This window comes from Gossypium hirsutum, chromosome D11, assembly GCF_007990345.1.
Source record: "Gossypium hirsutum isolate 1008001.06 chromosome D11, Gossypium_hirsutum_v2.1, whole genome shotgun sequence".
In the NCBI taxonomy this organism is placed as follows: Eukaryota; Viridiplantae; Streptophyta; class Magnoliopsida; order Malvales; family Malvaceae; genus Gossypium; species Gossypium hirsutum.
The window spans coordinates 57,495,586-57,567,674 of record NC_053447.1 but is presented as its reverse complement, the minus strand read 5'-3'; the positions used below and the strand labels follow the sequence as shown (position 1 = coordinate 57,567,674).

The following is a 72,089-nucleotide window of genomic DNA, read 5'->3' as shown; positions in this document are numbered from 1 at the left end:
AAGAATTTCTCCTCATTTCGCATACCAAAATTAAAGCAAAATTTTTATGAATGTATATTCCGAAAAGGTTTTCGAGTTTGATTACTTCATTTATTACATCTCAACCATTCATTTACTACTCTTAATATAAAAAAATAGGTTCAAATGAAAAATTAGTTCTTAATTTATAATTTATGTATTCATTTACATCAAATAATTTCAAAAAAAGAAAAGAAAAGAATACAAAAATTCAAATATACTATATTTATGAAAATTTATTTTTATATATTAATTATATAATTTTTTAAAAAATAAAAAGTTAAAAGATATGTATAAATTAAAAAAATATCGAAATATTCAAAATAAAAACTCAAAAATGATATATAATTAGATAAAATATAAATAATTCAATATATATTTTTTTTAAAAATCAAAACAATATTCAAATTAAAAATTAATTAGGGTGTCGATTGAGTCTTAGCTTGATTAACATCGACATTGTTGCAGATGCAAGAGGACGTGCGTTCGAGTGCATTGAAGCGCATTATCCTCCTATTTAAGGGTTGGGAATGGATTATGAATAGTTTTGAACATTATATAAAAAAGAACAGATATAATAAGAACTTAGGATTAACTGTAATACTTATTTGGCTTTTATGCCACCTGTGACTAGGTGATTAAGTCTTGGTTATCTTTGTTATTGTTGGTTTTGTTCTACACATCTTTTCCCGCTAAAGATATATATTTGATTGCAATTGCAGGCCATCAAAGCAAGAAATAAGCTTAGCCTTTTTATTTTCGTGATTTCTAAATATGGTCTAATTCAATTATTGTTTTCCAATAATGATGATTTTGGGTTTTGTTTCGTGTTAGTATACAAAAGGAATGCATTGTATACGTCTGATATTGAATTTTTAAAGCACTTAGCAACTAAGTGTAGTGTTGAAGGTTCAAAAGGATGCTAGCTTATTAATAAATTTAGGTTTAATCTACACTTTAGTTCTCCAAATACATAGTGTATATTAAATTAGGCACCAAAGTGTACATTAAGCCTAATAATATATATGTACACATTTTAAACTATTGAACATCAGTACCTCAATTCTGAATGACCTCATTAGTTGAGATAACTTCTGAGCAGCCTAAAAAGCACCTTTATCTCCTACGGGTGCTTTAACATGAGAGTTTGGTAAATCAAGTAATTTAAGAAAATTATGTGGTCAAGTGCTGCCGTTCAATTGTCTGATAAAAATACAAGATAATATAGAATAGGCCAAACTCATGAAAACCAGTAGATAAGTAAAGGTGAAAATGAAGAACAAAACTGGTTATTTGATATCTACAAGATAGAGCCTTAAGTTTATACCAAGTGTAAAAGATTGATGAGTCGTAAGCACAGACACTTGATACTTCCTACTCCTTATTTATCAAGCTTACCACCCTCTTCACCAGCCTGTGTATGGAGAACAACATCACTAGCAGCTCTGCTAGTTTGCACAATTTTCACTAGCTTTTTCAGCAGTGGAGTTTATCTATTGCATGATATAGCAGCTTTTCAGCATCAACGCAACTTGGGTGGAGGGAGAAACTAGCCTACCTCCTTGCCAGTTAATGGATCAATAACATAATGTGCTATGTTGACCCGTAATCTGCAGATCTGGTTCAGGTTCAATTTTTATATATGGACAAGATACCGAGGATAATGCACCCATATTTTTATCAAAATCTAGCCAAAAGACAGGTTTTAATCCGTAGAGCAGCAGAACCAGATTCATTACCTTGATTAAGCAGTGCAAGACCACCACTCCTCCATCAGATATCAGATCAAAGAAGATGATCCTAAGAGTAGGACTTGAGCCGCAGATGGAACACATAGAAGGGGCAAGAGCTTGCATGAAGAATAATAAATCTATAGCCTGGGTGAAACATGCATATGACCTGATAGAGTAGATGTAAATTGGTGGCAATGCGGCAAAATATGAGGTGCTTAAATACTATAATATTGTATTATTTAGTAGTAGCACATCACAACAGTTGCTCCTTTGAACTTTAACTGCCCAATTGATATGATTAAAATGATATAAAACGTCGATAAAGACAGCAAAACCTGCAAATGTTAGTGAGTAATTTCCAGAGGATATTAAACTACCACTAACGGAGTCTGATGTGGCATTCCAAATTTTTTGACTCACTACTGTTCATCATCTTCTTCCCGTCCACACAACCCTTGCTTCCACCATTCTTTTTTCCTTTTCCTTTGCTCACTGCTTCTGGCCACTACACCATCTCTTCATTTACCCACTGCTACCATATGCTTATCCTATAGTTTCCTTTTCTACATTTTGTATATATATATATTCAAAATATGATTTTATGCAGAAACTGTTAATAGTTGTATGCTTGACCCAAAATGCAAAACCTAACAATCCTCACAATTTTATTAGTTTGGGAAATGGCCACGTATTCAAGCTTAAGCCACCAAATTCACCAAGTCAAAATCATGCTTCTATATCTTTGTGTGTGTGTATATATATAAGAGGCTAGCTCACAAAGCCTAGTGGAGGAGGAAACCTATGTTCAAAAAACAGATAGTGGAGGAGGAGACCTTCTGCCAGCAACAAAGCAACCATAGGATCGAGAAGTCTTTCATTGTCACCTTCACAAAACAGTATCCGTAAGCAACATTTGTGCACCCAAAGGTTAAGAAGAAAGAGTTCCTCAACAATGTTCAGAGTTTCAACTAAACATCAAGAGACAAATATTTAGAGTTTCAACTAAACATCAAGAGACAGATATTTTGACAAAATTTTCAACACAACAATTGGGTGGAATTAATTTTATATACAGATCAGATATTTTAACAAAGGATGCATTAATGCATCATTATAGGTTTTCTTTTTTCAGATTCTGGCTTTCTTTGTCGTAGATATCCTCCAAAAAAAAAAATCGTGTTTCACTCTACTCAACTATTAAATTTTAATTGCAACTTCGTTTAACATAGTAAGCGACAAAAAAGAGGAATGTGAATTTTGCCAAACAACTCAGCCTCTTTATATTCCATCACATCATGGATTCATTCCTTACTTTAAAAAATAAATGAAAGAAAATCCATTTTTTACTTTATTTTTTTATGTATTTCTGGGTTTTTTACTTAAATAATATAAAATTTTAAAAAAATACTAAAATGACCTGTTTTAAAAATTATGTATCAAAATAGTACATTCAAAGAAGTGGAGGGTGATGCATAGGCGGCATCACCCTAGGATTCTGACACATTTCAGTTAAAAAATATATATTTTAGCAGTGGTGCGAAAGTGATAGGCGCCACCACTTTGTCCATTCTGGTATAAACGCATATAAAAATACGGAAGGGGTATGGTGCATATCTGATAGACGGCACTAGTGACTCCTATCTAATAGGCAGGCACCAGTAGCTTCCCCCCTCCCCACATGCTCCCCCATCCGGCTCAATTTTAAAGTATCAGTTAAAAAAAATAGCAAAACAATAGAGCGAGAAGAGAAGAAAAAAAGAAAAGAGAAGAAAGAAAATTTATTATTATTTTTATTGTTATTTTCAAATAGAATAGATTGTGATAAGAACAAAAATTATTTTGTTAGTATTATATAGTTTGTCTAGTGTTATTTTTATGTTTTGTTTTAAAGTTATTTTGTTTATTGTGATTTGTTAGTAAATTTTGTGTTTAGATTAATTATGTGTTTATTGTGAATGTTATATTTTAAATTTTTTTAATATATTTGAAAGTTTTTATGTTAATAACTATTATAAAATAATTGTTAGTTAATGATAACAACAGAAAAAATAGATAAATAATGAAAATATTTCTGTCATAGATATTGTTAGAACTGACAATAAATTTGATATTGTTAGAAATGATCTCTTTTCATTCATTAAATTTTTTATGTAAGTATTTTTATGCTGTTCGAAATTGTTTTGAGAATTTTTATTTATTTTTTAATAGAGTTGAGTATTGAAGATGGATAATCAGTTTTTCATATGCGTTTATTTCGATGGAATCATCTTGACAACAACTGTTGGATGTATATTTGAATGTCGGCAACAAATAGCAATGAGATTTAATAGAAATGTCATGTTCGATGATATGAAAGAAATGATTATCGCAAAAATTGTTAGATGTTGTGGGAGAAGGATATCGAAACTTTGTTACAAGTTTCCAGTTTCGACTGATCCCATCAAATTCACCGAAATAGAACTTGTAGATGATGAAGATGTGGAGACACTGATCACTCTTTATTATGGGAATCGGAGTGACCAAAATACACCGATTCAGTTATTTGCTGAGTTAGCTGGTGTGGAGCCAATTGAAGATCTCACTGTATCTGGTGAAGAACATGGAGCTCACGAACCGTGTATAGTGGCTCCAATATCGTATGTTGATAGTGAATCAACTATACGCGGGATCGATATCGATCTTAATGTTGCACCCGATATTGATGTGGTTGGTGATGATGGATACGATAATAGTGATTATTGTGATCAAGAGGTCGATAGTGATAGTAATCCCGATGTGGACGAGGTCCCCGATGATATTGACGACGAAGATGTGAATGATGATGGGAACATTAACGCATCTTCAGTCGGGAACTAGATTCGATGTATTGTGATACAAAATAATCTTGGGCAACACATGTCGCTCATACACCCCGATGCGGCGCACATAGTCGAGTTTTCAGAGTACCTTGAAATACTACTTGCTCACCGGCTGGCCGTAGATTCTGATCCTAAGGAGTTGTTCGTAGGCCAGAGATTCGAAAGTAAGAAAGAATGCGTATTTGCTATTAAGCGGTATAGCGTGAATATATCAGTGGACTACAAAGTCGCAGTGTCTAAACTAAAATTATATATTGGGGAGTGTTGGAAGTTGGCGGAAAACTACAATTAGCGGGTATGAACTGCATTTATTAAAAATTCGCAGATGTGGGAGATACAAAAATTTGTTGGGCTTTACACATGCACATCAATACGTATGATAGAAAATCATCGAAAACTTGATTCCAAAACTATTTGTATGTGCATCATGTCAATGGTGAAAGACATGCCGACCATTAAAGTTTCGATACTGATTGCCGAAATGTAGGCACGATTCCAGTATTGAGTATCATACCGAAAGGCATGGATAGCTAAACAGATGGCAATTTAGCAATTGTACGGGGATTTCGATGCGTCGTATAATGAGCTACAGGGATGGATAGCTGCTATGCGGGAGTACGTACCGGAGACTGTCATTAAGTTACAGACACGACCTTATTACGGCTCGGATGACCAGCTACAACCGGGAAAAAAAATTTTCCATCAGATGTTCTGGACGTTTGATCCATGTGTGTGCACATTTCCCCACTTCAAGTCGTTTGTGCAAGTAGATGAGACTTGACTATACAGAAAATATACACAGATTCTACTTCTTGCGGTTGCTCAAGACGGCAACAAGAACGTGCTCCCGATAGCAGTTGCCATAATAGATAATGAGAACATGGAATCTAAGGAAGTATGTTATTAGCAATGATAATATTTGCATCATCTTCGATAGAGGGAAATGATTAATTGCCGCCATTAGGCGTTCCAATGTGCCATGGAGATCTGTTTACTGCATCTGGCATATCGCGGCTAACTTCTATCGCGATTATAAGAATGCGAATAGGTGGAGACAAGTTGTGAGAATGGGTAAATGATAACCTTATCTTTTCAATATAAGTTTTAATATTTTAGGGCAATATTGTAACTTATCTTTTCTTAATACATATACAGCGCACGAGCTAGAGCCATACATTTTCCACCAAAGAATAACTCGACTTGAGAGTGACATGGAGAGTCAAAGAAACACATCTTTTCAACAATGGTTGGGTACCATGAAGTCGTGGCAATGGGCTCAAAGTTTCGACGAGAGCTTTCGTTATGGTCAAATGACCACAAACTTGGTGGAGGGGATCAACGCTATGTTGTTGAAAACACGACATCTTTCGATTTCATCTGTCTTCTTAGCTACATTCTACAGGTTGGCTACCTTGATGCCAAAAATGGATCAGCAACAAGTCAACTAGATAGAGGCGAGACACGTGTTTGTCGAAAATGTCAAGGATGCAATGGTTGCAAACTGTCGAATGGCGAGGTTGATGAATGTAGAAGTATATTCACGACGTCTTGAAACATTTCGAGTTATGAAGACCATCGGCCATCGACCCGATATACCACCTAGGTCCCATAGAGTTGATCTCTGAAATAGATGGTGCGATTGTAGGAGGTTCCAAACACTTCATTATCAATGTGCGTATATCGTAGCAGTGTGTGCTGAAGTCTCACTCAATGTTGAACAATTTGTCGATGATGTGTACACCCCTGAGCGCACGTTGTGTGTCTAGAAGAACGAGCTCCCCATCCTGCCTAGCCTGTCTACGTGGGAGGTGTCTCCAATGACTCTCGAGCTTGCCCTAGACAAAGGGTTGCGTAGGAATCTGAAAAGTCATCCGCAATTATCCAGAATCCATAATGAAATAGACATTAGGGAGAAATCAGACAGTAAGCATTGTGGATTATGCAGATTAGCTGGTCATAATCGGAGTACATGCCCGCAGCGAAACTACCACATTGGACAATCGTTACGATCAGGTAGGAATTGAGCTTATGTAATCCAATATACCTAATTTATATTAGAAAGTTTTTTTCCAAGTTTTAATGTTGTAATGTATTTAATTTATATAACAGAATTTATATTACAAAGTTTGTTTCAATTTTTAATATTTTCTTTTTCTTAATTTATATTTTTTAGAATAAAAAAGGTACAAACTTTGTAATATTTAAATTGCAAGAAACCCCTAAAATTGATGGTTTGATGGTGTGGTCCTAAGGGTATATTTCTACGGGGGTCGACGTTCACGTTGTGGGTGATCACGACGATCAACATCCTCTTCAGTCGCAGGTGGGGGTGTGAAATATGGATGAAAAATCATATGCTCTGAACGCCATCGATGAACTTGAGCCGGGAGAAGTGCTATACTGCGGTGGATACGACCCAGAAAGAGTGGAGTAATGCGGTGGATACGGGCCGGGAGGAGTGCTGTACTGCGGTGGTACTGGACTAAAAATGTCAATTTATTGCTATAACAAGTTAAATTTTATCACTTGTTCACTAGTGGAAATACGTATGCTTAATGCCTAACCGATGCGAAGAATGACATCCGATAAAGAGCCCATGACTGCAGTAATATAAGGCATCCGCTTATGTCTATGGCATCAGGCTCTGTCATCCGACAAAGCTCACGATACAACATAACCAGAACTACGAAACCTCAACTATACGAGCGAACATTCTGTATCTCAGCTAATAGGGGTAAATACATCAAATAAACCCTATTGTTGTTCGCATTTGGCATCAGTACGCCCACTATAATATGCATAATGTACGCTTGAGTTGCACATATCACCTCCTACTCAGTGGCATTAATTGATAAATGTTCAAAATTGGCTTTCAGCTATGAAAATCTCAAACCCGTAAATTTGGACTCAGCATCTTTGGGCGAGACTCCTAGTAGGCTATAATAAAAGGGCAACTAGCTCAATGATCGTACTTATGCCCATTACGGCACTCTCATCGATTGGGAGCCCAAGTTGCAATGCAACATCCTCCAGAGTGACAGTGCACTCCCCACACGACAAATGAAAAGTATGGGTCTCCGGGCGCCAACGCTCGACCAATGCGGATATTAAATCGTACCGCAAATCAAACGTCCGGATCAATGCTGCTGACCCAAATCCAGCTAACTCCAAGTATGGCACCAGTCGTTCATCTAGGGAATATCCTAAACCATTCACCCGATCTCTTAATGTGCGATACGAGCCCTGACACTATTAAATTACAGAAAATAGTTATAATAACATAATTTATTTCCGTAAATGATGTATAACTTTTTTTAAGAGAACCCTGATTAACAAATAACAATATATTACCCTATTATTAAATGTGTTTGATATGTGACCATCGTTCTTAATCAATGAATCCATTGCGATACCTGCAATTTCAAAACAAATTTCGGTTATTAATTTCAAAGTTTGATGCATTTTAAATATTTATCAAAATACTTAAATTTTATATATTGCTTTTAATTACCAAAAAATACCAAACAGTTTTGTCCACATCATATTTTTTGCTATACTACATTAACAAAATAAATATATCTCACAAATTTCATCTCAATGGTTTAATCTTTTACCTACATAAAAAATAAAAAAAATTATATTAAAATAATAAAAATAACATGCCAATAAAAAAATATAACAAAAACATAACATAAACTATCTCAACATAATAAATACAAATATTTTTATTATTATTTTAAAATGATAATAAGTAAAATGTATTAGTTTAAAATATAATATATATAATAACATGCCAACTTAATTGTTGTCAAAAAATATAATTTTTTTTTGCATAGAAAGATTCAAAAGAAATTTCATTTATAATATTTATAAAAATATAAAATAAAATTTTAAAAACATAAACTCTTATTCTCAATTATAAAATCTTAAAAATTAGAACATATAAACTAATTCCAAATTTATCTCATAAATTTCAACTCAATGGTCCTATTCACAAATTCAATATCAATGGTCTCATGTTTTACCTACATAAAAAATAAAAAAATTATATTAAAATAATTAAAATAACATGCCAAATAAATTACATAAAAAATATATCTAATCAACCTAAAACACACATAACAAATAAATTACATAAAAAAATAAAACATTCTTTATACATAACATAAATAGGCTTTTTTACTTCAATAAACATTAAAAATAAATTATGAATGAATGAAAATATAACATAAATACAAACATACCTTAATAACTCTTTTTAACCAAATAATACCTTACAAAAATAAAATTAAAAATTAAATCCGAATTAAATCAACAAAAAATTTTATCTTTTCTTAAACACCTAATCTTCCCTAAACAACAAACTCTCATTTCCTTTTCTATTTATTTATTTTTCCTTTTCTTTCTCGTTCCCTCTCTCTATTCTGCTTCTCTTTTTCCCTTCCCTTCCCTTCCTTCCCGCCATCTCCTTCTCTTTCTTCTTCTTCTTCTCTTCTTTTCTTCAAAAACTTTCTCTCTTCTGGCCAAAAAAGGGGCATTAGGGAGCATTATAAGGTCTCCAAACACATAACTCACAGGCTGAAACCATGACTCGTCCCATCGCCTGACACCGCAGGTCGGTGCCGCCTATGAAGATGGCGTGACCGGGGGGTGTCGCCTCTTCCCTAGGCGTGACCCCTTGTGTTGTCCCATCTATGACATCGGGTTGGGTTTTGGGTCGGGTTTTTTCGTATACGATTTGTATTTGACTCGTATTTTCTTTAGGTGCCGCCTATTACATTGCCTTCACCAGTTTTTTATTTTTATTTTTGTTTTTTTGTTTTCAGTCAGATTTGTCGAAATTCTAGGGTGGTGCCGCCTATGCACCACCTTCCACCAGTTTGAATGTACCATTTTGGTACATAATTTTTTAAACATGCGATTTTAGTAAATTTTTTTAATTTTATATTATATACGTAAAAAAACATGTATTTCTAGTAGGTAATTGTTGAGGATGGACCGATTAAACAACAAACAAGTAAAAATAGTGGAAAAAATTGATAAATTGAACACATAAATTTAACATGAAAAAACCCCTTCAAAGATTATAAAAAATCACGGGCAAATATAATTTTACTATAATGACAAAAGAACGAAAAATATAAAAGATGGAGATAAAAACTAAACCCTAAAACTCGAAAACAAAGAACCCTCCAAACGTAAACACAAAATTCTCCAAATGTGTTATGAGTTCTAATCTTTTAATAGGTGTGTATTTTCTAATGTTGTAAAAGAGCTTATTTATAGGCTAAATTTGTAGGTGAAATAATAATAAAATAATCTAGACTATCAAAGTTCGACTGAAACAAATAAATAGAGTTTAACTGTAAGATTATCTCTCAAATTTGACTGAAATACGTGGCATACTCAACAAATCTCCACCTTGACTAGTATTTCCACAACGCCATCTTTGCCAAAACCCGTCACGGGCCTATCTTGAACTATGCAGGGAATTAATTGAGTCGAACTTATGCTTAGAAGCTGAAAGATTTCTAGCCTTCGACTTGTGCACTATCGAAACAAAACTAACCCGAGTCTGATTTTCACTAACACAATTCCCTAACTTTTCAAAACCTGCATCCAAAAGAGAACCTCTCTTCAGCAAAACGATCATACCTTTTTCCCTCCTATGACCAAGTTGCCTCTACTCCAAACGAGTTGAGTTCGACTCCGTAACGGACTAGGGATGTCCGATTTCACCGGTTTCTATATAACCTTCTAGAATATAAATATTGTTGATCATTTTACCTTTCATCATAACGAGATCCCCACAAGATACCTTAATGCTGCTTGACTTGATGTTGATTCTGTTGGAAAAAAGTGTTTGGAAAAGGCAGCGGAAAATAAATTTAGGAAAAAACCAGATTTTTAATTTTTTTTCCAAATTCTCTAAAAGTGTTATGAGTTCTAATATTTTAATGGGTGTGTATTTTCTAAGGTTGTGAAAGAGTCTATTTATAGGCTAAATTCGTAGGTCAAATAATAATAAAATAATCTAGACTAATCAGAGTTTGACTGTAACAAATAAACAGAGTTTAACTGAGTGGTTATCTATCAAATTTGACTAAAATACGTGACATACACAATAGTGAGAAAGAAGAAGAAGAAACTAAAGCCATTTGAGGCATTGATGACACCCCCGTTGAGCTTCCCCCCATAGGTCATGCCCCTAAAAAAATTACTAAAAAGCAAGTGTGTGGAAGGCTTATGAATTTGGTTTCATAAGTGTCAAAAGTAGAAGACAAAATAAGATAATTAAGATGGGAGGTAGAAGATAAAAGATCAATGGTGGAGGAACATACAACAGGATAAACATACGATAGTGTAGAAGCAGGGTGGTTTGGAGAGGAGGAAGAAAAAAGAAGGAAAAATGTTCTTGTCTATTATCCTTCTAGTTTTTTAAACAATCTCATTATAGGTTCTAATCATATATGTTTTTTTTACACAATGTCTAAAATTACCCATAGCCCCTCCCCAATTCATAAATAGAAGGATAATGCGCTTCAACGCACTCGAACTCATGTCTTCCAGCATTGGTAATAATGTTTATGCCAATCGAACTAAGACTCAATCAAAAACTCTATCCTTAATCAGATATATTATGTTATATTTTTATAATAAACTAGTTTCTTGTGGCAGGAAATCTAATGAGTTTATATTTAGGACCTTAATTAATTTGAGTTAAGTTGGATCAACTCTGTTTTGCCTTTAGGGTCAGACTTTTCTCTTGTTATCACTTATTGTTACAATTGACGTGCCATATTTGCAGATCGATAAGTCACCTCCCTAACATGGTTGATGCATTCAGGAAAACAATTTGATATAAGGGTTTTGGAGCATTATACAAGAGTTTGGCTCCCAATTCAGTGATGGTCACACTAAACGTGAATAACATGGAGACATGCGATAACCTTATATTTTGACACATGATAAAATTTAAATAAATAAAAAATTTATCAATTTTATAAACGAATTATACTTTTTTACACATAAGGAATGAACTTAGATAAATGATTATTCAAGTTTATTAGAGGCATATTTTTAGTATTTTTATATTTTTTAATTTTTTATAAAAAATTATTTTGAAATTTAAAATTTATAAATTTATAAAAATATTAGAAATGATATTTGACATTATAATGAAGATAAACAATTGATTGTCCAAATAAATTTAAACTTGGACAACAATTTGTCCATATTCATTCTAGATATGTTTGTTTAGTAATTTTATATATTTTTATTTATCATGAATTATCATATGTTTATATTATTGTTAAAATAAAAATACATTCTTTGCAAAAAAAATTAAAAATGCATAAAATTTGATATTTTATAAAATACGATGTTTTATACATTATATATATATATTTAGATTTTACATATTTTACTATGCCCCTAAGGATGAAGCCAGAAAAATTTTTAGAGGGGTCGAAATTAAATTTTTTATTTTTACGATAGTAAAATTACAAATGTATCATTTTAATAGCCTATATCTTTATAATTTTTAAAGGATTAAATCAAAATTTTTATCATTTTTAGGGGCCAAAGTGCAATTTTGCCATTACAAATTTAAAATTTTAAGGGGCCTAAATAGAAAATTTCCATTTTAGGGGGGGCCGGGGCCCTGCCAACCCCCTGAATTTGCCACTTTATACTCCTATAGGACATTTATCAATCTCCTAACCCTGTTTGTGGAGTTTAAAAACTCCACTAGCAGTATACCAAATATTTTCCCTTTTATATATTTGGGCAAATATATTTTATATGTTTTATAAAATCTGATGTGAAATAATATAATTTATAAATATAATATTTTATATATTTTTAATTTCATAATAATAATATAATAATATAATAATTTATGAAACTAAAAATATATATAAATACTAAAAACATGTTTGGAATGATTCCAGACAACCGGTTGCCTTGGTTCAAATGCATCTGGACAACTAGTTGTCCAAGTTAATTCTTTATGTGAAAATAGAATCGCTTTTAATTTTTATATAATTTTAAGTACTTATTTGTTTTTTTTGCCATATGTCAGAATGTGAGGATATCATGTGTCACTGTGCTATTAATTGTTAGTGCCACATCAACATATTTTAACGGTGTTATTGCTGAGGTACCAAAATGTGACAGAATTGAAATTCAAGTGCTAGTTAGGTACAAAATTTTTTTTAACTAGCAATTAGATACAAGTAGCCAATTTCAAAGGGCAATATATATATATATTAATCCTTACATTTATTTCTTTGTAAAAAATAAAATTTTTAATCATCTCTCAATTGAATCAATATCAGATTGATTCATAATACCAACCCAATCAATAACTTAAACATTCAATAGCTTAAACAGAGTATATATATAAACAAATAACATAGAAGAATTTAAGTACTCATAAATAGATATTGGTTTCATCCCCTCTAAAAGTGATCGGGAATGCCTACTCTTTAAAATACGTATTTTTCTTTTGCTCATTTATATTTTTTTTGTCGATTGAGTCTTAAATCGATTGGTATGAATATTGTTATCAATGTAGGAGGACATGAGTTCGAGTGTGTTGAAGCGCATTATCCTCCTATTTATGGGTTGGGGTGGGTCTATGGGTAATTCTAAGCATTGTATAAAAAAAGAGATATGATCAGAACCTATAATAAAATTTTCAAAAAAAATATATTTAACATTTAATTAATTGGGTTTATTCTTTTATCCATAAGTGTTGTTAAGTGTTTGACAGGAAGGTGCAGTTCACAAATGGGTATAACAATAAATTTAACCATCAACTTTTACATATTGTATCATTTTAATCATTTTTAAAAAAATAACCCTCAACATTAAATGTTATCTCAATTTGATCCTAATTCTAAAAAATAAAAATACATAAATATCTTTAAAATATATACTTTTTAAATTTATTATATTTTAAAAAATATTCACGTATTTATATATATTTGAATTTTAGAATTAGTATCAAATTGAGATAATCTATAACATTGAGGGTTAATTCTTCTAACTAAATTGACAATATGTAAAGAGTAAGGGTTAAATGTGCCATTATAGCAGTTTTTTTTAACTCTTACCTCACCTTTTAGTGGAAACTGATAAAAAAATATCTAATTAGTTGGGTGAAATAAAATTTAAACATAATTAAATGATGCGCAGTGTAGGTTATTTATTTATTCACTACACCAAAACAGGCTTTTAGCGGCGTTTAGTGGCGTTTGGATAAAAACGCCGCTAAATATCAATCATTAGCGGCGCTTTATGGAAAACGCCGCTGAAAATAAGCATTAGCTGCGTTTTCCAAAAAGCGTCACAAAAAACCTAAGCCCAACGATGCCGTTTTCTAAGCTTTTGAGGATTTAGCGGCGTTTTTGAGAAAGCGCAGCAAAAAAACCTAAGCCCAACGACGCCGTTTTGTGAGCTTTCGGGGATTTAGCGGCGTTTTTAAGAAAGCACTGCTAATGGTCAGGGCTTTAGAAGCGTTTTTGAGAAAGCGCCGCAAAAAAACATAAGCCCAACGACGCCGTTTTGTGGGCTTTTGGGGATTTAGCGGCGTTTTTAAGAAAGCGCCGCTAATGCTTAGGGCTTTAACGGCGTTTTTGAGAAATCGCCGCAAAAAAAACCTAAGCCCAACGACGCCGTTTTGTGAGCTTTCGGGGATTTAGCGGTGTTTTTAAGAAAGCGCCGCTAATGCTTAGGGCTTTAGCGGCGTTTTTAAGAAAGCGCCGCAAAAAAAATAAGCCAAACGACGCCGTTTTGTGAGCTTTCGGGGATTTAGCGGCCAAAAAAATAATGACACGTAGAAATAATTTGAAATAAAACACATGGAAAAATTAAAATACTATTATTTAAAATAATTGTAAAAGAGATAATAATAAATTTGTTTAGGGTTTTTTGGTTTAGGGTATATGATTTATCTAAGATTTAAGGTCGGTTTAAAGAGTATGGGTTTAGGGATTATGGATTAGGGGTTGGGATTTAAGGGTTAGGGGTTAGAGGGTTAGAGGTTTAGGGGTTAGACGTGCTAGGGGTTAAAAGTTAGGGATTTAGGGGTCGAGTTAGGGTTTTGGGTTTAGATTAATTATTTTTTTAATTTATATTTTAAATATATTCTTATATAATTGTAAAAGAGATAATAATAAATTTGTTTAGGGTTTTTAGTTTAAGGTATATGGTTAATTTAATATTTAAGGCCGGTTTAGGAGTTCATATTTTAAGGTTTAAGGAGTATGGATTTAGGGATTATGAATTAGGGATTATGGTTTAAGTGTTTGGATTTAAGGGTTAGGGGTTAGGGGTTTAGGGGTTAGATGTTAGGGGTTAAGAGTTAGGGATTTAAGGTTTAGGGATTCAGGGGTCGAGTTAAGGTTTTGAGTTTAGATTAATTATTTTTTAATTTATATTTTAAATATGTTCTTATATAATTGTAAAAGAGATAATAATAAATCAAATATATTGAAATTATGAGTATAGTTTAAATTATTTAAGAGATATATAATAGATAGACTTTATATGTATTGAATGGTTAATTTAGGGTTTACTTGAGATTTGTTAAATGATAAAATTTTATACAATTAATTAATGCTTTTATATTTAAAAAAATTTAATCTAAACCATTTGATATATTTAAATATTAGTTTAAATAGAATTAATAAATAAGTTAAAAAAAGTAATAGATTGATATGGATATTTAGGTATAATTATTTATTTTGGAGAGGACCAAATTATAAGAAAAAAATACAAAAATAAAAATGATATGGATATATAGGTAATTATTTAATTTAGATAATTCTAACTTAATAATTAATTACAACCATTCTATCATTTGTTTTCTTATTAAAATACACAATATATATTTATTTTGAGAGTACTTGTTTTTTTTATTTTATAAAAAATCAATTTATAAAAAAAAAAATTTTAGCATAACAAAACGGCGTCATTTTGTTCAAAATAAAATAATATTTTGCGGCGTTTTTATAAAAAATGCCGCAAAAGATAAGCAATAGCGGCGTTTTTATTAAAAAAACCCGCAAAAAAATCAATTTTAAAAAAATCAAAAAAAAATTTTTGGCATAGCAAAACGGCGTCATTTTGTTCAAAATGAAATAACGGCGTTTTTTTTAAAAAACGCCGCAAAAAATAAATCAATTTAGTAAAAAATAAAAAAAATTTAGCATAGCAAAACGGTGTCATTTTGTTCAAAATGAAATTGCGGCGTTTTTATAAAAAACGCCGCAAAAATAATTCAATTTATAAAAAACAAAATAAAATTTTTTTAGAATAACAAAACAGCGTAGTTTTGTTCAAAATGAATTTTTTTGTGGCGTTTCTAAAGGTAAGCAATAGCGGCGTTTTTATAAAAAACGCCACAAAATAATTTTACTTTAAAAAAATTGCCCCCTTTTAGCATAGCATAGCAAAACGGCGTAGTTTTATTCAAAATGAAAATTTTTTTGCGGCGTTTTTCATAAAAACACTGCTAAATGTAAGCAATAGTGGCGTTTTTATAAAAAACGCCACAAAATAATTTTACTTTAAAAAAATAGCCCCCTTATAGCATAACATAGCAAAACGACGTAATTTTATTCAAAATGAAAAATTTTTTTGCGGCGTTTTTCATAAACAATAGCGGCGTTTAATTTCACTTTAGCGCCATTTTAAAAAATCCATCTTCCGAAATTCCCAACTTTCCCCCCTAAAATCCCTAATTTCCCACAACCAAGAAAAAAACCCAAAAGCTTATTCAACTGATCTGTGTTTCTTCTCAACTGAAGCCAAGCCAGTTCTTGTTTGTTCTTCATCTTAAAACTCTCAAATGGATAAAAGTGGTCCAAAATCAAAGAACCCAGAACCAGGAAACCAAGGAAACGATGAGAAAAAGAGCAAAAAGGGATTGCGGCTATTAGCTCGAGCAGGTTCTTTTTCTTGTTCCTTACTAATGCAACATATTCTGTTTTTAATATCTCACAAAAGTAACATTGCAGACACTATTTTACAATTGTCTAGTGTCTGAAAATATGGATATTTGTAGGGATTGAACTATGTTGGTTCAATGTGCTTTTCAGATTACGCATTTGTTCCTGTTGCTTCTAACGTTTTGCAGTTTAAATGCATGGCTTGTGTGGCGAAGATTACGGCATACAGCCTTGAGGTAATCAATATTCATAAGCTTATATAATTCATTAAAATATTAATTTCTAAGCCTTTCCTTTCAATTTCCAAAAACCAAAACTTGAACTCCACTCCGACAACACACACAAACGCCTCTCACATTTCTGCTTATTTTTAGGGTTCATTTTCTCTTCTTTTATTAACCTAAATTTCATTTCTCCATCCCAAAAATCCTTGGATCAGGTAACTTCTCCAATAAAGCTCATTCAGTTTTTTCCTTTAAATGTTTTTGCGGGTTAAAAATCAAAATTTTTTACCGTCCATTTGTTCATCTAAAACTTTTTTGATCCTGGGTTTTGTCTAATATTAATAAAAAATCTTTATATTTGCTTCAAATTAAAAATCTCTTCTGCATGAAGAAAAGCAGCAAAATTATGATTGTTATTTTTCCGGGAATCTTGTTGTTCATTCTTGTTAATATTAATCTAAAATTCTGATTCTTTCCTTGTTTGGTTGGTTTGATAATGTGGTGCTTAGAATTAATAATAATGATGTTTTTGGAATGAAGTTCTAGCTAATGTTAATAGTTACAAGCCTTTGTGGGGGTAAAATATTCATCAGCCTTGAGGTAATCAATATTCAAGTTACATACATATGATTAGAAATATTCATAAGCTTATATAATTCATCAGCATACAATATTGGCATCTGCTGACCCATTGTTTTGGGTTTGTTGTTGTTGCAGGGAAGTGAGAAGCTCCTTCAGCTAGTCTCAAATTACTCCATGGTTTCAAATTTTAAGAGATAAGCATGGAGAAATGTCGATCACCCACACTAATTTCCTGTCCTGAACAGTTCTATGGTGATGATAAATAATTTGTTTGTGGGATGAACTTGCCTAATGTCTTATAGGTTTAAATTATTATATAGTAAATTAGTATATAGAATCATCGCTTGCTTTTTCAAGCAAAGGTAGATGCAAAGGCACTACTTTAAATTGAATAATGCATTTGATTTAGATGTTTATTGTTATTATTTTCTTGATTTTTATTATCGCTCACATTCCATGTGTCTTAGAAAAAGTAGATTGTCCTTAATAGAAAGCTCATCTGTGAAGTTGGTTTGCGTAACCTCCCTTACTTTTACATAATTAAGTAAACTCTATTTTGTCACCCTATCTTTTCCAGCTGTAGTTACAGTCGAAGTCGCAGCATATCCAATTTAATAGTCCTACCGTAAAGGTTTCAATATCTTAATTATCTCTTTCTTTTATCATTTGGCATCTACGTTTTGAATTAAAAAAAAACAGTTAAATTTATTTCATATCTGTCATTCTAATTGCATATCTCTTATTTTTTAATTCATCAATGTCATTCTAATTTGTTTATCATTAGTATTGTGTAAAAAAGCTTATCTTTCATATTCCTTTCATCTGCCAAAGGTTTATGTTTGTTTGTTTAAATTTTTAGCTTAGTTTATACTTTATGCTTTAACTATTAAATACAATTACAGTAAGTAAATTAAGGCCAGTGATATTTTTTTTATTATTTATTGTGATTTGAGCTTCTGGCATTTTATATTATTGATTCTGAATAGGTCTGGTGCCAGCTCCTGCTGTAGTGGTGTTATTATTTTGAACAATCTATACTCTATAAATAGGATGCTGTTATCTGCCGTTGTGCATAATTGCAGAGTATGTTTAGATTCCATGGACGTTTTACAATGATACTATGAATGAGTTTTACAATTTTTCTACTTATTTTTTGTGCAGGGTAGTGATGCCTTGTCAATGGCTGAAGGACAAAATGAAATGCAAAAGCTTTTCAAGGAGTAAGCCACTTTTTGCATTAGAACAAGCCTATATGTCTGTTGAGAGTACTTGTCATAATAAATTGTTTGCACGCCCTTTGGTTCCATGATTGAATCATAAAAATCAGTTAATTGGCTTTTTATGCTATTATCTCTTTAACTTTCTGAATGGCCCTTCCACTTTGATATTTCGTTGATGTAAAAGATGCTGGGAGCTCCACATTGATTTAAATGTGTTTTTAATTTATTTACTTATAGTGCTCTTATCCCTTTCAGTAACAGCCAAACTCCAGTTTTCTGTCTTAGTCTGAAGTTATGGTAAGTTCTTAATGTTAGCATCTCCCTTAAAATCTGTCTTGGAGGATACTAAATGGATTTATTCTATATATTGAGGTTAGAAGCACATGTATATTAGACTTGAATTGTTTTAGATAATAATTCATTTGGTAGTATTCTCTAGTTTTTTGGATGATCAGAAATGTGCTTGATATAGTCGTTCACTTAAATGTCTTTCTAACTGTTTCTTTTTTAACCTGACAATTTCATTGTTTGTCTTAAATAATTACAGATATGGCGCGACTCCATTTACTCTGCTGAAAGGGATTTTTATTCAGGGTCCCATCTTTGTGTCTGAGTCACAAAAAAGACTACCTACAGAAGATAAAAGTGGTGCTGGTTTCAGAATTCATGATAACAATGAAGGAGAGGAATCCGCGGCAAGGGGAAGTGTCACTGGGAGATTTAATATGGCTCAAACTCCTTGGGGAAACATGGTGGCCTACAGTGGTATGCCTATTGCTGTGGTTGTCTGATCTAGCAACTAGTTCTCTTTTTCGGCCTTTTAAAGATTAATTAGCATTTGGAGCAGAATTATGTAGTTCTGTGGATTTTATTTGTCGATATTGTTTCTGGTTGTATTATTACTTGTGTTATTAATTTATTATTTTAAATTCTAAAATTAAATTCATTAATTTTTATATATAGTTTTAAAGTTTAAAATTTTCATAGAAAATTTAATTTAAATAATATTTTTTTTATTTATCCTAAAAAGTATATTTAAAGTTCAAATTTAAAAAATAAAATAAAATATTTATCATAAAAATAAATATTATTTGATTAAAATATTTTCTTAAATGTTATGTTTTTAGTGGCGTTTTTGCTAGAAGCGCCGCTAAAGGTTATGACCTTTAGTGGCATTTGTGACAAAAGCGCCGCTAAAGTTCATGGTCTTTTATCCGACAAAAGTGCAGCTAAAGGTCATGGTCTTTAGCGGTGTTTGTGACAAAAGGGCTGCTAAAGCTCATGGTCTTTAGCGGCGTTTGTGACATACGCGCCGCTAAAGGTCATAGTCTTTAGCGGCATTTTTTCATATAAACGCCGCTAAAGTTAGCGGCGTCGTCTGTAGCGGCACTTTTTCCAGCGCTTGTGAAAGCGCCGCTAATACTTTTAGCGGCGCTGCCTAAAAAAATGCCGCTAAAAGTCTATTTTGGTGTAGTGATTTTTAATTTTTTAACTGACAAAGAATCCGAATTCAACTAAAAGCTCCAAACTTAATGGGATATTGGTACTAAAATGAGCACAAATAGTTCGAGAAATGTTAATAATTGTTAATAGTTGTAATTTTCATTCAAATATGCTTCATATTTTATTATTTGTAAAGAATATATATTTACTTTTTGCCATAGTAGTTAGAATTGATGAATTGAACTAAGTCCTGTTTGACAATTAACTGATAGTAGATAGTTGATTGCAGTGGTTGGATTGATAAACTGATTCTATTAGCTATTTATCTATGTGAAAAATAGAAAATCGATAATGACAATGTATCGCAAAGAAAAAAGAGAAAAGTAAAGAACACAGATTTTTACGTGAAAACCCTTTTGAAAAAAAACCACGGGAAGAGGAGAAGATAATTCACTATGTTGAATTCGAATGGTTAGAAGAGGAGTAGACTATGTCTATTTATAGGTGTGTAAAAACATATTCTAATCAAAATAAAATAGAAGTAATGCAGTAAGGTTAAAACATCTTATTCAAATCAACATTAAACAAAGGAATTATACTTCTATTCGAACTTCTTTTGCACACTTGTATTTTATTTTATCATGAATTTGGGTCACATCTCCAACAATCTCCATCTTGACCCGAATACTTCAACAAACAAGTTCTTCATCATGAACACTTAACAAACAAGTTCTCCACCTCTTCCATAAAACCCTTTAAGGGTTTAACTTCAACAATGAACACCAACCAAGTTTTAGCAATGCTCAAACTTGGTTATGGGAAGTGACTTAGTCATCATATCTGCAGGGTTTTCATAAGTACTAATTTTGCTCACAACAATATCACCACGAGCAATAATATCACGAACAAAATGATACCAAACAACAATGTGCTTTGTTTTCTCATGAAATATTTGATCTTTTGTAAGGAAGATGACACTTTGACTGTCACAAAATATTGTACTGATTTGAAGGTCTTCATTGAGTTCACTAAAGAGTACCTTCAACCAAATGGCTTCTTTACAAGCCTCAATAGTCGCCATGTACTAAGCTTCAATGGTAGACAAAGCGACTGTAGTTTGCAAAGTGGCTTTCCAGCTAATTGCACAACCTTTGATTCTAAAGACATAACCTGTGAGAAATCTTCTTCTATCAAGGTCTCTAGCAAAATCGACATCAACATACCCAGTGACTCCATCTCTAGTTCTTCAAAATTGCAAGCAAACATCAGTAGTACCTTGTAAGTATCTTAAAATCCACTGAACTACTTTCTAATGTTCTTTACTGGGATTCGCCATGTATCGGCTAACTGCACTGACTGCATATGATAAATATGGACGTGACCAAATTATAGCATACATGACAGATCTTATTGCACTAGAATATGAAACATGGAACATGTGACATGTACTCAATCTCATCATTTGATTGTAGACACAAAGCTGATGAAAGCCTGAAATGAGCTGCTAAAGGAGTACTAACAGGCTTAGCATTTTGCATATTGAACCTGTAAAGAACTTTCTCAATGTACCCCTTCTGAATTAGGTACAATTTACTTATTTTTTTATCTCTAAGAATCTTCATACCAAGTATCTTCTTTGCTCGTCTCAAATCTTTCATCTCAAATTCTTCACTAAGCTGGGTTTTGACCTTTCTTATCTCTCCTTTATCTTTCGCTATTATCAATATGTTATCAACATAAAAGAGTAGATACACAAAAGAACCATTACTATTTTTCTTAAAATAAACACAACTGTCAAATCTACTTTTTTTGAAATCATGAGAAGTCATAAAGGAATTAAAACTTTTGTACCACTATCTTGGTGACTGTTTCAAACCGTAAAGGGACTTTTTCAACAAGCAAACATAGTCCTATTTTTCTAAGACTGTAAAACCCTCTAGTTTTTGCATGTAAATATCCTTCTAAGTTCTCTATGCAAAAATATAGTTTTTACATCTAACTGCTCAAGGTCCAAATCATGCATGGCTACAATACCAAGCAAAGCTCGAATTAAGTTATGCTTCACAACTAGGGAGAACACATCTGTGAAGTCTACACCTGGAATTTGATTGTAACATTTCGAAACAAGCATTGTTTTATATCTGGGTTCTTCAATTCCTGGAGCCCCCTCTTTATTTTTAAACATCTATTTACAACGAACAACCTTTTTGCCTTTAGGAAGTTTCACAAGATCCCATGTATTGTTTTTGTGGAGTGATTCCATCTCCTCTTGCATAGCAAAGATTCATTTTTCTGAGTCTTCACAGCTAACCGCCTTAGAATAAGTAGATGGCTCTTTGTTTGCATCTATATCTTTAGCCACATTTAAAGTATAAGCAACTAGATCAGCCTCGGCATACCTCTTTGGAGGTTTAATCTCTCTTCTAGTTCTATTTTTGGCAATAGAGTATTATGGTGAAGAAGCAAATTTATTCTGAATTTCTGTACTGGCTTGAGTAGTCAACTCTGTTGTGGATTCTGGATTAATCTGATGCTCCACTTGTTTTTGTTGTTCTTTATTAGAATAGTTTTTAAGAGATAAGTAAGGTAGCATAATAGTTTCATAAAAAATAACATATTTACTAAACACAATTTTTCTATTTTCAAGACACCATAACTTCTACCCATTTACACCAGCTTTATAACTAAGGAAAACAAGTTTAATGGATCTCGGTTCCAATTTTTCATTATCAACATGAGCATACGCAGAACACTTAAAGATCTTTAAATCAGAATAATTAATAGGGTTACCAGACTATAACTCTTGTGGAGTTTTTTTCTCAATGGAAACGGATGTAGATAGATTGATCAAAAAACAAGTAGTAGAGGCTGCTTCGGCCCAAAACGAATTTGGTAAGTTGGCATTCGTCAACATACATCGAACCTTCTCCATGATCGTACTGTTCATTCATTCTGCAACACCGTTTTGTTATGGAGTATGACGAATTGTCAAGTGTCTCACGATCCTTTCTGACTTACATAGTTCATTAAACTGATCAGAATAGTACTCTAAGCCATTTTCTATATAGAGGTGTTTTATTTGTTTTCCTGTCTATTTTTCAATCATAGTTTTCCAATACTTAAATGAGGAAAACACATCACTTTTCTGATTCAGAAAAAATGCCCAAACTTTTCTAGAAAAATCATCAATAAGTGTTAGCATATAATTAGCTCTACCTCTCGAAGGCACTCTGGATAACCCCCACAGATCATAATGAATATACTCCAATGTTCCCTTCATGTTATGGATTCCTCTGGTTAATCGAACTCTCCTTTTCTTCCCAAAAACGCAATGCTTACAGAACTTTAGTTTGCAAATTCCTTGCCCATCAAGAAGTCCTATTTTGCTCAATTTTGTCATGTTATTCTCACTCATATTCCCTAGGCGCATATGCCAAAGTCTAGTAATATCATCATCTAACAAGGAAAAGGAAGCGACATCTGCATCACCAGTAACTGTAGAACCTTGCAAAACATATAACTTGACAGTCTTTCTTTGCCCTTTCATCACAACGAGGGAACCTTTGGAAATCTTCAAAACCCCACTTTCAGTTGTGTGTTTCTACCCTTTTAAATCAAAAGTACTCATTGAAATCAAATTTCTCTTCAATTCTGAAACATGTTACACGACACTAAGTGTTCTGACAACTTCGTCAAACATATTAATTTTAATCGTTCCAACACCTGCGATTTTGCATGAAGCATTATTTTCCATCAAAACAACACCTTCGATTTTACATGAAGCATTATTTTCCATCAACAGAACACCTTCATACACTGTTTCGTAAGTTGTAAACCAATTCCGATTGAGACTCATGTGGAAGGTGCAACCCGGATAAATGATTAACTCCTCGCTCATTTTAGAATTGTTGACAGATGCGACATCGTTGTTGTCTTCTACAACATCAGCTTGACCAGATTTTTCTGGTTGTTTGTTGTTTTGATTCTTAGCCTCCCTTTTGATATTATTTTGTAGCTTAAAACATTCAGATTTAATGTGTCCATTTTTCTTACAGAAGTTACAAGTTTTACCTTTGTTTGAAGACTTCGATCTTCCCTTAGATTTACCATGAGGATTCCGTTCTTGTGTCCTTCCACGATAATCATCAAAATTCTAATCTTGTTTCCCACGAACAATGATACCTTCTCACTGAGAGTCTGGTTTAACCACGAGATGCTTTATCTTATCATACGAGGTCAAAGAATCATAAATCTTATCAACTGTGAGAGGCTCGCAGCTATACAAAATCGTGTCTCTAAAGGTTGAATAAGACGAGGGCAACAAACAAAACATAATCAACCCTAGATCTTCTTTATCATACCGAACCTCCATGGACTCAAGGTCCGAAAGAATTTCTTTAAACACTGTTAAGTGTTCGTGCATAGACGCACCTTCCTCCAAAAGATGAACATAAAGACGTTGCTTCATATGCAGCTTGTTGGTTAGAGTTTTTGACATACATAACTGCTTCAAGCTCTTCCATAATGCAGCGGCGGTCTTCTCCTTCATCACATCCTACAAAATTTTGTTAAACAAATGTAGATGTAGTTGCGTCAAAGCCTTTCGATCCTTACGCTTCTTCTCTTTATCCGTCAATGTCAAAGACATCTTATCTATCCCTAGCAAGGCATCCTCTAGATCCATCTGTGCAAGAACTGCCTACATCTTAATCTGTCAAAATGCAAATCTGGTGTTGCGATCCAACAGCAAAATTTCATACTTCAGCGACGCCATTACCGTGATCGAGATAAGCAACCTGGAAAGCTCATATACCAATTTGTGAAAAATAGAACATTAATAATGAAAATGTATCACAAAGAAAAGAGAAAGAAAAATGAAAAACACACAAATTTTTACGTAGAATCCTTTTCAGAAAAAACCATGGGCAAAGGAGAAGATAATTCACTATGTCGAATTCAAATGAGTACAAGAGGAGTAGGCTATGTTTATTTATAGGTGTGTAAAACTATATTCTAATCAAAATAAAATAGAAGTAATGCAGTAAGGTTAAAACACCTTATTCAAATCGACATTAAACAGATGAAGTACTTCTATTCGAACTTCTCTTGCACACTTGTATTTTACCACTTTTATTTTATTTTATCATGAATTTGGGTCACATCTCTAACAATTTAAAAATGTTTTGTAAAATTTAGTTGATAGGTGAAAGCTGATATGTGCTCAATAATAAATAAGGATATGCTACAAATAAGAGCACGTGGCAAAGTGAGTAATTTTTGAGCAAGCATAGTAAGATATGTCATTCCACATATCTCATTCCCAACCAGCAGTGAAAAACGTTGCCACGTTGCCCATCGAAGGTGTTAGCTTAACAAGTTCTTGCAAATCTCCATTCACCAAACACTACAATTAGAGGGTTTGACTATCCAATCCTCTATTTGCTTCCAAATCAGCAGAAAAAAAAGAACCCCTAAAACTCTATTTACCAAACACTCTAAAAGTCAGTAATTCGATTAGTATTATAAATTTGTAAAAATCCAGTTTACATAATTTTATTATTATAATTTATGAAATGAATATTTGTGTTATTATTTATTTGTATTAATTATTTAGTAATTTTATTTTAATACTTAAAAAATTCTTAATTTGTTATAACTAACAAATTCGACTACGTATCTAACTCTTCCAATATTATCTTTAGGAGACAAGTAATAATTATTAATTTAACTTTGTTAAGCAAATTGCAAATTATTTCTAACTTTGATGTGAAATGCCTTTATGGAACTATTGAAAATTAAGATTTGTGTGTCTTATCATGAATTTTAAACTCTAAAATGTCCATTTTCCAGAATATATACTGATCCACCATCTGGGTAAATACCCAAGGAAAAGAATTACAAAATGGGATGAATCCATCCTTTTAATTAATAATATAATTTTCCTTGTTACATGATACATGGAAAAAAAAAAGGAAAATCGTATTTCCCTTTGTACAAATTCCACGAAAATCAAAACATGCCAATTTCCAAACTATACATGAACAAAAAATGTTTCTTTTTCTTTCTTGCCAATCAACCCAAAGCAAAAAAAAAAAAAAAGGACCTCAACTTATTTCTGAATCATTTGTAAAGTGGCTTCGAAATTGTCAATTTATGGGTTATTTTGTTTTCATACAACACAGCCCAAGCCTCTTGCTTCTGATCCTCTCACGATCCTCAGCCTTTTGCAAGCATTAATGAACATTCTGCATAGACAAAACATAAAATTTGTAAGCATTTATTTTGTTTTAATTAAAAAAATTAATGAATTTATATATATAAAATGGGGTAAAGAACTTACTCCCATGGTACATCTCCCACCAACATCCAATCACCATCTTTATCTTCATAAGTAGGCACAAATTCTGATCCATTGTATCCTTCCCTTTCTGAATATTTACCAACTTTGAACTTGAACATGTCTTCCATGGCCTTGAACAATTCTGGGTATCCTTTATAAACCTTTAAATCAATCTTTCTAAGATAAGGAGCTCCATCCATGCTAACTTTGACATACATTCCACCCGTTTCAGCCTCAGTTTTCTTTGTTTGAAGGCTGTTTTTTCTGTATGATCGGATCGGTGGCCACCCTACAACTTGTGCCCTGCAATATATACATATATGTATATCATCAGTAATCATTAATCAATAAAAAGAAACTATACAAAAAAAACATGGATTTTTTTCCCATGTGCTTACTTGGTGGGTGGAGCAGTTTCTTGGTCACATTTTTTAGCAGCTGCAACACCAGAATCATCATTCATATCAGGCAAGGCTCTTTTGTTACTGATCCTAATAGACTCCTCCGATGAGCCTGGTAGGCCTAATCGGAGCTCCGTGGCATAAAGGTTAAGATCTTTCTCAAACACCATGATTGATTGAACGTTGATAGCTGATTGATTGGTCGATAGATCGATGTATTGAACTGTGGTTGATATGTATATATTTGGAAATGTTGCTATGAGTTCTGCTATATATAATTCAAGAAAGGGTAGATGATGATGAAGAACATACGCAAGTGTTGAAGCCTTAGGAAATTTCTATGATACTTTATAGATGGGAATATATGGCGATAAAGGTATGTTGAGTGCATGAATTTGGACATGGGGCAGCTAAGATGTCTGTCACATGAACAGCATAATTTAGGCAGCTGTCTTAAAAATAGAGGGACAAGGTTGGGACAAAGGTTTGGCCGCCCATATATATATTGAAGTCTGTGATATCAGAAAAGATCAGACGGTTTCAGATGTATTGATGAGTTTTGTAGGGAACAAATCTGGAGCATTGGATGTAATGACTGGTGGGTAGATTCGAAGTGACTTGGGTTGAGTCCACATGGGTTGTTGTTTATGGGTATGACTTGGTTTAGTTTAGGGCTTTCATTTGATACATAACTATGGGTAACCATGCATGTGGGTATGGTCTCCTTTTGGAACCATTACCTCATATTGATAAGGACATGGAACCACATGAATGCTTTCTTCTTTTAAAAAAGATAAATATGTTTGGATGAGAAATTTTAAAATATATTATTTCTAAATTTTAATATTTGCGTTTGAGTAAATAATTTTTTTAAAAGACTTAGATTATTGAATTTTCATGGGTTAAAAAAATAATTACATTAAAAATAAAGAACATAAAAGATATGCAATATGAAAATTTTTGTATTTGTAAAATTTTAAAAATATTTTAATAATATAAAAAATATATACTAGGATTAAATAAAATGATATTTTGCAGTTTAAACTTTTTTTTTATTTTATAGTGAAAGTATTAAATCAAATAAGATTATGAGAAAATTTTAAAAAATTAACTTTTTATTTTATAGGATGATGTTATGCGTCTTTTTTTTCATAAAAGAATTATTTGATTTAATAACAACTCAATGAAATTGTTATGTATCATTAATTAATATTTTTTTAAAATATAGTCGATTAATTACTAACTCGATTGACATGAATATTGTTGTCAATGTAAGAACATGTGAGTTCAAGTGTATTAAAATACATTATTTTACTATTTAAGAGTTGAAGAAGAGTTATAAATGATTTTAGATATTGTACATAAAAAAGTAACAGATCCAACGAACCAACTAATAAAAATGAGGACTGCAAGAGAGTTGTTAGAAAAGAAACATGGCTTTAGATGAGGATGAAAGGGTGGAAATATTCTGGCTAATCTCCAAATAATTATGATATGACATAAAGATTTGACAAATTTGTTTGTGTTGGGAAATTAACAAACAAAAATTTGCTAGACCTATTACATTTTTGGAGCTAATTTTGATAAAGGGAAGAGGGTATATTGTTTAGAAATTAAATTTGTAATCGGTGTTAATTAAATATGATATTATAAGATGTAATTTTGATTCCAGGCATGCAGCTCTATGTATTGGCGAAGTGGAGGTGGTAAGAAAACATGGGCACCTGCACCGACAATAGAATCGCGTTGGTTAATATGAATCGCATATGCGTTGCTTTCATGGAAGCACACGAGCGTATCAATAATGCACACTACTTTAGACTTTGAAATAGTCGTCACAATGGTCCACATCTATCAGCAGCTGTGGTTTTTTCTCATACATCTTTGAGCTTTTAAGCTACAACTCATAAGGTTTGGTAAAGGTGAAGGACCACAGGCACACTAAGGGTCCACAATACTTTGCATTCATTATGTGGTTTTCCCTTCTACTCTGCCTGGTCTCTCCTATTGATGCCAGCCAATCAACAACCCCACTCCTCTCTTTGGGTTTCAGATGATTGAAATTGAATCATATTTATCCGATGACACTTTTTAACAGTAATTGTTTGGGACAATTTGGGTCCCATGAAAACCACCCAACTCATTTTTCTTAATCACCATTTGCCTAATTGCTTCGTTCATTTTCTTTTTATTAATTTGGACATCTCTATTTTCCTTTGTTCCCCAACAAGTGAGCACAACTCAATAAATTATGCTTGTATTTATCAAATTCTATGAATACTAGGCAAAGATGGAAGCATCTTCCTAATATTTTACATTTCGATATTAATATAATAATGGTCTTTAGGTTCGTTTGATGCCTGATGAACATTCACCAACTTAAACTGCTAAGCAATCATTGTAAATAAGTGGATCCATTATATTGAGATTCTACTTCACACAATAATTTACCCTATAGCCAACAGCCTTGATCAACTTGGTTAGGATATAGGATATTTTGATTCCAAAATTTAAATTGGAATAACATTCTAGTCCAATACAACGTTTGGTAATGAAATAGATATTGTTAGTAGGAAATCTTACTACTTATTAAGTACTAGCCCTATGAATATATAGTAGGCTTAACCTTTAGAATCATGTAGTAGAGGATAGATATAATCCTATGGAAATTTTTATAATGAGGGTTTGAAGCTCTTGTATTTGAGATTGATTAGAATAGGGTTTTTCATCCTTTAAATAGATGTAGTCGAAACTCTTGTATCATTCAATTTTCAATATTAGTGAATTTCTCGTCCTCTGTCCATGGTTTTTTCCCGAAAGAGTTTCTACGTAAAATCTATGTGTTTTCTTTTTCTTTTTCGTATTGTTTTACAGTAGTGTTATTGTTATTATCTACGTTTATTATAACAAACTCTATAAATAAAGATGATTGTTTAGCTTTTAAAATTAAATAGTAAATGAGATATAATCCTTGTGACTTGTAAAAGAGAGAGAGAGATAATCCTTGTAGGATTTTTTTAAACTAGGTTTGTATTAAAGTTACGAGTTTAGTAAAATGCTATTTATTTTGGATGTTGGACATAAGCTAAAGTGTCCAAATCACATTAGATAAGTCTGGTTATTTTGTGTTGATCTTGTGATAGTAACACTTGTCTACAAATTCGGAGTAGCTCTTTCTATCTTTAAAAAGAAAAGAAAAATCTAATATAATCGAGTGCTTGAATGAGGGATCTAGAGAATAAATATCATTTTTATAAAAATAAAATAAAATATCATAAATTAATTAACTAGTTTAAGTAAAATTAATAGAAAACTTCAAAATTTATATGAAATTTCAAAGGAATTTAAATAACTCATTCTTCATTCAAATTCTAGTTTTTATTTTTTTTAATTTCCTTAATTTTTTATTTAATAAACATGGCACTACTAACATTAAAATTTATAAACTCCACGAGTAAAGTCAAGAAGTTAACAAGTGTCTTATAAAAGTATAGTAAAATATTAAAAATATATATATATATTTTAAAAAGGACAGGTAACAATTTTTTAAGACTACTTGTGAAATAAAAAAAATACACTCAATGTTAGTATATCAAATACTAACCCTATAATAAAATTCTTAAACAAAATATTACCATTTTAGTTATATTTAATATAAATATATTTTTGTTTTCTATTTTAATGACATTGATATTATTATTTTTTTCTAATGATACTCATATTGCAATATATATATCCATATCACGGGAGTGATCCACCTACACTAACATAAAAATTTAAGTGGTTTTGTACCCTTTTAAAACTTTTTATATGATTAGTATTTTAACAATTCAACCGTCACACTTCATACTTAATTCATATAGATTATGCACGTCAAGCTTGGACTAAATAAAAAAAGTTCTAACTATTCATTTTATGTAAAAACAATCAATCGTTAAATATATATTAATATAGATAATATTTCAGATTGATATGATAAAAATATCAAATCGATTTAAAAATTTACATGCATGACAAATAAAACTATATTGATAAATATATTAATCATATAAAAAGTTACGAAATGTTATAAAACCTCTTAAATTTTACACTGATATAAGTAGATCCCTCCCCATAATATCATCCATCTTCTTTTATAAATATATTTCATTTAATTTTCTTTTATATGTAAGGATAATGACATATTTACCCTATGAATAAGACATCCTAACCATAATGGAAAGGGATGAAAGAAATATGGGAAGGGGATTCATTGCATCTAAAATTTTCAATCCCTTTCTCAATAAATTCCTTGTAAGGGTAGGAGGGCGACAATTCACCCGTGAGCTTTGCATTGCCACGTTTACGCCTTAATTGCCAAGATGTGCGTCGGATTTCTTGATAGCTACTTCATCATACATATCTATTGTTTTTTAGACTGACTTCTGATAGGTTTAATCTCCAATTTAGTACCCATTATTTTGTAGTTATATATAGAAAGGGTAAATCTCAAAATGATACATGAGTTATGATTTAATGTGCAACCGTATATATGAACTTTAATTTAGTACAATTATACATATGGAACTTTAATTGTAGTTCCTTTTTTCTCCAAGCCGTTTGCTTCTTATCTTTTGTTTTGCCTAGCGGTGGTGCCAACCTTCGGGTTGGCTATCGCCCGCCTTTTTCCCCTTCCATCAACCCTTTCTTTCTTTCTTTTTCTCATTCACTACACATGTCTTCTCTCTTTTCAATTCATAGATTTATTTTGTGGGTATCTTTGTTGTCTTTACAAGTTGTGATGGACAGTTGATGGTGGCTTGTCGTTAGCTAAAATTCCACCGACCACCAGTAGTTTCTCTTGGAAAGTAGGTGGCTCTTCGTCAACTTCTTAATCTGTTTCTGTTTTGAAAGTGTTTCAGAATAATAAATAATTTCATGAGTCGATTTGGACTTGTGTTGTCTTAAGTTTTATATGTTTTTTTGTTTGTTTTCCATTGTTTAATAAGTCTTCAGTTTTAGAAATTTTTGTCTGCTCTTGTAGCATGTTTTTTAGTCTTACTTAGGCATGTAATCTTAATTTTACAAGTGATCTTAGGGATGATTTTGTCGTCATCCTCTCTAGTTTGGTGAATGCTCGATTCTTTTGTCGATTTTTACTCTCTGCTTGGACCATCTAGGGTTGATTTCCTTATCGTATTAAGTGCTTGCAATCACTCTAGATATGTCGTGCTTGAATTGTACAAAGCCAATTGTCAACGTGTCATAATGTTCTGTTGATGCTAAGGCTAAAGCCTTTGTTGTGTTGATAGAGCTTGTCCTTCATCATTTACAAGGAGCGAGTTTGATATTTTTTCCCTTGAATTGTATGGTTCCATTAATTGAATGAATTAATGAATTTACCGTTTCAAAAAAATTATTGTGGTTCAAATATATACTTGAAACTTGAATTTTGATATAATCATACACATTTAAAGAAATAAATAGATCAATTTATTTTTATATTGAATAAATATAATTATTTATGTATGCAATATATAAACGTAAAATGATGTTATATCAATAATTGCGTTAATAATGTACAAGAATTTGATCAAATCAAAATTTCACGTATAAAATTGCACAGGATCAAAGTTTATGTATACAATTACACATTAAACCATAGTTAATGTATAGTTTTGGGATTTATCCCTATATAAGAATAATACTTATTTGATACGTAAATGATTGAGTTTTTTTAATTCCACAAGTAGGGTTAAGAGCTTAATAAATGTCCTTAATTGATATTTAAAAAATAAAAAAAAATGAAACACATTATGATTTTTTTACCCTGCTTGTGAAGTTAGAAAACTCTACCGTGTGTATCAAATAATAATCCTAAAAAATGTATATTAATTATTTTGTTGATATATATACATATATATATGCTTTATCAAATATTATATACCGTTCACCCTCTCTATTTTGTTTATTATAGAGTGGTTATTGTCATACACCAATAATAACATGTTATTATAGATTGTAAATTTATCATGGAATTCATATTGTGAATTTCCATCAAATAAAAAAAATGAGAATTATGTTCAAAAAAGAAAGAAAGCGAGAACCAAATCATCAAAATTAAAAGGCATATAACATGTGCATGCATTATTACTCTTATGCATATTTTATTTTACATTCTTTCACATGATTAACTATGAAGTTCATAAATCCAACAAGTTCATTTAACTGGTATGAGTTATCAAATTAAATTAATTAATTTATCACAAGTTATTAAATTCAAGTAATCAATTTATAAGTTTATGATGTTTTAAATTTATTGTAGAATATTTAATTAGTGAATTTAATAGTTTATTGACTTGATATATTTAATTTCACTTATTGAAAAGTATTTTCATTTAATAAATATAATTAATAGATTTTTTTATGTGAAATTTAAACATTTTATTGAAATAATATATAAATTATGTAACACCCCAAACTCGACCTAGACATTATGGTCGAATCTGGGAGTGTTACGAAGAAGAGTTTTGAAAACGATCTTGATACGTTAAGTTTCTCGCATTTAATTGTTTACTAAAGAATCCACTTTTATCAAACATATTGGTTGTTGATTTATTCTCTTATAAAACTTATTTTGCAGCAGAAATTTGATAAATCGTTGTCGATAAAAATCGTGTTTGAATTTTTAGACAAAAAAACCTTTGTTTTCGTGAAATTGAGATTTTGTCAAACATCGCAGTGTAAAGTTTAAAACGCAACCAAAACCAAAATTAAAAATCAAACAGTCTGGAAAGTCTCATAAATTATAAACTTTCAAGAAAAACCAGGATTTAAATTATAATCGATAATTAAAAGAAAGTTTTATACTAGTGGTCACTGCTAAGCCTCCGTCGCACCGACCCGTCTATGTCAGAGGATTACCTAAAAAAACAGATAAACAAATGTGAGTTTTCGTAAACTCAGTGTGTAACCCAACAGAGATAGTCATGCAAATATACACAGAATTCTCATATTGCAGAACATATACAGATATGGACTTAAGTCCTTAACAGAAATAGATATCGGAATCAGATAATTTAAACAGATATACAGAATCCTACCCCCATCCTCTACACATCATCTCTGACCATTCTATCACACAATGTAGGGTATAAAACACCCACCCATCCCTACACACTATAACAAAATAGTATGTAGCCAAGCTGCGAGAAAATAGGTGAAAGGTTGCCGTACAGAACACTTCCTCCACATATACAAATCCCATCCTGTACACAGATACAGAATACAGATAACAGATTAATAGAATTAACATGTTTCGCATGCTCATATATGGATATCATACATGCTTATACAATCAATTAGACATACAAATCAGTTCTAACTCAAATCAGTTTATCAGAATAACAGATATCATACAACAAGGTTTGGTTAGCCCTAACCGACCCTACAGAAGGTCCATAGTCAATCGAAACGACATGTGCGACCCTAGCCACACTTTTTCCATCACATGGTCATGTCTCGCACACGGCTAGCCACACAGCCAGCCACACACCCATGTGGTGTCGATAGGCCCCTTTTTTGGCTTTCGTTGAACCTCGATTTCTTGTATTTTCGTTACACACTTGGTTTGTTTTTGATGCTACAGCAATCCCGAGACCTCCAAAACCCTAAGACAGTACCAAACACCATTTTAGTAATTTAATTATGACTTCATCAACAAAAATTTAACAATACTCCCAACTTACCGCCAACAAAAACACGCAACAGATTCGCAGGAAATTAACTTCCTTAACCACACCACTATGTCAATTTAAAAGAAAAGAAAAATGACCAAAACAAATCGTCAAAACTTACCGAAACAGACGAGAAACCACCGGAATAACAAACAGAAATGATTGGAACAATAAATTGTCAAACGGAGTAGAAATTAAAGAACCAAAAAGAAAAACGTAGACGAAAAGGAAAAAAGGGGAGAAACAAACGTAAAAAAAATAGAATAAAGGAAAAATAAAAATAAAAATAAAAATAAAAACAAAACAAAATTTAAATCCTACAATATCTTTACCCCCATTATCCCACTAACTAACCTACTAACTCACAACCACTTCAGAATTTTACTTCCACCCAACTTCTGTCTTATAACTAAAATGTCACCTATGCTCACGTAGGGATTTGAACACAAGACCCCCAACAAGTTAACTCTTTACCACTCGAACCAGCAGACTCATTCTAATATAAGTTTACAAACAATACTACCTAAACCCATCCAACAGGGATAAGGCTAAGATAAAAAATAACAGAGTTTGCCAAAAGTAGGTCTTGAACCGAAGACCTCATACACTCCCCCATAACACTTAGCCACTGAAACAGATACACATTTGTGTCAGATTCCCAGAAATAAAGTTAAATTATTCAGGGAGTTACAAATTAATATTGTTTTTATTTAATAAATTATAATTAATAGGCTTGCTTATATGAAATAGCTGTAATTTTAGATATTATGTTGTTATACAGAACTAATTTAATAAAGAATGTACTTCATAATTATGGATGTTGTTGCTATAAGGGAAAGTTGTTATAGGGTGGGTTTGGATGGGTGGTGCATTTACATGCGGTTAGTGTAAAAACAGTGGTGGCGGTGAGATTAGATATTGTAGCGATACTGTAACGTGAGACAAAAAGTAAGTTAAACATACCGCACCCCACTGCTCATCCAAACCCACTCATAGAGAGTTAAAATAAAACATAAAATTTAGTTCTACTAGAAACTTGGTTGTTATAGCGACTCGTTGTTATAGAGAAGGTTGATTGTATGTAGTTTTTCTTAATAAAATTAGAATTTTATTTTTATTTCTTAATAGTGCATTTAGAAAGCCACATAGTATTTAATTTGAAAATCTTTACTTGTACTTATACATGTGTGACATGTTTGAGTAAATATTATAATTTGTAGATCTCACTGAATTTAGTGTAATTGTAGTACCCCATTGCATTCTACAATTCTTATGAGAGGTTGAGAAAGGGATAATTATGTGGGTAACAAATAGTTGTCCTCAAACCAATTATCATATGCCTTTCTAAAGCATGTGATTTAAGTTTTAAAAGTTATTTTAATGTCAAGACACATATTTTACTAATCTTGTTTAAACTATTTGAAAATTTTATTGACAATTTCTTGTCACGTCCCAAAAACCAGGTTAGTAGAAATCAGGTTTGTGAGACCAAGAGTGGTCATGTTTTGTTTTTGAGTTAAGATTGTGAAAATTTTAATAAGTGATTTAATTTGGTTTAGTAGTTAAGAGTTGTGTTTGTGTGAGAGAGGTCATATGTTCAAATAATTTCCTTTGAATTTTTGTTATTTTTGTCAACCTCTATCTTTGAACATCTTTTTTATAAATTAATTTTGCGCATTTATTAACAAGGATAAGCTTATTGGTTTAGTGGTAAGGCTTTAGTTTACCTAAAGAGAGAAAATATTTTTGCTATTCTTTGTTCGTGTTGCCATGTAGCCAGAATTTGAATTTAATTCAAATCTTAGAAGTCTCAAATAGGATTTGGGTAATTAACTATCTATTCTTTAATTTTTATTATTGTTATTATTTTTGTTTGGTTAATTTTTTTTTTAAAATTGATATTTTGCATAATCCCTAAAATTTCTCTCCCTCAAACTGTCCACTCTCTTTTCCCCTTCCACTTTCACGTCAGTTTGTTCTTTCTTGCAATTTTTTTTTGTTTCTTTCCTTTGCTTTTCAATTCAAGTTTAGCTATAAGATTTTTCTCCTACGGTTTCTTCCCTTGATACACTTTTCTCCTCTTTTGGGATTTCTCCTTCTTCGTTTCTTCAGCATCACTGTGGGTCATTTGTGGTAAGGTTGTGGTTCTAAGTTTTAAATTTAGTTTTAGGGATTGGCATATTTGGGATAGGATTTTTGATTCGTAGTGTGTAATTATAGTTTTGACCATGTGAATTTATCTTTAGGTGGAGATTTGATTCCAATTAACCGTTTGACAAACTGAGGAATTCGTTCTAATTGGTGTTTTGTTTTGGGTAAGTGTTCTAATGTTTGTTTGGAAGTCGAATGTAGGCATTTATGATCTGAAGCTTGATTAAGTTTTGCGTGTTGTTACTAAAATTAGTTATATAAATGCTGATTTTAGGTTTTGGAATTGTAAATGTTGAATTGACAGAATAAATTGATCAAGTGTGTGACTCGATTATGTGAAAACAGAGAATGGCGTAAAGTAGAAAAGCTTTCTATTGATGTCACACGACTATGTTGGTCACATGGCCATGTGTCAAACTGTGTGCCAGACCATGTGGGTCATACGATCGTGTGGTAGGCTGTCTGGAAAACCATGTGGGTCACATGGTCATGTGGTAGGCCATGTGGCAGACCGTGTAGTAGGCCATGTGGCAGTTTGTGTGGGTCACACATGCATGTGTTAGGTCGTATGGGTCACACGAGCATATGTTAGGCCGTGTAGGCCATACGGGCTAGGCTAGTTAGGTCGTGTGGGTTACACAGTCGTGTGGGCTTATTTTTTAAAAAATTTCACCTAGGCCAGTTTGACTCTGAAATTCGTAATTAGACTTTCTCTGGGGTTCGTTTAGCTTAAATAAGACTTGAAATGTGACATATGTTGTTTTGTATTTGTATGTGATACATGTAAGGTATGTGAAAAAAATATGTGTATGATTTGTGTTCTGATAACTCCGGAAGCATCATTACGTATGAAAGTATGAATGACATATGTTTATGGAATATATGTGTCAGTTCATTTATGCATGTGCATCAGGATGGATTTGATATGTGATGGAGGAAGTGTATTTGACAATATTATTGCAATTTTGGCGGTTAAACCGTAATATCTATTTGGCAGTCAACTACACCTTTATGAGTGGCATACCACCACGACCCATTGTGATTGGATGGATGGACTCTTGTAGTCCTAATTGGTGTGATTAGTTGGAAGGAGTTTGTGTGTAACGGAAAGGGGTAAGATCTGTGACTGCATCTGTAACCCCTCAAACCGAGCTTAGACGTTACGACTCAATCTAAGCAATTACATAGTCCATAGATAGGGTGAAAACATGAGTTGAAGTAAGTTCGTTTATCTTTGAAAAACATGTGCTAACATTTCTTTTAAAATGATGTTTTCAATATAACTTTGAAAGAAACCTTATTTAATATTTGGAAAATAATTTAATGATCTTTAAATCCAAATTCGATTAATCAAGTTTGCGAAAAATAATTTTATTAGGAAAATACCAAACTATTTAATCCATAAATAATTAAACCATGCAAAACATCCAACGTCCAAAGTTTAAAAATCCCATGCCACCATTCAATAGTCTAACACAAATTAAAATCCCAAAAGAAAATATTAAAGTCCATAAAAGTCCAAAATATGTTAAAAATCCATAATTATGTAGACCATTTTCGAGAGCATCACCGACAACCGAATTTGAGTCCTAACCACGAAAATTATTTGAAACACATATGTAATGTAGGTGAGTTTTAAAAGGTTCAGTGTGAGATCAACACAAATATATTCACATGTTCGTATCAAAGTATATCAATCAAGACATATCAAACATCATAATAAATCATCAATTATAACACTGGTACTTATGCGTGAACATATCGATGAATATTTTAAAAACGATGCACATTTTATAAAATTTCCTACCCATCTCCGCTATACACCAATATCGAGTTCCCCAAAACTTATCCATCCAATACATCATTTATGGACAAGTCACCATTGATTTGTAGATAAACTGCCATTGATAACACTTTATGGACAAGCCACCACTAATATGCAGATATACTATCACTAATAATACTTTGTGGCCAAGCCACCACTGATATGCAGATATACTACCACTGATAACATTTTGTGGACAAGCCACCATTGATATGCATATATATTGCCATTTACTTCCACCATTCACAAAATATCACCCTATGCATGTGACATGGCAATTTCACTTTTAAACACATGTGAATCACTTTTAACACTTAGGCATGTAGACATGCTCTCAAAATCACATTTCACTTAGTCATCACTTTAACATGTTTTGATTATGCTTGTCACATTAGATCATAAATCTCAATATTCACATACTCATATATAAATATCACATACTTGAATCATCAAATATATCACATAAGCCATGCAACACATGTCATGAGAATGAGATCTACACATACATCATTATCATAGCAATAATCACATCATATCACATTTCTCATACATTTCACAAAATGTATTTTAGTTAGAGTCACTTACTTGGGTCCTTTGTAATGAGTTTTTCAACTCATCTTTGAATACTTAGTGTATTCATAAATAATTATAATTAATTTATTAATAAACAAAAATAACTATTTTACATACAATAAGTAGAATCGATCCCACACCTTTTATTGTAGATCCAAAATGCCACAACCTTAGTATCGATTTCACTTTTATCTAACTCGAAAGGCATATCTAATCACAAGAATAATGTTTATTGGTTAGGATCCGTTAAAGGTATTTTTATCACTAATAAATTGGTTACTAATAGCCTCACTAACATTTACCCCACGATTTTGGACTCTTGAAAAGATGATTTCCAATGCGAAATTAGGGGTCTCCCTAATGATTATCATTTGGTCCTTCAAAGATTTTAAGGAACAATATTAGCATGAAGATAAATAAATAATAAAATAAAATAATTATCCCTATGGCCATTATACCATTCGACCATGAGATGAAATCACTAAGAGGATGAGTCTATGATCGAAATAACCTACACTTACAAACTTGATTAAATCAGATTGGACGATGAATCAAAATAAAAACGAGATTTGAGAGTTGAGCGATCTATAAGAATCATTAAAGTAAGAGGATATAAGATTAATTAAATTAAAGTTTCGCAATGAAACGAGAAAAGAGAAGAATTTCAAACACTGGCAACGGTGACAGTGACGACAGCAGTCCAACGGTGGCTCGATGACAAGGGAGTGATGGTCTAGGAAAGAACTATATATGGTCGACTCAATAAGGGTGGAGAAGAAGATAAAAAAAGGATAAAATGGATGAGGAAAGGAACTTGTGGTAGCACACGACAGCAATCACAGCGATGATGGGAGGAGAAGCTGCGAAGAAGGGGTGGTATGATTTTGGTGAAAAGGTGCGGTGCTAGATGGTGTTATGGCCGATCACAGTGGAGAAAGGGAGGAAAAGAAATGAAAAGAGAAAAGGTGGTGGCTAGAAAAGGGAGAAAATAGGTGAAAATGGAGAGAAAAAATGGAGAAATTGGAGGAAAGGGTAGCAAGGAGAGGTGGTGAATGTGAAAAGGGTTTGGTTAATATGGACTAGGTTTAATAAACATTTTCTATGGCAAGGGTGAGAAGTTTTGGAAAGGGAGGGAGACATAGAGGGAAAAGAATCCTCCTAATTATGGTAACTATAGGGTGGACAACAACTCCGGAAGCACATGGGTAAAATTGTAAAAAAATTTAATTAAAGAGGTGTGAACAATAGACTTGAACCTTGGACCATTAAGATAACTAAGGAGTTATTAAACCACCAAACTACTCACTTCCTTGTTCTCATTCTTGTGCCAAATAATAATAAAAATATGAGGTGTGACAGCATCTGTATCTAAATCTGTGTCTGTATTTGTATCTGAATATGATACGCATCTAATCTGATTATGATAATACATCTGAATTTGTATATGACAACATGTTTGAATATGTATCTAAAAATGCATCTGTTTATTTATGTATATATGATTTGTTGCTTGAGATGTGTTACACACTAATCTTGTGAAGCTTACTCTTTGTTTGTTATCCTCTCATGTAATCAACAAGTTTAGGACTGGACGACGTGCTGGAGCTCGGATTGGTTTTCCACATAAGACGATTCGAATAATTTTAATTAAAGTTTTTGGATTGTTGATTTTTGGACTAATTTTTTGGATTTGGTTTTGTTTTGGGTTTTTGATTTGTTTGATAGTTTTTGAGTGTTCTTAAACGTAAAACTGCAAAATCATACAAATTTGACAAATTGAGATTCAATTTTCAAAACTTAAAAATTCTAAAAATATCCGCTGCAAAGTTAAGTGTTAAACTAAATGTTTTTCCGTAAAATGAGTAAGTTCTGCGCATGAGTTTTTCTAGATAACAATGTAAGAGTTTTGCCAAAAATTAATTTTTTAATCACGTGATTACTAAAGTTAGAGTGAAATTTCTGAAAGTTTCTGCTATATTTATAAGTAAATATTTAAGATATCATGTTGTGAAATAGGTGTTTTCAAACTTGAGAATTTCCTAAAACTCGTATGAGCTTAGCTAAATTTTCAGATCCCACAATTTCTAAGCTAGATTTTAGTTTTTCAAACGAATTGATGTAACTTCTCCAGATTCGACCATAACGTCTAGGCCGGGGTTGAGGTGTTGCATTTCTAATACATTTTGAGCTATAAATATTTAAATAAATTATCTAGTATTTATTATAAATTATTTATACTAAATTTAACTAAATTATAAATTATTTGTTGCTAATTATTTATACTTTGGTGAAGTATCAACGATGATGTCAATAATTTATTTATGCTAGAGTAATTAGATAAAATTGTGTTAGATATTTATTTATTTTTGTTAATTTTATTAGTAATCATATTTGTGAATTTTTTAAAAAAATGATGATTTCACTTTAGATTTTGTTACTTCAAGAATTATTCATATTTTTATAATAATTAATATTTTTTTTTGTAATTTAAAACTATATAATTATAATTTATACCATCAAATATAATATAAGGAATTATGATATAATTATACTCTTTCGGTAAAACATATTTAATGCCAAGTTTTGGGAGATTAGGGTTTATTAAAATTATGAAATCCAATTTTGAAAGAAAAAAGAAAGTGTGGGTATGTAATAGGTTAACCTATAGTTCTATCATATATTTAGGGTGTAAAGTGAAGTCTCTATCGTCAAAACACGTTTCTACTCTATTATTCCCAACATGAGAATGTCCTGCTCACCAAATTATTTCTAAATGCTAAAGATGAATGTAGTAAAACACCATTGATTCAATGAAATTGACCATATATAAAATGTCACACGTGTGGGTGGTGATAGCGGGCACACACACGAGGGGACATTTTGGAGTGTACATTGGCTGGCGATGGGCCTCCTTTTGTTTGGCTAATTCTCTCTTTTTCTTCTTTTGTTTTGGAGCTACTAACTATTCACGGTCCCGCATACACATAATGAAGGGTAAAAGTGTTTGGCAGCTCCTGCTATTGTTCACACTTTTACTATTAAATTAATTTATTAAAAATATCAAATCATGCCATTTTGTTAATTATTGCTTAAAAATTGAACAAGTGTTTTTATTTTAAATAGGAAATTTTGATTTTGTTATTTAATAGTACAAACAAAAATTGATCCATTTGATAATAGGATAACTAATTTAAAACTCATTTTAATTGTCACATCGGACTACTGTTTGAGAGGTAACGGATTTTAACGGTAGAGTGGTCGATAACATAAGTGATTAAAATGTAACCAGAAGCAAACTCTTATTTAAAATTGAAAACTATCATTAATGTTAAATTTTATTATATTATTAAATATAAATATGTGTATTTAATAATATTGAAAATTATAATATTTGATATCAATGTTTTAGTATTTTAAAGTTCAAAATTAGTTTTAAAATAACAATTAATTTTTATATAAAAATTAAGATAATCATAAAAAGGCTATTTTCATAAAAATGACTTGTGGTTCTAGTTTTTAATTGACTAAAAAATTATTTTCAATTCACTAAATTACTTTTTCACAAAACAAATAGAAGAAAACATGTTTATGTCATTTTCATATGCAACCTCTCCATTATGTATGAGCAATAATTCTTATTTTTTTTATCCTGACTTAATCTAACAGTTATTGTCACATCGTATTTTGCAGTAGAGAAGTCAAAAGTGCCATTTTCCACATGCATTTATTTAATGTAAGAAAAGGACATTATAGTCAAATAATTGTTTTGACCAAAAGCTAAAAGATAAAATTAGTTACCCAATGACTTCAAATTTCAAAGGGCAAGTAAAATAGTGAGCCGCAGATGACCAAAATAAATACATTATCTTATCATCTATGTTAGAATATTAATTATGAACACAAATGCTGAAATGACAACTTTGAAAACCGCAATAAAAAACCTATTTAAGTATAATTGAATTTTTTAAAATAATTATATAAATTAATAATTTGTTTAACAATCTCATTACATGTTATGATTATATATGCTTTTTTTTCACATAATACTTAGAACTATTTATAACTCTTTCTCAACCCATAAATAAGAGGATAATGTGTTTCAACATACTCAAATTCACATCATTCTGTATTGATAACAATGCATATACCAATCAAATTAAAACTAAATCAATATTCCACATTAGGGTTGTCTTTTGGTGCAATTAATTTTACCTAATCTAAATCAATCTTTAAAAACTGAAATTATAAATGGAAGATAATTGTTTTTTTTTTCTAAAAAAAAACACACATATTGAAGACTAATTTCGTTCCTAGAGATAATTAGGTAAACATTTCATGCTATAATAAAATAGAATATAGGATGGGGAATTTCCCTAAGAGATACACTGCATTTGCATGTATACATATAATGTTGGCACCGAATAGCTGTATTTGTACATGCATATGCATATACATGAATTTGTAACTGTCATATATTTTAGGGTGAAAAAAAAAAAGCACATCGGAGGAGGAGAAGGTAAAGTTGTTTTATCCAAAGAAGGTACAAATTAATTAATAGTTTTATTGAAAGGATTGTGTCATTATAGTTTGCTTTTTACCATTATAGTGGCACCCAAATGGGCCATGATTCGTGATTGTTAATGGTTACCACATCAAGTGGAAAAGAATGTGGATAAGCATGTAAAGATCTTTATTCCAATATATCTAGTGCATTTAGCATGTTATAATTACACTTCGTGACTTGATTTTATGTAGAATGAATTTTGAGGTGAAATCAAAAAAATGTTATGGCCTAAAATTAAGTTGTATATTTTTATTATAGTAAAAACATAAATTTATCATTTTAATAGTCTATACTTTTATAATTTTAAAGGAATAAAGTAAATTTTTATCATTTGGGGAACAAAGTGTAATTTTATTATTAATAATTTAAAATTTTATAAATTATAGAAAGGTTAAAAAGAAAATTTTTCATTTTAGAGGAGCAGACCCCTGTCAATCCCTTGGTTCCACCTTTGGGCCAATCTCGTGAGTTAACCCCTAGACTAAAAAGACTCATCTTGCAAACTAAGGAAACTAATGAGGTCAAAACCTTACGAGCCCATAACTCATGAATATGTTCCATGGGACTACACCCTTAACACACATAAAATACATGTCGCTCCTACATCACACATATTCGTTGCCCTTATATGACAGCTCATATCTATTGGGTAAAACATTAGTAGGTGGTTGAATTCCAAGAAGTACAAAATCATTATGGGTACGACATGTGGCATCTTGAGAATGATAAAAAGCCCCCTATTTAGGGCCCATGCACATTGAAATAGAACATATTCTCTCTCCTCTAATATTTCAGCTATCTCTCTTCTTCGGACCTCAATCCTCTCCACCAACCAACATTTCTATAACCCTTATGTCATTAATGTTGGAAAAATTCAGTCTAAAAACCAGTTTTTGGTCATAGTAGAAAATTAAAATTTTAAAAATTGACTTGATTTGTAATATTTATATCAATAAATTTTTTTCAAAAAGTACTTGTGCTTAGTGCGAAACAGATCCTAGATGTTCCCGGCTTTCAATAAAAAACCTTCTCCGCTATTCTCGTACCATGAATCGTTTCGAGTGTGGGCTCGACCAATCATGAATCAAACACAGAACCAAAAACAATTTCTCACTTTCAGTAGGATCGTAATTCTCTCTCAATAGAAACTGGTAAAATTGTTATTCCTAGAAAATATCATTTATTCTGGTTGAATTAGTAGAACACAAATAATACTTATTTAATAGAAAAACTAGTTTCCTAGTTTAGCTAGGAGAGGGGGGTAGCACACCTTAGTTAAATATACTAGGGTTGTCGCTCCTTATATGTATTATGAGGGGTTTTGAACATTCCTTGTATTTGGTCCAATTATATGTGCTTTATGGACTTTAAACCCAACACTTTATAGTTTAATTTAACCAAATACATGTTTTTTTTAATTTTCCAAAATAAATATTATTTATTAATTAAATTAATTTTCTAATTAAATAAATTTTCAACTCAATTCTAATTTCGTTAAAGTCATAGAAACTTCATTATAAAAAAAATTATGATAAAATATATTTCATTTCCATATTCAACAGATTCACAATGACTAATTAATTTAATTTAATTTTTGAGCTTCAATTATTTAATAAAATAATAATTCAAAAAACTTATATTAATTCTCAAGTCATTTCTATATTTGGTGATAAAACACATTAATTTTTTAATTTAACTCATTTCTCTAACTCTATCATTTCCACTCATTTATGTTCATTTGATTCTTCATGTAATTCATTTATGGTTTTAATGAGCTGCTAGCAGAAGGACCGATTGGACTTATATAATTAGAGCTCAAATGATTTATAATTAAGTACTAGTTTTTCGCCTATTAATTATAAACTCAGTCAGGATGTCATTCCACTATAGTATCATGATTGAGCTCTCCCTCATTACATACCATTACAAAAGTTACTCGATCAATGCTCGTCCAATGACCTTGTCATAAGTGTGTTACCCTCATAGGATATCATAATCTCTTTGGGATAAATCAATTCTCCCAATATGATCCTATTTTATCTCATAATAACCATTACATTTTCATTCATGAAAAGTCAATTACTATCAAATAGTAATTAAGTCATTTATCACAAAGACAAACGACCTTTGGCCACATTTACTTTTTATCTATTATGTAATGCTAATGAGAGGATATCATTTATCCATTTCTTAGGCTATGAATTCCACTATTCTGATTTGTGCTACATATTGTAAAAGTCATATACCCAATGCACGAGTTTTTGGTTTATTATTTATTTGAACTCAAGCTTTTACTTACATCAAAGTATACGAGTCATCCATACATAGTCCATCATCCTCTCAAGTTTAAGGTATGTCACACTATGAACGTCATAAGTGAATAAATCAATAGACAACTTCAAAATCTATTCTACTTGGGTCTTGTCTGATGTACTGTTAATCTTGTCAGTCACATCCATATTTTTATCTTTTGGGAGTGATTCACTTTGATGCTCAAGAAAAGCATCTCCCGTAAGTAGACTTGATAGATAGCATATTAGTTTTTCAATCGGTTTGCTCATTTCTGATTAGACTAATCGGAAATGAGCAAACCGATTGAAAGTATAATATGTCGTCTATCAATTCTAATTGAGGAGATGTTTTGTCTTGAGCATCAGAACGGATGACTCCCGGAAGATAAAAACATAGATGTGACTGACTAGACTGACAATACATTAGACATGACCCAACTAGAATAGATCCTGAATCCGTTTATCGATTTATTCACTTGTGACATTCATAGTGTGACAAACCTAAATCTTGAGTGAATGAAATACTATGTATGTGTGATTCGTACTCTTTGATGTAAGTAAAAGCCCGAGTTCGAATAGATAAGGAGCTGAAAGCTGGTGCATTGGGTGTACGGCTTCTATAGTACGTAGCGTCATTTACAATAGTAAAATTCATAACCCAATACATGGGTAAATGATCTCCTTTCATTGGCATTACATGGTTAATGAAAAGTAAATGTGACCACGAGTTGTTCATTTTTGTGATGAATGATTTGATTATTATTTAATAATAATTGACTTTTTATGAAGGAAAATGAAATGATTACCATGAGATAAAATATGATCATATTGGGAAAGTGGATATTATCCCAAAAAGATCAAAGATATCTTATGCAGGTAACACACTTATGACAAGGTCATTGGACGAGCACTAAGTAGTTGTTTTCGTCACAGTATGTTGTTAGGGAGAGCTTAGTCATGATACTATAGTGGAATGACTTCGTGACTGAATGAGTTTATAATTAATAGGCGAAAAGTTGGAACTTAATTATAAATTGAAAAACATCAAGGATCCACTTATCCGAAAACACATATACAATTTTGGTCTAAGGTTTATTGCTATAAATATTACAAACCGGGTTAGTTTTCAAAATTTTAATTTTTCGTTGTGCAAAAAAATTGTTTTCAAACCGGATTTTTTTCCAACAGTTTCCTTAATTGATTTACCAAATCTTGATACAACAAAAGAAAGGCTTATTGCAAGAATGAGATGTTACAAAACTTGAGCAATTTGAGTTAAAATACTCCTATAAATGGAACAAATAAAAACACATAGAAACTAGTTCCAATCTTGACAAAGAAGAGTCTGAGGCTGAAGAAAACAAAAGGAAGTTGCCACTCTAGTTGCTACTGGACCTATAACTGCCAATACAACAACTGCTGGGAAGGCCGTGCTAATTGAACATGTTAATAATAAAGTGGTTTGCATTTACTAGTAATTAAGCTCCTTTAACAAGTAAATAAAACTACTCAGTAGAAAAAGAGTTGAGTTCTTTGTTATAAAGTCGGTCTTCTTACTTGTGGAACATAACTAAGACTTTTGGATTTTTAAACAAAAGGGGGGAGATATGCACAATAATAACTTTTTAATCTATTTTTTTGTTGATAAATTTTTATTAATTATTGATGGTTGATTGATGTGTTGAACTAACGTCGATAATGGCAATAAAGAATGATCACAAAGTAATAAGAAAAAGAGAAAGAAAACACATATTTTATGTGGAAAACCCTTTCGGGAAAAAAACCAAGGGCAGAGGAGAAGAAAATTCACTAATATCGAATTCGATTGATACAAGAGGAGTTTCAACTACATCTACTTAAAGGTTGAAAAACCTTATTCTAATCAAAGTCAAATAGATGAAATGTAGTAAGGTTGAAAAACCTTATTCTAATCAAATTAAAATAAAAGAAGTGTAGTTCTATATGGATTTTACTTTTTTTTTAATTTTACCACTGTATTTTATTTTAACAAGGAGTTGGGTCATTCAATTCTAATAATCTCCACCTTGACACGCATTCTAAATAAGCTCTTCATCATGAACTTTCAACTAACAAGTTCTCCACCTTTTCCACGAAACCTTTTAAGGGGTATTATTCAACAATGAACACCAACCAAGTCCAAGAAATGCTCAAACTTAGTTATATAAAGTGACTTAGTCATCATATCTGTAGGATTTTCATGAGTACTAACTTTTCTCACAACAATATCTCCACGAGCAATAACATTACGCACAAAATAATACCGAACATCAATGTGTTTTGTTCTCTCATGAAACATTTGATCTTTCATAAGGAAGATGACACTTTGACTACACAAAACATTGTATTTATCTGAAGGTATTTACTGAGTTCACCAAAGAGTATCTTTAACCAAATAGATTTTTTAAAAGCCTCAGCAATCGCCCTATACTCAATTTCAGTAATAGACAAAGAAACAGTAGTTTGCAAAGTGGCTTTCCAACTGATTACACAACCCCCAATAGTAAAGACATACATTGTGAGAGACATTTTTTTTATCAAGGTCTTCAGCAAAATGACAATCAACACACCTAATGAATCCATCTCTAGTTTTTCCAAACTATAAGCAAACATTAGTAGTACCTCGTAAGTATCTGAAAATCCATTGACCTACTTTCTAGTGTTTTTTATTAAGATTCGTCATATATCTACTAACTGCACTAACTGCATATGATAAATCTGAATGTAAGCAAACCATAACATATATGAGAGATCCTACTGCACTAGAATATGGAACATGTGACATGTAATCAACATCATCATCTGATTACGGAGATAAAGTCGATGAAAGACTGAAGTGGGCTGCTAATGGAGTACTAACAGGCTTGGCACTTTGCATATTGAACCTACAAAGAACTTTCTCAATGTACCCTTTCTGAATTAGGTATAATTTACATGCTTTTCTATCTCTGAAAATCTCCATCCCAAGTATCTTATTTGCTGCTCACAAATCTTTCATCTCAAATTCTTCATTAAGTTGGGTTTTGACATTTCTTATCTCTCCTTTATCTTTGGCTCTTGTATCACTGCCTTGGTGATTGTTTTAGGCCATAAAAGGACTTTTTCAGTAAGCAAACATAGTCCTCCTTTTCTGAGACTGTAACTCCCTTTAATTGTTGTTTTTAAATATATTCCTCAATTTTCCATCCAAGAATGTTGTTTTTACATCTAACTACTTAAGATCCAAATCATAAATGACCACAATACCAAATAAGGCTCGAATCGAACTATGCTTCACAACTGGAGAAAACACATATGTGAAGTCTACATATGGACTTTGATTGTAACCTTTTGCAACTAGCATTGCTTTATATTTGGGTTCTTTAACTCCTGGAGTCTCTTCTTTTTTCTTGAACACCCATTTACAACGAATAACCTTTTTTCCCTTAGGAAGCTTCACTAGGTCCCATGTTCTATTCTTATGGCGTAATTTCATCTCTTCTTGCATGACAAACATCCACTTTCCTAAATCTTCATAGCTAACTGCCTCAGAATAAGTAGATGGCTCTTGATTTACATCTATATCTTCAGTCACGTTTAAAGCATAAACAACTAGATCAGCCTCGACATACCTTTTTAGAGGTTTAATTACTCTTTTAGGTCTATTCTTGGCAATAGAATATTGTGGTGCTAACTATGGTGAAGAAACAACTCTACTTTGAGTTTCTGTTTTAACTTGAGAAGTAGACTCTCTTGTAGATACTGGATCAATTTAAAGTTCCACCTGCTTCACATATGTGTTTGAACTTTGTTGGTCTTTATTGGAAAAGTCTTTAAGACGTAAGTTAGACAACATAATTGTTTCATCAAAAATAACATATTTGCTAATTACAACTTTCCTTGTTTCAAGACATCATAACTTATACCTTTTAACACCAACCTTATAACCAAGAAAAACACATTTAATAGATCTAGGCTCCAATTTTCCATTATCAACATGAGCATACGTGAGACACCCAAAAATCTTCAAATCAGAATAAGTAGCATAAGTACCAAGCCATACCTCTTGTGGAGTCTTTTTCTCAATGGCAATGGACAGAGATCAGTTAATCAAAAAATATGCTGTAGAGGTTGCTTCAGCCTAGAACGACTTCGATAAATTAGCATTTGACAACATGCATCGAACCTTTTCCATGATTATTCTATTCATTCGTTCTGCAACGTCGTTTTCCTATGGAGTATGGTGAACTGTTAAATGTCTCACGATCTCTTCTGATTTGCACAATTCATTAAACTTATCAGAACATAATTCCAAGCAATTATCTGTGCGAAGGTGCTTTATCTATCTTTATGTCAACTTCTCGATCATAGTCTTCCAATTCTTAAACATGGACAACATATTACTTTTCTATTTTAAGAAGAATGCCCAGACTTTTCTAGAAAAATCATCAATGATCGTCAATATATAATTACTGCCACCCTTCAAAGGCACTCTAGATGGTCTCTAGAGATCAAAATGAATATAATCTAGTGTTCCCTTCGTATTATGGATTCCTCTGGTGAATTGAACTATTTTTTGCTTCCTAAAAACGCAGTGCTCACAGAACTTTAGTTTGCTAATGCCTTGTCCATCAAGAAGTCCTGTTTTGCTTAATTCTACCATGCCGTTCTTACTCATATACCCTAGACGCATATGCCAAAGTCTAGTAACATCATCATCCGACAAAGAAGATGAAGCAATGGCTGCATCACCAGTAATAGTTGAACCCTATAAAACATATAACTTGACAATCTTTCTCTACCATTTCATTACAACGAGGGAACCCTTGTTAATCCTTATAAACCCACTTTCAGCTTTGTACTTGTACCCTTTTGAATCAAGTGTACTCAATGAAATCAAATTTCTCTTCAATTCTAGTATATGTCGTACATCATTAAGTGTTCTGACGACTCTATCAAACATATCAATTTTGATCGTGCCAATACCTGGAATTCTACATGAAGCATTATTTCTCATCAAAACAACACATTCAGACACTGTTTCATAAGTTACCAGAATTGAGGATCTAGTCATCGCTTACTCTAGAGTTGTTAATAGAGACAACTAGGATTTCACCATTGTTGTAGTCTTCTACTATATTAGCTTCACCAGATTATTCTGGTTGTTTTCCCTTTCGATTCGCAACCTCTCTTTTAATCTTCTTCTACAACTTTAGCACTCAAACTTAATGTGCCCTTTCTTTTTTTTTCATAAATTACAGGTTTTACCTCTATTTGAAGATCTCGATCTACCTTTATATTTATTACAAGGATTTCATTCCTGTGTCCTCTCACAATTATCACCGATATCTTGTTCTTGTCTCTTATGGACAATGAGACCCTCTCTTTGATAGTCAGATCCAACGATGTTTCATCTTGTCATACGAGGCTAAGGAAACATAGACTTCTTCAATTGTAAGAGATTCGGGACTATACAAAATTATATCTCTAAAGGTTGAATAAGATGGGGGCAACGAACAAAGTAGAATAATCCCTAAATCTTCTTTATCATACTGAACCTCCATGGCCTCTAAATATGAGACAATTTCTTTAAACACAATTGACTGTTTGAGCATAAACGTACCTTTCTCCAAACAATGATAATAAAGATGTTGCTTCAGCTGTAACTTTCTAGTTAGGGTTTTTGACATGCATAGCTACTGTAATTTTTCCCATAATGCAGTGACGGTCTTCTCTTTTAACACGTCCTGTAGAATTTCATTCGACAGATGTAGTTGTAATAGCGTTAAAGCCTTTTGATCTTTACACTTCTTCTCTTCATCTGTCAATGTCGAAGGCATTTTATCTAACCCTAGCAGGGCATCCTTCAAATACATTTGCGCAAGACCTGTCTGCATCTTTACTTGCCACAACACGAATCTGGTGTTGTGATCCAACAATGGAATATCATACTTCATTTTTGCCATTACCGTGATCTAGACAAGCAACTCGAAAAGCTCTTGATACTAGTTTCTTGAACTAACATCGATAATGGAAATAAAGAACGGTCGCAAAACAATAAGAAAGAGAAAAAGAAAACACATAGGTTTTACGTGGAAAACACTTTCGGGAAAAAACCATAGGCAGAGGAGAAGAAAATTCACTAATGTCAAATTCGATTGATAGAGGATGAGTTTCAGCTACATCTATTTAAAGGTTGAAAAACCTTATTCTAATCAATGTCAAATAGATGAAGTGTAGTAAGGTTGAAAAACCTTATTCTAATCAAAATAAAATAAAAGAAATGTAGTTCTATATAGATTTTACTTTTATTTTATTTTAACAATAATTCGTGTCATTCAATTCTAACATGATGAACTCCTTATACAATTTGTTTTTAATTCTGGATGGTTCGATACTAGAGTTGTTTTGATGTTATCTTAATGCTATAATGATCTGGTACATTAATGATTGGTTTCATAGTTTGGTTTTATAGTTGTTGGTTGGTTAAGTTTCTAAAAGGGAGTATCATTTTGAATACTAGATTTACCTTACTTGATATTGTTGTAGTGCTTTTGGTAAAAAAGTTTCCAAAAGTGGAGAATGTTAGTTCCAGTTGCACATTTTAGTTGTACTATCAATTATGTCTCACTTTGCATTTGGACAGTTGTACAATTTTTCATATGTGTTGATATATTTTAACTAAATTCTTGTGATTATTTTTCTTACATCTCTTTGAGGGTTTTGAGCATAAATTAATTAGATTTGGTTACGTTGAATATCGTAAAGCAAGAGTTTTATTTGAAGAGTTTAAGTGTGATTGACTTATTATTTTGAAAGAGATCTTGTTTCTATTGAAGTTCAAATGCTAAAAATCTCTACTTATTTGATGCCAAATAGAACACCAATTGGAGCAAAATCTACAATTGCCTATGTATTCATGTAAAAATTAGAAAGAGCACTTATTTGTTCATTAGAAGAACTTGCATTAAGTGTAATTTGATTGTAAATAAATTATTTTCATTTTCGGTTTGAGAGTGATCTAAGTTGAAGCATAAGTATGAGGTTCAGGGTAAATTTAGAAACTCTTTTAAGGAGGGCTAAAATTGAATTATAAATTTTTGAGCTGTCAAATATAGATTTTATAATGTATTAATTTATGATTTTATAATTTTTAAAATGATATAATTTTTCAATTTAAAGGGAACGCCATGCCCTCATTTTCCCCTTGTATCCGTTGGTGAAGTTATAACTGTTGGATCGCCGGCACCCCTACGGCGTAGTGAAAAATTTAAAAATCGGCGACCCTAACCACGGATCCATGTGTGAGGAACGAATCGGGGTGAAAAAGGTTACGAAATTACCTAATGTTTTTCTAAGTAGACAGCAACTTCTCAACAATGTGTAGTCTGATCTACAGTTGAACCAAGCCGCAATCTATCGAGACTCCAATCTCTACGTAATCCACCCAGTTGACTACGAACGGAAGAAATCCCCAAAATAGTTTTGAAAGTGATTCTTCTTTGACGGCTGTTAGCCCCTCAAACAAAGAAAAATGAGATTCTTATATATCCTTTTATTTTTAGGGTTTTTAGGAATTAAATAAATCTAATAATATTTTAAACCGAAAATTATAATTACATTAATTATAATATAATTTCGGTAAACCATATATTTATTTGAATACATATGCTAACCAAATTCATGTCCTCATTATGCGTACAACAACCTTGTACATAATGTGTTGGAAATTTGATTACCGAATTAAATTAATTATAACCCAAAAACAATACCAACTATGATTTATTCCGTTCATTTCAACTATAGGGTGTGACCCTGTAGGTTCCTGTACCGTTAGCAGTAACACTAGAACGATTCCAATGTTCCAAACAATGAGTGGCATCTAGTAATGCATCATTGCTACCTAAGTCACAAGAGATCATGATTCGACAGAACCTTTTTATGATTAACCTTTTATGCAATAATCCTTAAGTCCTTTATCTCTGGATTGGATACAAGTCATGGAATAGTCACACTTGTATAGTCCATTCCACGTTCCTTGATATCTTAAGCAGACTACGATATACAAATAAGTATGACATCTCATATCAACTTATTTGAGCATGGCCATGCATTTCTAGTCTCACTTAATCAAGTGGCCTAAGTTATTACTCCCATTATGTAGGAGGGACTTATTCTATATCGACCAACCATATCCCTCTACATCGATTGTGGTATATCCAACATTAGCCTTTATAGAACAATCAGTTACGGTGTACGTTTGACTGTATCAAAATATACTACTCACGATGTTGGGATTATGATGATCTCAAGTCTGAGGATCATATACATATTACTCACTATGAGTAATGTCGTGGCAATTACATAATAATCCAAGAAACATACTCATAATGGGTCAGTCCAATATGTTGTTCTCTAACACACATATTCATGCATCGATTCTGACATTCCATATCAATGACAACTCTTTATCATCAATCAACTACATGTTAGTCTTAATGCATTATCGTTGTCCTATCCAACAATAATACTTGACTAATGATCTTTTAAGAATAATCACATTATTCTTAGGACATTATTATAAAACAGTTTATTTATACACACAGAAAAGAAACTGAAATAATAATGGTAACGCCTTATATTAATAAACATGATAAATCAAGTATGTTTTTACAACCATCTCATGATTGATCTTTGGGCATACTCTAACAATAACTTGATAAGTTAAACTTAAATCACTATTTATATTGATTTGCAGTGGCTTTTACTCTTTGAAAAAAAAAAAAAACTACAAGGGACACGAATTACGCATCTATGCTATTTTACTCTTCCAATTATTCTATTTATTAAAACTAAACTTACAACCAACAAATAACTCAAAGCTAAAGAAAACCGAGTTAAAATGAATCTTCCGTTTTAAGTCTGATCTAATTCAAATGAAATTCGCATGTAATGCCCCTAAAACATGAGATATATACCATAATAAACACCATTGTTAATGGATCTTCATATACTGGTTGTAAATTGGTGGAGCCTAGCAGACAAGAGGGAGGCAAACAACACAAACTCTTGTATCATTCTAACAATTACATCATCCATGACGCCACTTCCCCGACACATCTTGGACGGTTGAATTAACACTATCTCCCACTTGGAATAATCGTCACCGTCGAAATCCCACAACCATAATATTCCGCAACAGTATATTATCTTTTAACATAAACCATATTTTGGCCTTCTTCTCTACCATTTTCACACTCTTCCTTTAGCAAAACCACATTCTCAAGAGAAACAAAGGGGAAAAAAAAAGCAGAACGCAAGTGAAGAGAGATCAGGAAAGAAAATTAAAGTCGGGTTGGTTACGGGTTTTCGAGCTTTGTTCGTAAAATTTTGTGTATAAGTAACGCAATGACTAGCATTATGGATGCAGAACATGACAAGTATAGCATGATTAATTTCGAAGAGACGGAGTTACGTTTAGGATTACCCACAGGCATTGAAAATGATAATGAAACCGCCAAAAATAATGGGAAAAGAGGGTATTCGGATATGGTTGATTTGAAGCTTAACCTTTCAACAACAAAGGAAGCATCGGTGGATGAAGCTGAGAAGATGAAGGAGAAAAACACTGCAAAGCCCCCTGCTAAGTAAGCTACCATTATACTTTTTCTTTCTCTTGCTTCTTGGTTAGTTAATGATCTTGTTCCTTCATTTTATTTTTCTTTTTAGAGACAAGAAGTGAGCATGTACAAGCATCATGAGTATAGTTTTGAATGAAATAATACTTGTTTTTTTTGGCGACGGAAGTTGTTTTCGTCGCTAAAAACCTCTTTCTGTTACTGAGATTAATTGCTGAATATTAGTTTGAGTGTTACTAGAAGATGAGTCTTGATTGAATCTTGGCCATGTAAAGCGTAGAAACAATTTTTAGTGGGATGTTTGGAGGCTTTAGTTGTTTGTCGGGAAAAAGAGGGAAAACAAAACATGTGGAATCTTTATTACTTTTCCCAGCAACCAAACAATAATTCAAAAGTTTTAACTTGAAAATGGCTAAGATAGTCCACAGCTAAGCTACCAAACTTTTGGTAGACGTCAATAGTTGACAATTTTTTTTGTTTTTTTGTTTTTTTCTAATTTTTTTATGGTAAATTTGAATACTTGGATTTTAGGGCACAAGTAGTAGGATGGCCACCGGTCAGGTCCTTTCGGAAAAACATCATGACCGGTCAGAAGAACAGCTCCGACAACAAGGGTGAGAAAACCGGCAGTGGCAACACCATTAACACTGCCGTACCCGCGGCGTTTGTTAAGGTCAGCATGGATGGTGCACCCTATCTACGCAAGGTGGACTTGAAATTATACAAGAGTTACCAAGAACTATCGGATGCCTTAGGCAAAATGTTTAGCTCCTTCACTATTGGTAACTGTGGGGGTTCACAAGGAATGAAAGATTTCATGAATGAAGGCAAATTAATAGATCTCTTGAATGGGTCTGAATATGTTCCTACTTATGAAGACAAAGATGGAGATTGGATGCTTATTGGTGATGTCCCATGGGAGTAAGTTATTTTCCAACTCCAATTAATTTTTTTACATTTATACTAATTAATTTTATGATTTAAAAGTAATCCAATTTTTTTAACTAAATTTTATAGGATGTTTGTCGATTCATGCAAGCGTTTACGAATCATGAAAGGATCAGAAGCGATCGGACTTGGTTAGTAACTATTATATTAGTTCTATGTACACTAATTTTATATGAATATATAGAAGCTTATGGGAATAATTTTTCATGGTACTGGCAGCTCCAAGAGCAGTGGAGAAATGCAAAGAACAGAAGCTGATGCTAGCTTCATTACAAAACAACAATCTGAGTTGAGAATCAAGTGTTACTAAGATAAAAAGAAAAGAGAGCAGCAAACCGGTTCGAAAGGGATCGAGCAGGGAGTTTGAATGTGTTCATCAGCATGAAGAAAAAACCGAGAAGAAATTATTAAGAGACAAGAAATCTATATGAAAAATGTTTACGAGACTTTGTTTTAATTTCTTCTGTGGGTTGTGTAAGAATTAATAACCTAAAAATTAATAATAATGTTTTTGATTAGTTGTACATGTGATTTCTTTTCTTGTTAATGTTATATTGTAAGAAAAGATTCTGTGCATGTAATATTTAATTTAATGATCGGTTTTGATGAATTTCATAATGTTTTACTGTAATTGGTTGAGGAGACACATAAACAAGATCCATGAACGAAGTGATAAGGTTAAGGGCAACGCCATGTGCAAATGGCCGGAAGCATTTAAGATTTCAAAATTAAATAAATTATCAAGTAACTAACAATTGAATTGGCTGAAATGCTGGATTTGGTTGGGAAAAAAAAGGCATATTCCTTTTAACATATATCCGACATGAAACTAGGGATTTGTAAAATTTGGTTTTTTTCTTTCCATTCCTTTAATAAAATGTTAATAATATTGATTCTCACGTTTTTGGGGTTTGTGTTTGTCCCTCTCAATAATGTTCACGTTCTTCTCGTGAGAGGGTAATGTGCCTTACCATTTCATCTAATCACTTGTTGATAAATTTAATGATATAAGTTTTATGCTTTTATTTATTTATCTAATTAAAATTTAGGATTAATTTCATTAAAAAATTAAGAGCATTTTAATCAAAATGGTTATAATTTTACAAATAAAATCCTAAATTGGGTTTCTGGGTTCATTCGGGAGAAACCCAGTCGTAAAGTTTTGTCCAGAAAACCATATGAATTGGATCAACTATATGTGGGTTGTCTAGCTCCCATTGTTGTCTTACATATTAAACATAATAAAAGCAACTTAATAAATCTTGTCCTTTGCTTTCTTTTTCAAATCCAACAACCTTTTACTATATTGGGATTAGGGTGGGTCGGTTGGCTTCGATTTTTCGGTTTTTTTAATCTAATCGGGTATTCCATTTTTTCATTTTTCGAATCAAAATTGAACTGGTAGACATAAGAGACTGATTATTACCGAACTATATTAAGGGCCAGTTCTTCATTGCTTTTGAGAAGTGTTTTTTAGAAATTTGAGTGTTTGGATTGCTATCAAAAAGTGCTTTTGAAGAATAAAATGTTCATTTTAGACATGAGATTATAAAGTAACAAATATGTATTTAAATAATATTAAAATTAGTTAATATTATAATATTTTAGTAAAAATATAAAAAATAATTTATTATAACCTATTGTTAATATTTTAATATATAATATTAATTTTAAATATTTCTAAGTAATTAATATTAATTATTTATAAAATTTAATTAGAATATATAAACTATATTTAAATATTTAAATATAAAAATTAAATATTTGTAATTAGATATTGACACGATTGTATTATTATAAAAATTATTTTTTATTTTTAATTAATTAAACACCTATCAATTTCGTTCCAATTGTCATTGTATTGTAATGTTATAATGTTTTTGTTCTAATATATGACAATGCACATTGTTTGTCATATTTTTGTTCCGATTTAATGCACCCTACTATTTTAGTGTAATGTTTGCCAATAATTGTTTCAAAATGGTATGAACTTTGGACCAAAAGAAAAAAAAAGTTATATAAACAACAATTCAATAGAAAGCCGACAAAATTAATTGAAGTTGGTTCGATTCGGTTAATTATTTTAACAGAAAAAAGCTCAATTCAACTAACGGTTTAGTTAATTATAGTTCAATTAACAATGGATCGAACTGACTATTTCATCACCCCTTAAATTAAATGTTTGAGAATATAAAACAAAATACTTAGAATTATAAAAGCAAACATAGTTTCAATTGAACAGTTTAGCGTGTATTGCATTTCATTTAAAGGTTCAGGTAAAATCTTTAAACAGAATCAGACCTATAGTAATAAAACTAGTACATACCATGATGTAAAAAAGTACAAAAGAAACAGAAGAGCAAATTTCAGTCCACTCAGATGTTGAACATATTTTGAATAGACCAACAAAATCAGCTATCCACTGTAACATACTTGAGAACTCTATAGGGAGTTGATACACATAAATCATGAAAATGCTGAAGCCTGCATAAAACTGGAGAGCCTTCCACAACCTTGACAAAAAGGAAACAGAACATAAGCTACTAAAAACATTAACCAATGATAAAATCAAATTCATTGACAAAGAAAATGAAATAGAACAATGTACAAAGAGTCAAGAAGCAATCACCTGAATAGTCCTAGAAAAGTGCTAGTCAAAGACCAATCCACTAGCATTAATACTAGAAAATTGCTAGTCAAACAGGAAGCAACTTTAAGATGGGAACCTTTCATGAAATAAACATTGGGTTAAGAATCTGAGCAAGCGTTAATACTTTGGGTTAAGAATCGTCAACAGCAAGCAACAGCTATATCCATTTTCTAAAATAAGGAACTCAAACATAAATATGGTCTGAGTTACACATGATATCACCTTTCAAAGTTCAAGCCATGCTTTCCAATCTCTTTGTCCCACTTAAGCACTTGGAAAACAATATCCCCTTCTCCTACATTTGGCAACCTACTTGATCGCTTCTTCAATACAAAGGAAAAAGTTGCATCCAAAAGGAAATATGTATATAGAGCAAAATACTCCAGTAACAGTTGCATCCAAAAGACATGACAAGTTCATTGTCAAAATATAGCAGAATCTAGTAGCAATCTAAATTCAACAGACATGCCAAGTTCATTGTCAAAATATAGCATAATCCAGTAGCAAAACTTAAGATGCAAAGATCAATCTTCAATCAAGTTTTGAAATCACCGAGCACATGGATGAAATCACCAGGAATGAGATCTATACACAGTAGAAGAAATTAAGAGAGATCCTTACAAGAGGATTGCAGTCTAGGAGAAATTGAAACCATTAACGATTTAATCTAATCTTTAGAGTCGAGCAAGAAGCTATCCTGCAATTATAGCATCAAGTTTTGTTTTCTATTCATTGTTGTCTCGTTTGCAACCCTACACAAATGTTACTCATCATTCTAGCAAATCAATTAAACATAAACAGGTTATCGGTCTCAACGACAACATACCACAAACATGAGCAATCATGCATGTCAGAAGAGCATAAGATGCAATGTTAAATGGCACACCCAAGCCCATATCAGCAGAACGCTGATACATTTGGCAAGATAACTCCTCATTGGCAACATAGAACTGCAACATTCATATTGAAAAGTATTAATTTTTTTTAAGTACAAAAGAAAGAAAGACATAAGTTCACTATTTAATACCAACTTGAGCAAACATGTGGCAAGGTGGAAGTGCCATAATTTTGAGATCAGATGGATTCCATGCGGAGAGTATAATCCTTCTATCATTCGGATTGTTCTTAATTTTGTCGATAACATCTAACAACTGATCAAATCCTTGTCCAGTGTAGTCAGCATGCATGTCAGTATACCTGGAAAGTATCAGATATGAGGCATCTTAAATAAAACATCAAGTAGAAATACGGAACCGATCACCAGCAGTGTAGTAAAAGTAGAAAAGGGAAAAAAACCAACCTAACACCAAAATGCCTCCATTAGAACCCATATACGGGTCCCAAGTCACCCTCCTCCCTACTAGTCAACCCAATGCTGAAATTGCAACTCAAACACAAGTTATAATAACAACACGAAAACAGTAATTAGTTCAACAAGGAATCGACAACAAAAGAGTCTAATACCTATCAAGAAAGTCCCTGGATGCATTACCATCCCATATGTGAATGCCCTTTTCTTGAAGGACCTGTTAGTGATGCAAATATTTTAGAACGAATCATAACCCTCAGCTCTCATATATCAAAACAAAATCTGCAGTTGCTAATTCAACCGTCCCATAAATCACAGTTCATTTGGAAGACAAAAGAAGTCTGAAGCCAGCAACTCCATCTCATCAGGGCATAAAAATGTCTAGCAATGCAAAGGAGTATGCTGCTCAATAAATTATCACCTTGGCATTAGTTGAACCACTGATGAACCAAAGCAACTCTTCGACAACACCTCACCAAAATACTTTCTGCGGACAAAGCAACACAAATGCTAATCATTCTCTGTATACTTAAAAATAATATACAGAAGAAATAACTACATCACAAGGATAATATGCATGCCTTAGTTGTCAAAAGCGGAAACGTTTTTCGCAAATTGAAACGCATCTATGGACAAAAAAATATATATTCAAATCAGCAGGCTGAAACCAATAAAGATCGATGGAAACCTAACGGTTCAAACAAAAAACAGAAAGAACTTAACTAAGAGCTAGACATTACCTGGCAACCAAACCGAAGCATTAACAACTTACCCAGAAAGTAACCATTGTTGTCTCTTACTCTTTTCGCTCGATGTAGGAGATGAAGGAAGCGTTGACAACCTAAGGTTATCTCCTATTCAATCTTCTATCAATTACAAAAATCAATCCCAGACAAACAAAAATATACAGAAGAAGAGAAGAAGAGAAGAAAAAAATAAACTCACCGGCAGAGGGCAGAGGAATAAAGAACCAGCAAAGGGCAGAACAAAGAACCAGCAGAGGGCAGCGATGAGGGCAAAGAACCAACAGAGAATAGAGAGCAAAGAAGGGCGTTCGTGTGTGGCTAAAAAAGTAAAAGAACCAACCAAAAGCACTTCTCAGCTTCTAAAAATTTGCTACCAAATGAAGGCCGTTCTTCATTGCTTTTCAAAGAAAAGCACTTTTTCAAGAAAAAGTCCGTCTCTTAAGCAATGAAGAACGCGGCCTAAATATGATACAATGCAACCATAAGCTTGGCACAAGCCTAAGCATCATCATCAACACATGTTAGTGCATTAACACATAATTCACTTGAATTATCACATGGGAACCTAAATTTAAATGAACATAATTTTTTTGAATTATCCTTTCTATGGACATAGATAAACATTCATTCATCATTTCCATTTCATGCCTTTTCATAGATTCATAACTTAGTTCATTGAAACACTTACTGTTCCTTTCCTTTTCAGTACATTGAACCATTCAGAATAACATCAGATACGCGGGGAAGCTCACATAAAGTGTACTAAACATAGAGTCGTAACATTTGCTTTTCAACATCAGATATGCGGGGAAGCTCACACAAAGTGTGCTAAACATATAGTCGTAACATTTCCTTTTCCTTTCCTTTACATCGTAGCTCACATGAGCTGTGAAATGAGTTTGCTCACACAAGCTGTCAGTCGAAATGTAGGATACATGATGTTGTTCATACAAGCTGTAGAGTATTTGCAACAAATGTAGGACCTCAGCCATCGATAGGACATTCAAGACCAGCACCCAAAACATGGTAACCCTAATGACATGTCATTTGTATCCTACGTATTCCTAAGGTTCAAACGAAGCTCGATAACTATTGTAAAATCTTTAGATTTCCACCATTTATTTACATGATAAATAGCACAATAACATACAGATCAAAACAACATTAACCTTAATTTAATCATACAAACTTACCTCGATGACAAAGACGTAAAAACGAGATCAATTTGAGGCTTTCGCTTTTCCTTGGTCTAAATCCGTTCGAGGTCTATCTTGATCTAAATAGATAAATTCAATCCATTTAATAGTTATACTATTCAATTCAGTCCAAATTTCATATTTTTGCAAAATTACAATTTTGCCTCTAGTATTTTAACTTCTTTACAATTTAGTCATTAAGCTCGTAAAATGAAATTTAAGCAATTTCATCCACATTCCATGCTAACCGAATTCACTAGGGGCCTATACCAACCCATAAAAATTAGTATTTCACAAATTTATCATGGAATTTTATTACTTTTACAAATAAGTCCTTAAATGACATTTTCATCAAAAATCACTTTACAAAACTTGTTTATTTAACAACAAGGACTCATAATCTTTCATTAACTCCAAGGATCATGCAAGAAAATTCATGGAAAAACTCTAAACCTTTAACAATTTTGCCAATTAGCCCCTATGCTAGCTAGATTAAGCTACAACGATCCTAAAAACATAAAAGTCATTAGAAACGGAATCAAAAATCATACCATGCAACTGAGACTTGATGGTCGAACCCTAGCATGCTCTCATGGTGCTTTCGGTTGAAGAAAAAAAAGATGATGATGATAGTTTATTTTTCTTTCTTTTATTTTTATTTCTTATTTACCTATTTACCAATTTACCCTTTTAAAACATTAATAATTTTAATAAAACCATGTCATAAACATCCACTACAACATAAATGGTCTAATTACCATCTAAGTCCTCTTACATTAAAGTACTATAGATATTTAACCCCTTTAACTAATAGAACTCTACTTTTGCACCTTTTACGATTTAATCCTTTTCAAGAAATTAAACATGCAAACATCAAAATATCTTAACGAAACTTTTATACGACCCTACTAACATACATAGAAATTAAAATAATAATAAAATATTAATTTACATGTCAAATTTGTGGTCTCAAAACCACTATTCTAATTTCACTGAAAATTGGTTGTTACAAAGAGAATTAATAAAGAAGATAGATGGAAAGATATAACGTATTATGTAGAAGTCCTAATAAGGCTTAGAAACACGAAGAATCCACAACTCCCTTCAAGTGGCTCTAATTTCCCCTCCAATAAAGAAAACTTGACAAGAAAAAGTTTGAAGATGATCCTCACAGTCTGAAAAGATTGTTAAAGCTCTTCTAAAAGAATCTCAAGAGAAATTCTTGAAAAGAAAACTCAAAGATAATTTATTAACGCAAAGAGAAGTTGAATAATAATGAATTGTATGATTTGTGTACAATGCAAAGGCCTATATATAGGCTAGCTAAATAAATCTAAATAAAAATCTTAAATATTCTAGAACTCTAATTTAATCTAAATAAGAAGTAGTTTTAAACTAAACTTTCTTATTAATATAAAACTCTTAAATAACTTTAAATACTTAATAATTATAAAAAATCTGGAATAAAATAATAAAAGTTTATAAATAAAATATTGAGCTCATATATAATGAAAATGAAGCCCAAAACCCAATCCCAATATGAAATTTCTAGCCTTGTAGGATCGATTGGGGTCCTCGAAGTGAAGTGCCTAAGTTTGTTAACATTTTCCACATGGGCTTTTTATCATAGATTGGAAGTTTAGGCCCACGCACAAAATCAGTCCATTCTAATTCAGCATTGCTCCAAAATCCATCGTCTTGAAGCTTCAACTTTTCTTCTCGAATTTTTTTTTGTGATAGAGTCTTAAACAAATAAGTTGAGTTTTGTCTTTAGCTTCTTGCATTTGGATCTTGTAATTAGGCCTTCAGGAAAACTAATCCCATCTCTATTATGGTCTTTGAATTTGACTGAGTTGCTCATATCAATCTCTAGTTCAGGAGAAGAGAGGAACAAGATAATAAAGATGGGTATTTTATAGGATAATCCCCCAAGTAATGAAGATGAACTCCTTTTCTAAGTCTTGGATAATGTATATGTAGGGTCGGATTATTTTTATTATAATTATATATGACAAAAGTTAAGATAATAAACTATGTTATGTAAATAAATTTTCTTCCTTAATGTCTTTATTAGGTTTATTTATTTGTAATATATACGATGTTAATGTATTTGTTTCTTTTATTTCTTTATAATATATATTATTAATGTTCTAATATAAAAAAATAATTAATATACGCATATGTAAATATATCCTATGATTATTCAATTTATTATCATTATTATTATGCTATCAAGAATGGGTTTTGTATTATTTAGATCGACAAGATAAAAAGCTATATCTATCCTATTATTTATTTTTAATTATTTAACCATTAAAACTTTCACCTTGTTAGCAAATGTTGAAGTACTAAGACTTTCAATGTTCAAATTCGAGTTTCTAAGTGTATTGATGTATGTGTGGTTCTCAATCCAAATTTTATTTTGGTATAAGTCTCACCATGTTTGGTCGGTTGAGTCTGAGCTTGATTGGTATCGACATTGCTGTCAATGCAAGAGGAGGTGGGTTGAGTATACTCAAGCACTTTTTATCATCTTATTTACGGGTTGGGAAGAGGCTATGTGTAGTTAAAAAAACTCTACAAGCGGGTTTAGGATAAAATCAAGTGTCATTTTAGTTTTTTTTGTCGTAATTTTACTACATCCTATAAACAAATGACATCACTAAACTTGTTTGTGAAGTTTTTTTATTCCACTATAGCTGTATAGAATAATAATCCAGAAAGATTTTAATTCAAAGTAACAATAACTTTAAATTATTAGTAAATTTACATTTTGGCCACTTAACTTTAAAAGGTTACAAAATGGTCACTGAGCTATTCAAAAGTTTTTATTTAAGTCACTTAACTGTTAAGTTTTCTTTTTTTGAAGTCCAGCTAGCAAGCTTCAACTAACAATTTAACGATCGGTATAGTGGATTAGTACATATCAACAAGTAAAAGAACATACGTTAGATTCAAGTAAAATCCGCAGCCCATCATAGATCCCCAAAAAGCAAAATATTGGGCAGGTACAGGTTGCACAAGTAAAATCCGTATAGAAGTTTACTTCCTCTATGTGATGTTGATTACAATAAGGTTTTTAAATAGACGTAATCATATATAACTCTTGTGTCATTCGAATCCAACATAGTAAATTTTCTTCTCATCTCCTCATGGTTTTTTCCCGAAAGGGTTTCCACGTAAAATTTTGTGTGTTTTTTTCTCTCTTTCTTTGTGATTCATTATCATTATAAACGTTTAATTTTTACAAATTGGTATCAGAGCTTTCCAGCTTGTTTATCTCGATCACGGTAATGGCATCACTGAAGTATGAAATTTTTCTATTAGATCACAACACCAGATTTGCCTTGTGGCAGATAAAGATGCAGACAGTTATTGTACAAATAGATTTAGAGGATGCCTTGCTAGGGATAGATAAGATGCATTCGACGTTGACAGAGGAAGAAAAGAAGCGTAAAGATTGAAAATCTTTGACGCAATTGCATCTGTATTTGTCTAACAAAATTCTCTAGGATGTGATGAAAGAGAAGATTGTCGTTGCATTATGGGCAAAACTGTAGCAACTATGCATGTCAAAAACCATGCCTCGTAAGTTACATATGAAGTAATGTCTTTACGCTGATCGTTTGGAGGAATGTGTAACTATGCGCAAAAACTTAATTGTGTTTAAATAAATTGTCGCGGATTTGGAGGCCATGGAGGTTTAGCATGATAAAGAAGACTTAGGGTTTATTCTACTTTGCTTGTTGCCCTAGTCTTATTCAACCTTTATTGAAACGATTTTGTATAGCCATGAATCTCTCACAGTTGGTGATGTCTATACTTATTTGACCTCGTATAACAATATGAAACATCTTGTGGTTGGATCTAACTCTCAGGGAGAGGGTTTCACTATTGATGAGAGGCAAAAGCGAAATATCAATGATGATCGTGGGAGGAAAAAAGATCGAAATCCTCGTAGTAAATCCTAGGGTAGATCGAGATCTTCAAATAGAGGTAAAACATGCAACTACTACAAGAAGAAATGGAACATTAAATCTGAGTGCTATAAGTTGTAGAATAAGATCAAAAGGGAGGCTGTGAACCAAAATAGAAAATAACCAAAAAAAAATTGGTGAAGTTGATGTTGTAGAATACTACAGCGATGGTGAGTTCCTAGTTGCTTCTACCAACAATTCTAAAGTGAGTGAGAAGTGGATTCTTAATTTTAGCTACACCTTCTATATGAGTCCTAATTGGGATTTGTTTACAACTTATGAATCAGTGTCTGAAGGTGTTGTTTTGATGGAAAATAATGCTCCATGTAAAATCGCAGGTGTTGGGACAATCAAAATCAAGATGTTTGATGGAGTCGTTAGAACACTTAGTGGTATACGACACGTACCAAAATTGAAGAGGAATTTGATTTCTGTGAGTACTCTTGATTCAAAAGGACACAAATACACAGCTGAAAGTGGGGTTTTAAAAAAGTAGTAGAGGTTGCCTCGTTCTGATGAAAAGGAAGAGAAAAACTGCCAAGTTATATGTTTTGCAGGGTTCAACTGTTACTAGTGATGCAGCCATCGCTTCCTCTTCCTTGTTAGATAATGATGTTACTAGACTTTAGCATATGCGTCTAGGGCATATGAGTGAGAACGACATGACAGAATTGAGAAAAAGATGACTTCTTGATGGACAAGGAATTTACAAACTGAAGTTCTGTGAACACTGTGTTTTTAGGAAGCAAAAGAGAGTTTGATTCACCAGAGGAATCCATAACACGAAGGGAACATTGGACTATATTCATTCACATTGGATTATATTCATTCTAATCTTTGGGGACCATCTAGAGTGCCTTCGAGAGGTTAAGTCAATTATATGCTAACACTTATTGATGATTTTTCCAATAAAGTTTGGTCGTTCTTCCTAAAGCAAAAAAGTGATGTGTTTTTCGTATTCAGTTCTTGGAAAACTATGGCTGAGAAACAAATAGTAAAATAGATGAACACCTCCACACAGATAATGGCTGGAAATTTTATTTTGATGAGTTTAACAAATTGTGTAAATCATAAGGGATCGTGAGACATTTAATAGTTCATCATATTCCACATCAAAACGGTATTACAGAATGAATGAACAACACAATTATGGAAAATGTTCGATGTATGTTGTTAAATGCTAATTTACCGAAGTCATTTTGGGCTGAAGTAGCCTTTACATTGTCATTGAGAAAAAGACTCCACAAAACGTATGTTCTGGTAATCCTGTTGATCCTGCTGATTATTCCAATTTAAATATTTTTGGTTGTCCTGTGTATGCGCATGTTGCTAATGGAAAATTGAAACTTGGATCCATTAAATGTGTTTTTCTTGGTTATAAAGCTGGTGTAAAAGGGTATAAGTTATGGTGTCCCAAAAATAGAAATGTTGTTATCAGCAGAGATGTTATTTTTTTATGAAACTCCTATGCTACCTAACTTATCTCTTAAGGACTCATAAAATAAAGAACAAAAAAAGTAAGGGGAGCTTTAGATAGATCCAATATCTACAACAGAGTTGACCCCTCAAGTTAGTACAAAAATTCAGAGCAGAGTTGCTTCTTCACCACAATATTCTATTGCCAAAAACAGAACTAGAAAAGAAATTAAACCTCCAAAAAGGTATGCCAAGGCTGATCTAGTTTCTTATGCTTTAAATGTGGCTCAAGATATAGATGCAAGTCAAGAGTCATCTACTTATTCCGAGGCAATTAGCTATGAAGACTCAGAAAAGTGGATATTTTTCATGCAAGAAGAGATGGAATCACTTTACAAGAACAGAACATGGGATCTTGTGAAGTTTCCTAAAGATAAGAAGGTTGTTCATTGTAAATAGGTGTTCAAGAGGAAAAAAGGGACTCCAGGAGTTGAAGAACCTAGATATAAAGTAAGGCTTGTTGTATAGGGTTACAGTTAGTTTCCAAGTGTGGACTTCACAGATGTGCTTTCTCCAGTTGTGAACCACAGTTCGATTTGAGGATTGCCTGGTATTATGGTCATGTATGATTTGGAGCTTAAACAGTTAAATGTAAAAATAGTTTTATTGCATGGAGAACTTGAGGATGACATTTACATGCAACAGCCAGAGGGGTTTCTAATCTCAAAAAAAGAGGACTATGTTTGCATGCTAAAAAAGTCCCTTTATGCCTTGAAATAGTCACCAACGCAATAGAATAAGAGGTTTGATTCTTTTATAACTACTCATGATTTTAAAAGAAGTAGCTTCGAGAGTTGCATTTATTTTAAGAAAAAGAGTGATGGTTCTTTTATGTATCTACTCCTCTATGTTGATGACATGTTGATAGTAGCGAAAGATAAAAAAGAGATAAAAAAGGTTAAAGCCCAGCTTAGTGAAGAATTTGAAATGAAGGATTTGGGAGCAGTAAAGAAGATACTTGGTATGGAGATTCTCAGAGATAGAAAAACAAGTAAATTATACCTAAGTTAGAAAGGGTACATTGAGAAAGTTCTTTGCAAGTTCAATATGCAAAGTGCTAAGCCTGTTATTACTCCTTTAGCAGCCCATTTCAGAATTTAATCGGTTTTGTCTCCACAGTCAGATGAATAGATTGACCACATGTCACATGTTCCATATGATAGTGCAGTAGGATATCTTATGTATGCTATAGTTTGTTCACGTCCAGATGTATCATATACAATAAGTGTAGTTAGTAGATACAAGGCGAATCCCGGTAAAGAACATTAGAAAGCAATTTAGTGGATTTTGAGATACTTACGAGGTACAACTGATATTTTTTTTATAGTTTGGAAGAAATAAAGATGGAGTCATTGGGTATTTTTATGCTGATTTTGCTAAATACCTTGATAAAAGAATATCTCTCACAGGTTATGTCTTTACAACTGAGGGTTGTGCCATCAGTTGGAAAGCCACTTTGCACACTCTTGTCACTTTGTCTACCATTGAAGCTAAGTACATGGAGATTAATAAGGCTTGTAAAGAATCTATTTGATTAAATGGGTTCTTTAATGAACTCAACAAAGGGTCAAATATTTCATGAGAGAACAAAGCACATTGATGTTCGGTATCATTTTGTTTGTGATATTATTGCTCGTGGTGATATTGTTGTGAGAAAAATTAGTACTCATGATAATCCTACAGACTTGATGACTAAGTCACTCCTTATAACCAAGTTTGAGCATTTCTTAGACTTGGTTGGTGTTCTTTGTTGAAGATAAACCCTTAAGGGGTTTCATGGAAGAGGTGGAAAACTTGTTCATTGAGAGTTCATGATGAAGAACTTATTCGTTGAGAATTTGTGTCAAGGTGGAGATTGTTAGAAGTTGTGTGAAAAAAATTCCTATTAAAATAAAATACAAGTGGCAAGATAGGGGGATCTACGATGGGCTAGAAAAACACTGGACCGGTACAGGCTGCACAAGTAAAATTCGTATAGAAGTTTACTTCCTCTATTTGATGTTGATTATAATAAGGTGTTTTAATCTTACTACATTACTTCTATTTGACTTTGATTAGAATAAGTTTTTAAACCTATAAATAGACATAATCGTCTCTCCTCTTGTATCATTCAAATTTAATATAGTCAATTTTTTTCTCCTCTACCCGTGGTTTTTTCTTGAAAGGGTTTCCACGTAAAATTATGTGTGTTCTTTTCTCTCTTTTTTTGATTCATTGTCCTTATCGACGTTCAATTTTCATAATGTTTAAATTCATTTTCAAAATCAATGAATATGTAGCTTCAGGGAAAAAGGTATTTCCCATAAACTTGTTTCATCCATAATTTTTTTTTATTTTTTCCTTTTTTTCATTTTTTCCTTTACTAGTTAACCAAAAGAAAAATATTTGATAATTTTAGTTTAGAATATTCATTTATTCATGGAAATCACAACTTCTTTCATTTAACAACTTTGTTATACACTATCAGTCACCGAATCGAAACCCATATAAGATCTATTTAACAACTTTGTTATACACTAATAGTCACCAACTCGAAACCTATATAAGATATGGGTCACCTACCTGTGACCCGACCATATCCCACCAAATGGATGTGCACGAGATGTACAATGAGAGGGCAGTTAAGGAAGTTCACAATTTTAGTTCGTAGGAGTCCAAGAGAGTTCACGGCCCCAACTTGCATACACCTAAAAAGTTTCCATAAAGGAGTGCCATGAACTCTAGCATACGACTTGGAGCAGTATACATGTCTAACATGCCCGAGGCTTGCTCAGAATGTCAGTCCTATGAATAGAGGGTCAAGTCATGAACAGTGGAGTCAAATCATGAATAGTGATAATATGTATAAATACATAAATGTTTCCTTTAATGAGATACAGAGAAAGTTACTTAACAATTGGTGCGGTGAGCGTGGATGAATTTCTAATCATCATATTTCTTAAGTTTCAAAGAAAAATGACTCACCCAAACCAGAATTTCCCCTTGAATTTTTTGTCTTGACAGGCTAGAGCCTCAGTCTCTGGCAGCCAACCTAACAAAGAAAATTTGTTTGTTGGGTGGTTCGCCGATCGACCGGAGAATCTCGAAAAAGCGACTCATCCGGAAGTCTCAGATCCATTAGACTTGAACATGTCCACTGGTCATGGGTTACCACTTCCTCCCAACCAAGAAGCATCGTCACAGTAGTTCCTCATTTTTCAAGAACAGATGAAGTTTATGTAGGATCAGATGGTTGCGCAAGAGGCACGGCTTGAGTAGCAACAGTCTTTTCAGTAAGAATTATTGAAATAGAATAAGGAGTTGAGAAGGAAGGTAAACTCTGACACTTTTGACTTTTATGACAATGTGAAACACATAATAAAGCTCCAAACATGCATGGAAGAGAGTTGTAAATCGAGATGGACGAGTTGTGGCGATATGTAGGAGCTTTGAACCTCGAATCTGAGGACATTGATTTACTGTTCTGCTCTAACAATCCATTGTCCTCTGAGATAGTAGCAGTGAACTTGTCACATGATTTCAAGGTCTCAAAGGACATGTTTGAAGGAAAAAGGGATTCGCGAGCCCATTTGATGCAGTACAATGACTACATGAACATACTGGGAGCATCAGATTTGGCAAAATGCAAGGCCTTTTCCACGACACTTAAGGGAAGTGCAAAGGACTGGTATTTTTCCCTTCCTTAGGGCTCAATTTGAAGCTTCTCTCAGTTTTTGGGAAGATTTAGAGCTCACAGAACAATTATGAGCACACCTATGAGGCTGATGTCGGTGAAACAAAGAGAGGGTGAGTCCCTCATGATTATGTGAAGCGGTTTCATGCAGTGACTCTAAACATGAAGCATTTGAAGGATCAGTGGGCTATTGATGCCTTTACTTATAATAGACTGCAGAGTCTGGCTGATCTGTACGAACGAGCCCACAAGTGCGTAAAGGGAGAAGAGATCGAAAGGGCATCACACGGTACTTTTCAGAAGGAATATAGGACATTTAGAAATCGAGAGGGAGCTCGCAACAGGGAAAGCCATCCTAACCAGTTGTTACAAGTGAGAGATGACGGACAAAAGAGAAATCAAACGGAAGGTGATTCTTCTAGGGCTCCCCAGAGATCTCAACCAGAGCATACCAGGAGATATATCCCCCATGGTAGGTTTAAAGTTTATATTCCTTTGAATGCTACTCACACTTACATCTTAAACTAGGAAAATAGTATTAGGATTCTGCTTAGGCCATCTCCAATGAGGCACAACTCAAGAGA

The 72,089-nt window shown here is 32.3% G+C and overlaps 3 protein-coding genes and 1 pseudogene across 19 annotated transcripts; 2 read left to right on the top strand and 2 right to left on the bottom strand.

The window, feature by feature from the left end:
• Nucleotides 1-16,148: 16,148 nt before the first annotated feature.
• On the top strand, nucleotides 16,149-19,529 carry LOC107926749 (uncharacterized). 17 transcript variants are annotated; one of them, XM_041104576.1, is made up of 6 exons: nucleotides 16,149-16,566; nucleotides 16,717-16,802; nucleotides 17,508-17,624; nucleotides 18,359-18,455; nucleotides 18,534-18,592; nucleotides 19,140-19,529. In XM_041104576.1, exons 4-6 carry the CDS (start codon nucleotides 18,423-18,425, stop codon nucleotides 19,381-19,383), a joined length of 336 nt encoding a protein of 111 aa, XP_040960510.1. In that variant the 5' UTR covers nucleotides 16,149-16,566; nucleotides 16,717-16,802; nucleotides 17,508-17,624; nucleotides 18,359-18,422; the 3' UTR covers nucleotides 19,384-19,529. The 17 variants fall into 17 exon arrangements, 11 of the variants coding, with proteins under 11 accessions (XP_040960510.1, XP_040960508.1, XP_040960505.1 ...); XM_041104574.1 differs by having other exon boundaries at nucleotides 16,305-16,566; nucleotides 16,755-16,802; XM_041104575.1 differs by having other exon boundaries at nucleotides 16,312-17,005.
• Nucleotides 19,530-25,930: 6,401 nt separating this feature from the next.
• Nucleotides 25,931-27,246, bottom strand: LOC107926752 (auxin-induced protein 22D). Its single transcript, XM_016857675.2, has 3 exons — nucleotides 26,774-27,246; nucleotides 26,376-26,678; nucleotides 25,931-26,280 (listed from the first exon to the last, which is right to left on the bottom strand). The coding sequence occupies exons 1-3, from the start codon at nucleotides 26,944-26,946 to the stop codon at nucleotides 26,205-26,207; spliced, it is 552 nt and encodes a 183-aa protein (XP_016713164.1). The 5' UTR covers nucleotides 26,947-27,246; the 3' UTR covers nucleotides 25,931-26,204.
• A 27,651-nt stretch (nucleotides 27,247-54,897) lies between these two features.
• On the top strand, nucleotides 54,898-57,002 carry LOC107926842 (auxin-responsive protein IAA16). Its single transcript, XM_016857788.2, has 4 exons — nucleotides 54,898-55,539; nucleotides 56,062-56,451; nucleotides 56,548-56,609; nucleotides 56,698-57,002. The coding sequence occupies exons 1-4, from the start codon at nucleotides 55,301-55,303 to the stop codon at nucleotides 56,769-56,771; spliced, it is 765 nt and encodes a 254-aa protein (XP_016713277.1). The 5' UTR covers nucleotides 54,898-55,300; the 3' UTR covers nucleotides 56,772-57,002.
• Nucleotides 57,003-58,706: 1,704 nt separating this feature from the next.
• Nucleotides 58,707-61,565, bottom strand: LOC107926740 (bifunctional dihydrofolate reductase-thymidylate synthase 1-like; annotated as a pseudogene).
• Between the last annotated feature and the right edge of the window lie 10,524 nt (nucleotides 61,566-72,089).

What these genes read in the sequence shown, in the direction of transcription:
- LOC107926749 (XM_041104576.1), top strand. Translation starts at nt 18,423, where the DNA reads ATGCTGTTATCTGCCGTTGTGCATAATTGCAGA. An exon ending in CCGTTGTGCATAATTGCAGA is followed by an intron (nt 18,456 to 18,533) that starts GTATGTTTAGAT and finishes TTTTTTGTGCAG; the next exon opens with GGTAGTGATGCCTTGTCAAT. An exon ending in ATGCAAAAGCTTTTCAAGGA is followed by an intron (nt 18,593 to 19,139) that starts GTAAGCCACTTT and finishes AAATAATTACAG; the next exon opens with ATATGGCGCGACTCCATTTA.
- LOC107926752 (XM_016857675.2), bottom strand. Translation starts at nt 26,946, where the DNA reads ATGGTGTTTGAGAAAGATCTTAACCTTTATGCCACGGAGCTCCGATTA. An exon ending in GAAACTGCTCCACCCACCAA is followed by an intron (nt 26,679 to 26,773) that starts GTAAGCACATGG and finishes TATATATTGCAG; the next exon opens with GGCACAAGTTGTAGGGTGGC. An exon ending in GTGGGAGATGTACCATGGGA is followed by an intron (nt 26,281 to 26,375) that starts GTAAGTTCTTTA and finishes TTGTCTATGCAG; the next exon opens with AATGTTCATTAATGCTTGCA.
- LOC107926842 (XM_016857788.2), top strand. Translation starts at nt 55,301, where the DNA reads ATGACTAGCATTATGGATGCAGAACATGACAAGTATAGCATGATTAAT. An exon ending in ATTGGTGATGTCCCATGGGA is followed by an intron (nt 56,452 to 56,547) that starts GTAAGTTATTTT and finishes TAAATTTTATAG; the next exon opens with GATGTTTGTCGATTCATGCA. An exon ending in ATCAGAAGCGATCGGACTTG is followed by an intron (nt 56,610 to 56,697) that starts GTTAGTAACTAT and finishes TGGTACTGGCAG; the next exon opens with CTCCAAGAGCAGTGGAGAAA.